Source organism: Tachypleus tridentatus, chromosome 4, assembly GCF_004210375.1.
Source record: "Tachypleus tridentatus isolate NWPU-2018 chromosome 4, ASM421037v1, whole genome shotgun sequence".
NCBI lineage: Eukaryota > Metazoa > Arthropoda > Merostomata > Xiphosura > Limulidae > Tachypleus > Tachypleus tridentatus.
Window position 1 is genome coordinate 105,676,252 of NC_134828.1, and position 69,409 is coordinate 105,745,660.

Sequence of the window (69,409 nt, forward strand, 5' to 3'; positions counted from 1 at the left end):
AACCTGTCTGTGTTGGTGTTTCTCTTAGTACATACAATTGTGTAGGTCGGGACAATAAACACCTTTTTTATCTATCGAAAATATGAAGAATAACAGAAAGTTTATGTAGAAATATGCATTTAACGAAGATTAAGCAGCACAGTAAAGGTTTTATGAGAAATGTAGGAAAAACAAGTCACTTTTAGTAATATCGGAAATGTTTAAACTCTTTGTTTAGGTCGCTCCCTAATTAGAAGAGAAAGCACCCTCTTAAAATTACCTCAGATAATGTCCAGTTCGCAACCATATATATTCATACTTTTGGCGACTTAGAAAAGTTAATTGAGTGAGTAAACCTAAATAAATCGGATAAGGTTTTAGAAAACTGACCATTAAAAGTATAATTTTCCAAAACAACATTTAGTTTGATATAAATAACTGTTAAAGAGGTAAAGGATTGTATGTTCTTCTTGCTAAAAGAACAAAAAAAAATATTTTTTTATTTGTTTATGGTGGAGTATATACATCTGAAAATTATTATATAGAAATGATATTTGCACCATATAAACGTCAATCACAAAATAACGGAACTCTTGTCAGGAAGTTTTCATTCGCTTTTCTATAAAATTACGATCATTAATTGACTAAGTCAATTCTTACGTTTTCATTCAAGGTAAAGCAACTTAAGCTGTCTGTTTATTCGATACTTTGAGTTTCTATCTATTGAGGGTCATGTGGATGTTTAGTCTCTCATCGTGTGTCAGTTAAATGACAGCTGTGTAGTTTATGGACATAGCGACAAGATTTGAAAATGGAAACTTAAGCTCAGTTTTTGATGTATTAATGGTATTGATACAATCAATAATGTTGTTATGTAATTAATTAATACAACTAAGAACACAGAAAACACCGGCCTATTAATATGATAATTGTCTGGCTTTTTAACTATGTGACAACAACCTTAAAGAAATTAAGCTAACTCTCCAATTTAATTAGTAATTTTTATTAGAAAAAAATTTGAAACCAAATGATAAAAGAGACAAATTTGCGTAAAGTAAACAACAAACCAGATCGCTTGATAGGTCAAATTTAGGTTTCTATTGGGTATAAATAATGTAGTGTAAAAGACTAAAAATAACTTTTAGCTTTTATTGAAAGATGGAATTTTAAGAGGTGCTTCTTGGTGTTAATTGAACTAGAAATGTGAGAACGTATAAGAAACAGACACATACACATATACTGACGCTTATTTCTATGGATTTAATGATAGTGATTTTTTTTTAATTCATCTATAGCCCAGTAAAGTATGGCTGAAAACTCCATTGTCGCAAACAAGAGTTTGTAATGACACTCCTTCTTTAAAAATATTAGATAAACCTTAGAAAATTATGGCTGTTACCTGAAGGAATGATATTCTTGGCAGTTTTGTCATCACTTTTATTAATAGGGTTACTATACAGCTCGTCTGCCTTTACTTCTAATGAAAGTTAAATATTTATAGGAATTAGATAGTTTATATGTCTGCCTTGTTTGTTATATTAGAATTTATTTCTTTTTAAGTTAAAAACCGTTGAATTTATCACGACTCACAAGTCATATCCGTACATAAATTTAACTTAAAAACTAAGTCGACCCCAGATATAAAACACTAAATGTGCAATCGTAACATCTTTTTATAAAGATTCGATGGTCCTGAAAAGTACCTTTAATTATAACTCAGTAACTAGTAAAAATCATTATCACCTTGTACAGATCCTGTTGAACCTGTAGAACAGAAGAAGGACATTTTACATTTGAACGTTTGTAGGCCTTGTTTATGTCCTCCTTTCAGCCCGCAAGCCCCATATAACTTTTAAAAGATGCTGTCACATAATAATCATAGGGTAACAAGTTATAGGCTGAAAGGATGTGAGATTTGATGTAAATCACACAACAGATATAGTTTTATTCTCAAAAGATTGTCTGGAATGTCTTATAGTTTCGATATGTTCTATTTAACCCTTAAACAGCGGTAATGTTGTAGTTAGCAGCAGCAAATGATGATGGGTGCCGTTTAAAGGTTAAATTTGTAGGAATTATAGATTGTTGTTCAATGTCAAACATATTCACGACCATATACTTCACTGATGAAAAGTTTAGGTTTCTCTATTTAATACTTTGATGTGTGTAGTTTTCCAGTCCACCATCGACCCACAATGAGATGCGATCTTCATTAAGTTCATCCGTAAAATCTACGAGAAACTATCCTAGAGATGGATGGTTAGTTCCAACTGATATATAAACGACATCATATCACAAAACAGGCAGACCTAACTTTCAAATGTGTTGTGCAATTTCAGTCAATCGTGAGAAGTGGTGAGTCAGCTGTAAAGATATTTGTTTGGTCACTCTGAAGAAAATATTCGTGTTTGCGCTTTCAGCGGGGAGAAATAACTACATGATTGACATCAGAAATAATCTTGGCTGGAACACGCATTAATGTACAATATTCTTTAACAAATGCTACATACATCAACTGGGTGACATCCATGATATTAACACTCACTAAACTTATAGACAAGGTTTCGACCCTTAAGTTAAGAATTTGTTTTTCTGCACCATTCACGGTATAATTATTGTTAATTCCTTTTGATTCCCCAATAACTCTATCCACCGTATACTGACTGACCTGTATGTGTTATATCTACCACCGTATACTGACTGACCTGTATGTGTTATATTTATGGTTGAGGACAAGAGCGGTGTATAATGAAGGGCTAGAGTTACTAATTTATTTATATAATCGTACATGTTGAAACAATGTTGGTGTATGTAAGGGAGAATTATCACACGTTGAAAAACACCTTGTTCTTGATTTAGGTAAAGTACTATCGGAATATGTCGATATCAGAACGGCATATGTGAATAAAAAATGAAGAAAAAATTTGTTATTGGTTGAGGTCAGATATCAAACTATTTCCTGTAAATCCATTTTTGGAAGGCAAAGATGTAACTTTCCTCTCGTTACTATCGATGTCATTCCAGAACTTTCTTTCGAAGTGCTGTTGTCATGGTGTCTTATAAATAAGTTTGATGTTTGGTATGAGTCCCTAGCAATTATCTTTGGTTCTTCAGTGTAACGAATATGGGAAATATTTCTTCTTTAATTTTAGTAGGCCAAAGGTTTTTAAGAACACAGCTGAAGCTACAGCAATAAAATTGAGACTGTTAATGATCTTGATGTTGAGGTATCATGTCTCCACCGACAATGATACTTGGCTTAGTGGCCTGGCATGGCCTAGCGCGTTAAGGCGTGCGCTTCGTAATCTGAGGGTCGCGGGTTCGCGCCAAACATGCTCGCCCTCTCAGCCGTGGGGGCGTTATAATGTGACGGTCAATCCCACTTTTCGTTGGTAAAAGATTAGCCCAAGAGTTGGCGGTGGGTGGTGATGACTAGCTGCCTTCCCTCTAGTCTTACACTGCTATATTAGGGACGGCTAGTACAGATAGCCCTCGAGTAGCTTTGTGCGAAATTCCAAAAAAAAAACAAACTTGGTTTAGTGTAGTTTTGTGCTTAACATCAAACAAACAAGCTTTATACCCTTTAAAAATTGTGTCCTTACCGTCAAAATCATAGACAACTTAGTAATAGATTTCATATCTTCCTTTATTAGTGTCAAAATTATATTTTTGTGAAAGATCTGTATCATCCCTAAACTGAAAAAAATACAAATGATTTGGTACTATGACGTAAATTTTACAGTCTTCATATTTTATTATTTCACACCAATAATTCTCTGAAAAAACATTGTTTTATGGAGTTCTTTTTCAACATTTTGAAATAATATCTATATTGATATAACCTGAGATGATAGGCTTTGATGTTTATCGATAATTTATACCTGTTATAACAACCTACCGATGTAAAAAATCTATCGAAATCTGTAGATATTGACCTTTTGTAGAAATGTTAGAGTAATAGACAATATACTTGGTAGAGCAATGATTATCATTTAATTATGCAAATCCTTTATCACAATTCAAGCAATACAAACTTAAGCCAAGTGAACCCTTCAAAGTACTTTTGATCGTGGCTATGAGAAGAACAAATAAAAGAAAAATGATCAGACTTATCTTCATTAGAACGAGAATATTTGGCTCTTAATATATCCCCAAAAATGTTTATTGTAAAATCATCTGCAAAAATGTTAAAAGAATTTAATTATATTAAAAGACTTTCCCCTTTTTCACACTACATAATCAAATATCTTGTTATTGTCTCTTTCTTTAGCTTGAAAGTTTCCTTATATGTTAGTGGCTGAGGGTGAAAGTAGAGATATCTAAACTGTAAACAAGTCCGTCTCTCTAGGTTCTCCATTTCACTTGTACTAGTGGTTGGTTGGTTGATTTGGTATTTTACGGTACAAAGCAGCTAGGCTATCTGTGCCTGTACTAGTGAATAGTGAGTTTAATTCCAACACAAAAATAACAAATATAGATATATATTAATTCAACCTTCATAAAACATAAAAATATTATTGGAGTGTAAATATGCTTACAAACTTAAAATCACTTTTGTGCCCCATTGCAGAAGTAGATAATGTTTGTTACATAATCTTCCTAAACATTGCAAAAGCAATTGACCAATATGTATAACACGCTGACTTTACATACATGGACTTGACCTTCATGCTCTAATTATGTATTTATACCATATACATCTGAGAACATTACATGTATGAATAGATACTTACAGAAAATATCCAAACTCAGAAAATGTATCACTAACTGTAATGTATTAAAGCGTTGTGTTGTTGTTGTCTAGCATAAAAATACCCAAACAGATAGATATCTGTACATTCCTCACTGAAAGTAACGAAACCCGATTTGTAGTGTTCTCAGCTCTTAGTGTTATCGCTGAGCCGAATAATTTGATAAGTCAAAACTCAGGAAAGTTATGAGTTATAAACCTTCAAAATATTGGTCTCGTAGTGACATATTGTAACAAAGTACTGTTACAAAATTAATTAAAGCTAACACTAAATCATTCATGGTACATTATGCAACTTACAATAAATCATTTATAGATATATTATACATCTGACAACAAATCATTCACAGTATATTATTCAACTGATACAAATGATTCATATTTACATTATAAAGCTGATTCAAAACCTTTTGTAGTAGTTAGAGAAATAACTTTATGTCATTTATATATACATTACACAACTGACACTAAATCATTAATAATTACATTATAAAACTGATTCTAAATATCTCACAGTACATTATGCAACTGATACAAATCATTTATACGTGTATAAGTAACACTAAATCATTTATAGAATACACCATACAGCTGAAAACGAGTTATTTTTCCACATTATACAACTGGGACTAAATCATTTATGCATACATTATGCAGCTGACAATAAATCATTTATAGGTATATTATACAACTAACTCTAAATGATTAATGGTGCATTATGCAACTGATTCTAAATCATTTATAATACATTATACAACTAACACTAAATCATTCATAATTGCTTTATATAACCAATTTAAATAATTTATAATACATTATACAAATCACACTACATTATTCAGATATGTATCAATAACTAACACAATCATTTGTTGTACACTGTATAAACGACACTAAATCATTTATAGGTACATTATAAAGCTAACACTAAATCATTCATTGTACATTATGCAACTTGCACAATATTATTTATAGATACATTATACATCTGACAATTAATCATTCATAATATATTATGGAACTGATACAAGCCATTTATAGTTACCTTATAAAACTGATTCAAAATAAGTTACTGTATATTACACTAATAACTCTATATCATTTATATATACATTAAAACAATGTCACCGAATCATTGGCAGTAAAATATAAAACTGACACTAAAACACCAGCACATATACAACTTGCACTCAATCATTTATATACACAAGTAAGTGACACTAAATGATTGGCAGTAAATTGTAAAACTGTCACTAAATCAGTAATTGGTTCATTAAACAACTGACACTTAGTCATTTATGAGTACATTACACAACTGACGCTAATTCATTCATGCATACATTACACAGCTGACAGTAACTCATTTAAATGGTGTATTATACCACTGACACTAAATCATTCATGGTGCATTATACCACTGACACTAAATCATTCATTGGTACATTATACCACTGACACTAAATCATTCATTGGTACTTTATACCACTGACACTAAATCATTCATTGGTACATTATACCACTGACACTAAATCATTCATAATTACTTTTTACATCTTACTCTAAGTCATTTAATAGCACCTCACACAACTGACCCCAAATTATTTCTTGGAAAGTATACACCTGACACTAAATCACTATTAGTGCAGTACACAACTGACAGTAAATCATTTATAGGTACATTATACCACTGACACTAAATCATTCATTGGTACTTTATACCACTGACACTAAATCATTCATTGGTACATTATACCACTGACACTAAATCATTCATGGTGCATTATACCACTGACACTAAATCATTCATTGGTACATTATACCACTGACACTAAATCATTCATTGGTACTTTATACCACTGACACTAAATCATTCATTGGTACATTATACCACTGACACTAAATCATTCATGGTGCATTATACCACTGACACTAAATCATTCATTGGTACATTATACCACTGACACTAAATCATTCATTGGTACATTATACCACAGACACTAAATCATTCATAGTTACTTTTTACATCTTACTCTAAGTCATTTAATAGCACCTCACACAACTGACCCCAAATTATTTCTTGGAAAGTATACACCTGACACTAAATCACTATTAGTGCAGTACACAACTGACAGTAAATCATTTATAGGTACATTATATAACTGATTTTTTACAAGTGACAATAATTTATAGATACGTTATACAACTAAAGTATTCATAGGTACATACAACTGGCATTTTATCATTCATAGTAACAATTTACACCTAAGTAAGATCATTTATAGTATATTATACAACTGACACTAAATCATAAATGGAACATTATATAACTGACACTTAATCATTTATAGAATATTATATAACTGACACTTAATCATTTTATAGGACATTATACTACTGACAGTGATTGAGATATAGATACAATCTACAACTGATACTAAATCATTTATAGAACATTATACAATTGACACCAAGTCATCTACAGTACATTATACCTTACATTTAAGTATGAAGTTATTTCAAAGTCATACATATATAGAATAAATTAGTAATTATCGTATGAAAATCAAATGTGGCTACAACCTATAGTCACAGTAAAATTATAATGTATTATTTATAACCACAATTTTAAAAACGTAGGCCTGTGAGATTGATATTTGAAATTATTCTTAAACATAAAGTGTTACTCGACATTTTCGTACTTAATTTAATAAAGATAGTATGTTAATGTACACTTTATAACAATAGAATTAAAAAATAATATAGAATGAAGAGATATGTAACACTAAGAACACCAGCACAGAGTTCGACTCCTACAAGATAACTGTGCAAGTAGTTCACTATGTTTGAATGTTTCATTTCATCCAGTACTAGATAGTGATTAACTCTTCTGTATTAGGTTGCTAGGTTAGATAAATCTGCTTAACAGCAACTTTCAACCCAGTCCCGGTTTCTGTGTGCTTTATTTCCAGCTACTGAATCACTGAAACATTAAAAGAAATATCATTAAAATCTGTAATATATTGGCACCTAAAGACGTTACCAGATTGGGGTGATAAAAGTATTGTGCTTTAAAAAACAAATGAACAATGAATATCACCTATTTAAAGTATTTGCAAGGTGATAAAACTGTATGCTTATCTTATTATACAGGAAATGCAACGTCATACATTATTAAATATCTCATTATATGAAGACTACTATAAAGTATCAATAAAAAATAAACAGCAGGTTATATTGACACATGTAAGCACTGCCTTTTAAAATAACATTAGTAAGTTTTTGAAATAGCTTTCAGCTGTTACAATGTTGTAAATTTGTGTGTGATCAAATGTACTTCAAAATTTCACTACATAATGGTGTCTTTCTACACTGTTATTTTATTCTTCATAATTTTTAAAATACTCTCTTTTAATCAAACTGTGCAATTATTCAATTTCAAAATTTTAACTTTCTGAACTATGCAACTATTTTTGCTGGGACTAAAATAATTATTTTTTAAGACAAACTTAAGTTGATGTAAAATGAAGTAGATATATTTGTGTGAAATGAATCAAACTGCCTACTTGTAACTCTATTTTCTTTATTCCTTGGTAGGTGAGAAACTGGGAAGATGTTGCTGATATTGAACATTTCTATATTTCTTGATTTAAGTCACATTATCAATACATGAAGAATATCATTCTACAGACTGGTTACCACCTGTTACGAATGAAAAAGTGTTTTGTAAGAAGTGTGATACTCAAATTGGTAACATTAACCTCGACATTCGTGGTAAATAGTGAATCGAACAAATTGTTTTATAGATGAATATAAACGTGCGAAAAACAAACAAACAGGAAAACTATAAAGATTGTACAGTGAATTAACAATAATAAATGCGATTAATAAAAACTACCATTTCAACAGTATAACTATTTAAGTTATAATTAGAAAGCACCCCCCCCCCCCAAAAAAAAACCCATCTAAACAAGAACTCTGCCAAAAAACGAAATTATAGTCTAGTAGAATTGAATGGAGGTAGTCATATGTGTGACAAGAACTATTATTGGTGGAGGGTTTTCGTCTGGTAATTTGCATGAAAGACTCATTGCAATGAAATATTTCCAACGGAGGAGCGGTAGGACACTTGTGGTATGCGTAATAAAACACTTTTGTTTATGGAGGGCAGCACTGAATGAGTATGGCGATTCAAGTGAAAGGTAATATACGGAAAAAATTCATTGCAATGAATAAATATGTATACATTTGCAATATGTAATAATGAAGTCATTTTGCGAATAAAATAAATAAACTGGTAAATTTCTTATTTCTACTAACATGTTTACAACTCTGCTACTTTTTTCTTCTACCCAAGAAGGAAGTGAAATACTGTCAAAGTTGGAAGTATTATGCAGAAAGTGTAAAGACATCTTGGTCCACATTTCAATAGCCAGTGTATGAGATTTACTTAACCCTTGTTTGAAAATTCAGCAGGATAATAATCCACAACTTGGTTTCCTCTGTATGAAATTATTTGAAAGAAAAGGAAAGAATTGTGTGTGTATGTGTGTGTGTTTTCTTATAGCAGAGCCACATCGGGGTACTTGCTGAGCACACCGAGGGGAATCGAACCCCTGATTTAGACATACCGCTGTACTAGTGGGGGGCGAAGGAAAGAAATTGGGATGTAAAATTTACAAAGTGATCAGCTTAATGTCCTATACTTTATTGGCTGGAAAGTTTTTAAAAACTAATGAACGTAAAACAAAAAATAAACAAAATACCAGCATACAAAAAAACAGTTAACTGATTATTGAAGTAATATACTTAAAGTAATACCCGCTTATTAATTATTGTTTTGTTCCAGAAATGATATTTTTATCTCTAATATTTTACTACTAAGTACAAATTTATATTTAAATCACCATATCATTCTTTTGCAACTTTTCACAAAATGTTAAGTGCTTGTTCTTTGGATTCAGTCTTCTGAACAACTCACATACAGAATCTCAAACCAAAGAGTGTCTACCATATAGAATTTAACACACTTTTCTTTAAGTTTTAAGTGTAGAAAAAGCTCCTGGTGTACATATCACATTTAAACTCACCCTTGGCCAATCTGTTTTATCATAGAATATTTTTTATAGGAATCGCCCATTGAACAATACTTTTTAACTTTTTCATAATTTTTTCGTCTGTTATTTTCTTTTTCTTTGACAAAATATCATAATATAACAATTAGCATGCCATGCAAATATGGTCAACAAATATTACTTTTAATGATTGCTGTAAAAAACATTCGACATTGCACTATTAAATTTATGACCAAAGTTGAATCTACTTAAACAAAAGATCAATGTTATGTTTCACAGGCAAAAAGATTCATTATGAAAAACACTCATTAGTCAGGACCGTATACACATTTACAATTATTTAACATATTTTATCGTGTTTTACTAGTATAAGAATTTGTTGTAATTTTCTACCATTAATTACATGTTGTACAAGTAATTATTACTTAGCATTTTCAATCCCTTATGTAACTTTCCGCAGCAGACTTTTAGTAAAAATTAGGTATGTTTTCCATATAAACTGAGCGCAAGAAGAGACCTCTACCGAGGTGAGCATTTTTTGACAGTTGTCGTTTCTACACGAAGTTTCAAAGGGACTTTATTCAATGCAATTTATTCGACCTGATACAATAAAATAATGCATGAATAGAATACCAAAATGAAAAAAATTACATCTTTAAACTGTTACTTTCATTTGGTCGACAAAATAAGTCCTCTTTTTTATTGTTATTTCTTTCTTTTTTTCATAAACTTTCCTCATAAAACGAAACTTTTTCAATAAAATATATTTTTCTCGGATTGACTGCCTCCCAGTGAAACAGGGTAAGTTTTCACACTGACAATGCTAAAAATCAGTGGACACAGCATATAGCGTGATGTGGGTATGCTATAAGATCTTTGATTGCTTAGACTTGTTTTGCGTTTGAAACTGGTTCTATGGCAGATCGTAAACTTTTCTTTATCAAGTACGTAGTTCTTTCATAATCTGAAATATTTAAAACATTTAATTATAAAAGGCTGCGCAACCGTAACAACGTAACATGGGCCAAATATTGATTGATTTCAACGGTGCACATCTCTAACAGCTCTAGCGGCACGAGTTAACAAACATGACGATCTTGCGCGGCTTTTGCAACACTTCGTGACCCTCCAGTAGTCCTCACATAGTTAACCTCATTTAGTCACAATAACAATATTGTTTTCCAGCACTGCATTAGAAGGTCTGGTTACTTATAGAAAGCAGTTGAACTCAATGAACCCAAAGATTCTTGCTTTAATTATATTATCTATTTCTCTCAAGCAACTATTGTTAGTTTATTCATACACCCTCAAGTCCTTCCTGCATATCCTAAAAATAATTGTTGAACATTTACGTGTCTGATGTAATGGCTTCTCTGCAGCCTAGGTAATGACATGTGTTTGGATTCTATCACTAAAGCTATTGTCACTTTAAGATCTACTTATGAAGTGTCTTTTTACTTTGGTTGTACGTAAGAATTCTTATATTACAAATAATATTTATATATATATTATTTTTCATCTCTTGTGCTTCACTACAATGCTTCCAATGTCAGTACCATTCTTGTATTTTAGTTCAACACATGGCTCGGCATGTTAGGGCGTTTGACTCGCAATTTGAAGGTTGCGGGTTTGAATCCCCGTTTACCGAAAATGCTCATCCTTTTAGATGTTGAGGTGATATAGTGTGATGGTCAATTCCACTATTCACTGTTAAAAGAGTAGCCCAAGAGTTGACGGTGGAGGTTGATAACTAGCTTCCTTCTCTCTAGTCTTCCACTGCTACATTAGGAACAGCTAGCAAAGATAGCCCACTTGTTACTTTGCGCGAATTTCACAACAAACCAAACAGTTTTACATTTCAGCTTTAACAATATTATGTTTTTCCATTTTCAGTAAAAATCTTCTGTGTAGCAGTTCTACACTACAATTCCAACATTATTATCCCTTTACGGTCTCAGTAGCAATATTTTCTCTCAGGTCTATATCACAGTTCTAGCAATATTATATTTTTCCAGCCCCTGTAAGAATTTTATTTTTCAGTTTTACATCAAAACCAATTTACAGAACAAACATTATTATATTCTTCCAATCTCAATGTCTCCCAGTGGCTCAGCGGCATGTCTGCAGACTTACAACGCTAAAAACCGGGTTTCGATACCCGTGGTGAACAGAGCACAGATAGCCCATGGTGTAGCTTTGTGCTTAATTCAAAACAACAACAAACAACAAACAATCTAAATATACTATTACTAAGTTTTCAATTTATAAACATATTCCTACGCCTATAACTTGGATTCATGTCTAACTATTTGATTGATGGTTAATTGGGGATTTAGACCTTTGATAGGATAGAGTTCTTTGATCCACTGCTAACTTAGCGTGTTTGTTACCACAAAATATCTAAAATAAGCATCAAACGGGCCATCATTACAAGTGGTGTTCGAATCATTTTGTCCCCCCCCTCTACCCCAGTGGCTCAACAAGAAGTTAGCAGACTAACAATGCTAAAAATTGAATTTCAATATCGATTGTGCAGTTGCACGCTAAACAACCGACTGATCAGCTAATTGAATCATTTTGTAAATACAAAGTTACCGTTGTGACTTTTATTGTCTTTCTGTAACTAGGTTGTCGTGTGTTATTTGCTGCATTTTTACAATTCGATTTCGAACAAACAGTAGACCAGTGTGAGCCCCATATCGTAAAGAATTTTGCATTTTTACATAACATATAGGATTTTCTAATACACACAAAGTTAAAATGAAGTTAGTTAGCCATTCTTTGTAAATTTGAGGAAAGAGTACCGGAAAGTAAACATTCCATATTATTATGAACAATACTGGTATATGACGGAGGCTAAGAAGAGTTATGTGAGTTAATTATAAAGTAAATACGTAAAGCGCCATATAGTTTAGTAGTGGTTAAATATACAATAGCTTACGCATGCGTACTAATAATGGTTTACTCATGCTAAAATTACCAGCCTTAAATAATTACTTTTAAAGTAATTAAATTAACTCAAATGTTACACAGGTAAATTGATAGCGATATAAAATTATATAATCAGAACTCCATCTTACATGTGGTTTGATAGTGTTACGAAGTTTTAATGAATGGCCGTGTTTTTCAAGGATTTTTTAAATGCCATTGTGTTTGAATGTTTTTCAGAGGGTGTGTGATCAGGTGTGAGGTGCTTACTCACCAACATCTTCACTTCGTTATCCAAACGTTTTAATTTGACTTGTAAAGTGGGGTAACGAAAACGGCGTCAAATCTTTTGGGATTTTCACATAGTTTTCGATGACTAAGGTACACCTTTCAACCCTAGTAGCCAACAGCAGTCGATTTAGCAGATTTTCATATTTTAAAAGCTTCATAGCTCTTCAATTTTGCCACTTACAAGTAGCGACATCTGTAGAGAGTTTAGGAAAGATGTTTTGCCACATTGATCAAATTCGACCCTCATAAAATAAGAAAATATCTTTGTATGTCCGTGGTTATCAACAGACTCAAACCAGTGTGGCAAAACAATGAGGAATAATATTCTACATATGTCATTTCATCAGAATTCGATCACCTTGGACTAAGTTATAAAACAAAAATAGTATAAAAAATCTATCCCCATGTTAACGGATATGGCTGTAACCTTGACCTTAAGTATATCAAATTTCGTCCATATCCATTCAGCTGTTTATGATAAATCGTGCTGAGAAACACACACAGAAATAAACACACTGGGATGAAAACATAACCTTCATCATCTTCAATGGCAGATACAATGATTGGTTTAAACCCCAGGAAGTTACTTTCTGTTTTTGGAACAAATGGAATTCTGTAACGTTTCTTGTGTGCAGGAAAACATTTTGTTCACTGCCTTGACTGAGGAGTTAAAGAACTGTCAGTACAGGATAAATGCCAGATATGTCCACAGATTTAGCTGCTGTTTCATCAGTCTTTTTTACATAGAAACAGTTATGGACACACCCGACACATAATACCCAGACATTTTCAATTACCTAATTTTCAGTGTTTAATTTTGAAAGCACACAAAGTTTAGATGCCTTGTAACAGGCTGGGTGCACGTAGTCAGACGCATTAGTTTTCATAATCCAGTCGAAGTTAAAGAACTGGTACAAAAACTGTTAAATACACACGAGTTCTATATAACCACCTTTATTTGGTTAGAAATATTTAATGTGGGTAGATATTGTTCTGTACTTAAAGAGAAACTACTTATTTGTTAAATTGTTTAGTAACGTTTACCAGATATATTAGTGTTATTGTTTGTTTGGGGAAATTTCGTCCAAAGCTACACGAGAGCTATCCACGCTAGCCGCCTCTAATTTAATAGTTTAAGACTAGAGAGAAGACAGCTGGGTTTCACCACCCATCGCCAACTCTTGGGCTTGTCTTTTACCAAAGAATCTTGGGATTAATCGTCACATTATAACGCCACGGCTAAAAGGACGAACTTGTTTGATGTGACGGGGATTCGAATCCATTCCCCTCATATTACGAATTGAACGATCTAACTATAATGTTATGTCGAGCCATTAGGCCTAGAATCTAGATCTAATTGTTTAACGGGGCAACGCTTGAATTGTAACCTTACGATACATTTACATTTATATTTTATAGATCATATACCAGTAAATATATTTTAATGCATGTTTCTTTCCAAATAATAACATTTTTCATGAAACAAGCACCACCTACAGGCTGCTGTATATACTTACAGTTTCGGAAATATAATGTGTTGATGATAAATATGTAATTAATGTGTTAAAATGAGGCAACACTCATAGTTTACAACAAAACTTTATTTTCATATCAGTTAACTACTGGTCTTGATTTACAGTAAAATAGTTATTAAATTTCAAGTTGCTCACAAGTTTATATATTAATGTTATATTTCATGGTAAAACATAAGGACAAACACAGTTATTAAATTTCAAGTTGTTCACAAGATAACAAAAGTTTATATATTAATGCTATATTTCAGTTCTGGCTTAAATACATATAATAATAACTGTGGGCTATTGTTTTAGGTAGGATTGTTTGATCTGTATCAAAAATTATTCTTGTTCTCGAATCTCTTGTGGTTCTAGTATTAATATTCATGATGTCCTGCAAGATGTCAAGTTTTATTTTTTAAATTAAAAGTTAAGTCTTATTTAGTTTCTCAACTAGCCTTTGACAGATGTAAATACAATTTTAGAAAGAATGAAGGTAAGATGATAAATAGTTGTAGACTGTGAATAAAGTAATGTTTTATTTTTTCTTTCTTTAATGTTAGTTTATTTTTAGTATTGGTTAAATTGTTTGATATATATTTGTTTATGAGGATTATTTTGCATTATTATCTTAAGGTATGTGTTTAGAACAAAACTAAACCTTCTAAGCTAGCTGAATCTTGTGTTTGGGATTATAGTAAAAACTTTGCTTGCATTGAGGGTACCATGACAGATGAATCAATACCTTCTAATTATCATAAGTATGGTGGTATGTTAGACGTACATAATATTCATTACTTGTTTAATTTTTATTTGAACTATATAGATATTTTGTTTTGATCAGAAGTTGGAAACAGCTGTAGATTTTATTACCAAAAAGTTTCTCTCCACAGATGTTTTTTATCATAGTAATATATTAAACATAACCTGAGAATTCTCTGTATTAATACCATAATTATTAATGAATCAGTTTTAACTGTCTTGAGTTTAATAATAGTTGAATGTCTGTTGTGTAGTCAGTTAATCATACATGCATACAATTTGCACATATTCACAAGATGATAGGTTCCAATGCTTCAAATTAAATAAACATTCTTAGATTTTCATCTCCACGTGTAATGTGAGAGTAATAAAACATTGAATACAAAGTAGATAAATATTATCAATATATTATTTTTCTCAGGTAGATAGAAATGAAATCTTAAATGTTTATAACTAAAATTCTATTTTACGTTTTGAAGTTAATGATCATGAATGTGTTAGTTAATTTAGCCATAATTAGTTTCATTTAATAGAAAACCACTTAAATTCAGAATGTTTGTTTATTCATATATTTAACACTGCTTACCACAATTTTGCACAATTAATTGATACTTTCTTCCATATAAATAAGATAGTTTTCCTTAACCTTTTTTTTATTATAACTAGGTGTCTGAGCTTTTTATAATAAAAGAACACCTCATATCTGTTAAAGCATGTCTTGTTAGTTGGCATAACTAAGAATATAGGTATTTGTAGGAATATCATGAAGTATATATTTTGTATAGGTTGATCTGTAAGTAATTTTGAAAATTTTATATTTAAGGTTGTTCTATGTGTAAGCTTCTTTATAATAGAAGTTATATATGGTTTCAACTATCAGCTTTGAGTTGTACTTATGAGATAAAATTCATGTTTTTTGTTTGTGTGTTGAAATATCCTTAAGTCATTGAATCAAAGTAATTTTTTAGAAATATGTAAAGCATATAAGTGTTTGAGTAATTTTACACAGTAATTATATGTTTAGAAGTTACACTGTACACAAAAGCTTCTCTACTACAATAAAAATACAACTGTTCATGAGTAGTTTGTTGATCCTGGTTCTAAAAATTGTTGAATATTACTGATCACCTCTAGTTTTTGAGCTATGTTAGGTTTATTCTAAATATTCTTATATATTGTGAAAATAACACTCTCTGATAACTTTATTTATTTATTGAAAATTGCATTTAAGAATGCTCAAAAACAACATGTAATTATATACTGACAATACATTTAAGCTATATTTAAAACTTTCATCATGATATTATTTTTTATTTCTTTTTACAAAATACCTGACAGACTTGTTGTATCTTTTATGTATGTTTTTAGTTTCATGCTATAAGAATCAACAGTAAACTTCCGTCATCACTGGATTCCACTGTCTTTCTTGATGTTACTTTTCTATTATAGACATATCTTGAGGGAAGTGCTCACCAAGATTATTGCTCACTGCATCTAGATCATTTGATAAGAAACTTAATTAAAAATGTGAGAAGTGTAACTTTAGTGACATCTTGGACCCAGTTTTCCTCTTGTTCTCAGGGATATCATTAATCATCACAACATAGTTTTCATCTCTGTATATTCCTAAGAAAACTTTAACAACCAGTTTGAGTGATTTCCTAGCAGTAAGTTCTTTCTGACTGAGCAGTGTTTCAAAATCACCATTCATCAGCACTTCCCAAATCTGTGGCCCAACAAAGATACCACCTTTTAGTTTTTACTTCACTAACTTTTTGAAACTTGTAAGATAGATGGAGTGATGAAAGAAACATATCTTGATGATTTACTGAAAGTTGGAACTCAACTTTCTGTTTTCCTGGAACGTAATTCTTTCACTGGCCATTCCTTTTTTTTTTTAAATGAATTTTATGATATCGGCTATCCCAGACAGACTACAGTGTTTAGTATACTCACTTTATAGACTTAGCAGAAGTGGATATTTGATTGCTTCAGGTATAAGCTGCATGTTCTACTATGTTCACAGCATTAATAACAGGAACCAATGGCTTAGTGTTTCCATTATGTAAAAGCACAATTTTCACACTAACTTTAGATGAATTGTTAAAATGTTTTCTTTCTTGAGAGTATATTCAGTACTTGATTCTTCAATTAGTGCATCAACATTTGTACAGAAACACAAAGTATCTTGCATGCTGTAGTTAGAAGCAAGACTTTTATGATAAATTCCATTGTCATAAATGAAAGTTCCCCATACTGTTTCAGTACAAAACAAGTCACAAATCTGATCATTCAGCTCGTCTTGTGTTGATTACAAAATATGACGTAATTCTATATATTGAATTTACCAAAAATATATATCTTCAACAATGTATCATGCTACAGTCGTTAAAACATAGCCTCTACTGTGTTGTTGTAGTATTAATTAACTTTCCTTTTAGTTCGTGATTTTAGTAAAGTTTGATAATTATAATTATATAACACACAACAACAACTTAATATACTGTGATGGTTCACCTGGTGTCGTATCATCATTACTAACAACAACTTAATATACTGTGATGGTTCACCTGGTGTCGTATCATTACTAAGAACAACTTAATATACTGTGATGGTTCACCTGGTGTTGTATCACCATTACTAACAACAACTTAATATACTGTGATGGTTCACCTGGTGTCGTATCATCACTAACAAGAACTTAATACACTGTGATGGTTCACCTGGTGTCGTATCATCATTACTAACAACAACTTAATACACTGATGGTTCACCTGGTGTCGTATCATCATTACTAACAACAACTTAATACACTGTGATGGTTCACCTGGTGTCGTATCATCATTACTAACAACAACTTAATACACTGATGGTTCACCTGGTGTCGTATCATCATTACTAAGAACAACTTAATATACTGTGATGGTTCACCTGGTGTCGTATCATCATTACTAAGAACAACTTAATATACTGTGATGGTTCACCTGGTGTCGTATCCTCATTACTAACAACAACTTAATATACTGTGATGGTTCACCTGGTGTCGTATCATTATTACTAAGAACAACTTAATATACTGTGATGGTTCACCTGGTGTCGTATCATCATTACTAACAACAACTTAATATACTGTGATGGTTCACCTGGTGTCGTATCATCATTACTAACAACAACTTAATATACTGTGATGTTCACCTGGTGTCGTATCATTACTAAGAACAACTTAAAATACTGTGATGGTTCACCTGGTGTCGTATCCTCATTACTAACAACAACTTAATATACTGTGATGGTTCACCTGGTGTCGTATCCTCATTACTAACAACAACTTAATATACTGTGATGGTTCACCTGGTGTCGTATCATCATTACTAACAACAACTTAATATACTGTGATGGTTCACCTGGTGTCGTATCATCACTAACAAGAACTTAATACACTGTGATGGTTCACCTGGTGTCGTATCATCATTACTAACAACAACGTAATACACTGTGATGGTTCACCTGGTGTCGTATCATTATTACTAACAACAACTTAATACACTGATGGTTCACCTGGTGTCGTATCATCATTACTAACAACAACTTAATACACTGTGATGGTTCACCTGGTGTCGTATCATCATTACTAACAACAACTTAATACACTGATGGTTCACCTGGTGTCGTATCATCATTACTAAGAACAACTTAATATACTGTGATGGTTCACCTGGTGTCGTATCATCATTACTAAGAACAACTTAATATACTGTGATGGTTCACCTGGTGTCGTATTCTCATTACTAACAACAACTTAATATACTGTGATGGTTCACCTGGTGTCGTATCATTATTACTAACAACAACTTAATATACTGTGATGGTTCACCTGGTGTCGTATCATCATTACTAACAACAACTTAATATACTGTGATGGTTCACCTGGTGTCGTATCATTACTAACAACAACTTAATATACTGTGATGGTTCACCTGGTGTCGTATCCTCATTACTAAGAACAACTTAATATACTGTGATGGTTCACCTGGTGTCGTATCATCATTACTAACAGCAACTTAATATACTGTGATGGTTCACCTGGTGTCGTATCATCATTACTAACAACAACTTAATATACTGTGATGGTTCACCTGGTGTCGTATCATCATTACTAACAACAACTTAATATACTGTGATGGTTCACCTGGTGTCGTATCATCATTACTAACAACAACTTAATACACTGTGATGGTTCACCTGGTGTCGTATCATCACTAACAAGAACTTAATACACTGTGATGGTTCACCTGGTGTCGTATCATCACTAACAAGAACTTAATACACTGTGATGGTTCACCTGGTGTCGTATCATCATTACTAACAACAACGTAATACACTGTGATGGTTGACCTGGTGTCGTATCATTATTACTAACAACAACTTAATACACTGATGGTTCACCTGGTGTCGTATCATCATTACTAAAATGTTTACATTTTTATTTCTAAGTTCTCTCAGGTATCTTTGGAATGTTTCCTCACGTTGGGTGACAATCAATTAAGGATCATTGATAATGTGGTAGAGTTTACAAGAATAAGCAATATTTTGATCAGGTGGTCATTTTAGTTAGGACTAATTTACACTATTTATGTTATAATTATGTAGGTTAACAATCTGGTCACTGGGATGAAACTGGGATTGAATGCTGTTAGTCAGTCAATTGAGCTTCAAATTTTGGACATGTTCACATTGAGCAATTTGTCTTCATTCGATTGGTTTCACTTGTTTAGTACATTGGTGTAACCAACACTGTTAACAACGATTCTAAGGTTAGTAGAGTACACATTGAACTGTTTCAGTAAATCTTATTTTCTGTTGATGTTTTGTTCGAAATTCTTAATCCAATGTTTGCTCCACCAATCATGCTCTCCCTTTATGACACGTGACTGGGCAGTATACTGTTGCTGTCAATCCAATTATTTCCTCGTAAGACAGTGGTTGGTGAGTGATGATCATTAGGTACCTTTCCTCTTTTCTTTCACTGCTAAATTTCTGACGGCTATAGCAGATAGCCCTCGTGTAGCATATAGCCAAATTCAAATAAACCAAGTCTCGTCAGACAAATCTGATAAGCTAACGAATATTTCAGAGTTTGGTTTCGTTTACCAAAATGGAGAAACATTGGAATGATCTATCGAAATTTGTATTCTGAAAGAAAGCAAATTTCAAAGTTGACTTTTTTAACTTTAATGCCCCATTTTTCAGAGTCACAGCATACAGGTGTTCGGTTTTTGAATATAACAGACTTTACCGTCTTCACTCGTTAGCTTATCATGGGAACGAAATAATAAGTTAACCCAAATACCTACCCAGAAACACACACACTCGTGAAATATGTACAAGCCATGAATAAAGATAAATTCGGATGTTGTTAGTCAGGAAAAATCCCATGCGTATGATAAGGTGTTAAAACTAATCTGAAACTATAACATAACTTGTGAGTTATAAAAAAAGCAATCACCTATCACCGTACTGTTCTGTGCTTTTTGTTCTTTAATATACCTGTCTAACCGCTTTTTTTTAATCTACCCCGATTTGAGAGCACCTCTCTCATGTTGGGTGCACAACCCACATATCAAATTTTAAACTTTAAGTAAAACATAATACTAAATGTATACTAACAGTTTTACTCAGAAATATTTTAGACTCTTTAGTTTTGTAACATTCATTCAGTGCATGTCACAAAGAAGAATTAACACCAATCCAGAGTTTCATGTTTGTTTACATGTAAACTGACGAGTTTCTCCAGTAAACAATCTACCTGTTGTTTTTTAAACTCCTAATCCAAAATCCTGTGATTGTATTTATTAACTAATTTTCATTTCTTCACATACTAATTACTCATGTCTCGTTTTATGTACAATTTTCTTAGTGGTTTACTAACGACAATCTTTTTATTTTACTCTTGTATGATATTAAAGAATGGATCTGCACAACAACCAATGAAGACCAGCTTTGAAAGTAGCTGCAGACAATATTTGAATGTGATTGGATAGAAAACATTATGTACTACTTGTTTTATATATATCATGAACAGTGGTGTCTGTCCATCAGTTCATCTCTGTCTCCCGTTTATGGTGGCCTTTTCTCCTGCTGAGTTTGAAAAAGCGGATAAAGTCAAAGTTCAACATTAACTATTTAAATAACAGTATAACAGGTATGAATAATGTTGACAACAAACAGGACATTCTACACTAACTTGTTATGAATTAATAACACTATCACCAGAACACTACAAATATGAGTTTTCAGTAATCAGAAGTCCCGCTAGAGAACTCTAAACATGAGTTATAAGTAACCACAAGTCTCACCAGAACACTACAAATATTAGTTTTCAGTTACCAGATGTCCCACCAGAGAACTACAAACATGAGTTATCAGGAAGAACTCTCACCAGAACACGATGAAAATAATTTTTCAATAACCAAAAGTGCTATCACACCACCACAAACATGAGTTTTTAGTAACAAGAAGTCCAACCAGAGAACTCCAAAGATGAGATATTAGTAATCGGAAGTATCACCAGAACACTACAAACATGAGTTATCAGTAACCAGAAGTCCCACTAGAGAACGAGAAACATGAGTTATCAGTAACCAGAAGTCCCACTAGAGAACGAGAAACATGAGTTATCAGTAACCAGAAGTCCCACTAGAGAACGAGAAACATGAGTTATCAGTAACCAGAATTTTCACTAGAACTCTTCAAACATGAGTTACCAGTAACAAGAAGTCTCACCAGAACACTAAACACATGAGTTTTTAGTAACAAGAAGTCCAACCAGAGAACTCCAAAGATGAGATATTAGTAATCGGAAGTATCACCAGAACACTACAAACATGAGTTATCAGTAACCAGAAGTCCCACTAGAGAACGAGAAACATGAGTTATCAGTAACCAGAAGTCCCACTAGAGAACGAGAAACATGAGTTATCAGTAACCAGAAGTCCCACTAGAGAACGAGAAACATGAGTTACCAGTAACCAGAAGTCCCACTAGAGAACGAGAAACATGAGTTATCAGTAACCAGAATTTTCACTAGAACTCTTCAAACATGAGTTACCAGTAACAAGAAGTCTCACCAGAACACTAAACACATGAGTTTTCAGCAACAAGAAGTCTCACCAGAACACTAAACACATGAGTTTTCAGCAACAAGAAGTCTCAGCAGCATACTAAACAGTGATAAAACTTTCAGTGAAATTGAAGACCAAGAGTGTTGAAAGAATCAGTAAAAGTGAAGACCAACAATGTGAAAACAGTCACTAAAACTGAAGAACAACAGTGTTGAAACAGAAGTGAAAGTGAAGATCAACAGTGTGAAAACAGTAAATTAAAGTGAATACCAATCGTGTTGAAAGAGAGATTGAAACGTAACACCAATAGTGTTGCAACAAACAGTGAAATTGAAGAAGAACAGTTAGAAAACAGTAAGTAAAAAGTGAACATCATCAATTTTGAAATACTCGGTGAAAGTGAGCATTGAAACAGAAGTGAAAGTGAAGAACAATAGTATGAAAACATTCAGTGAAATTGAAGACCAACACTGCTGAAACAGACCGTGAAATTGATGACGTACTCTAATGAGACAGTCATTGAAAATGAAGACAAGTTGTGTTAAACGAGACAAGAAGAAGACACACACTGTTGAAATAGACAGTCAAATTGAAGGAAAAAACTGTTCAAAAACAGACACTGAAACTAAAAAACAACACTGCTGAAACTAACAGTGAAATTGAAGATCTCCACTGTTGAAACACATTGAAATGGAACACCAACACTGTTCAAACCATCAGTGAAACCGAAGACCATTAGTGTTGATAATGTCAGTGAAAGTGAAGACCAACACTGTTGACACAGAAGGTGAAATGTAAGAACAACATGATTGAAACACTCATTGAAAGTGAAAGCCAGTAGTGTTAAAATGTAGAGTAAAGTGAAGACAAATACTGTTGAAAAAGACAGTCAAATTAAAGACCAATGCCATTCAAACAGACAGTGAAACTGAAAACAAACATCATGTTTGTGAAAAGAGACAATGATATTAAAGACCGATAGTGTTAAAACAGTCAGTGAAAGTGAAGATCAAACTGTTGATCTTTTGGTGTTTACGGAGACAGTAAAATTGAAGGCCAACACTGTTGAAACAGTCATTGAAACTAATGACCAATTGAGTTAAAACAGAAAGTGAATTTGAAGACCAACAGTACTGAGACACCCAGTGAAAGTGTAGATCAACAATGTGAAAACAGACAGTGAAATGGAAGACAATGTTGAAACACACAGTTAAAGTGAAGACCAACAGTTTTAAAACAGTCATTGAAACTAAATACCAATACTGTTCAACATGGAGAGAAACTGAAGACCAATAATGTTGAAACAGATATTGAAGTTGAAGAACAACAGTGATGAAACAGTCAGTGAAAGTGAAGACCAACAGTGTGACAAAAAGCAGTGAAACGGAAGACAAATAGTATTCAAAGACAGAGTGAAATTGAAGACCAACAGTGTTGGAACAGTCAGTGACAGTGAAGACCAACAGTGTTGGAACAGTCAGTGACAGTGAAGACCAACAGTGTGAAAACAGTCAGTGAAACTGAACACCAATAGCGTTGAAACAGTAGAGAAAGTGAAGACCAACAGCATGGAAACAGTCAGTGAAACTGAAAACCAGTAGTATTGAAACACAAGTGGAAGTGAAAACCAACAGGGTGTAAACACTCAGTGGAATTCAAGAGCAATAGCCTTTAAACAGAAGAAAAAGTGAAGACCAAAAGTGTGAAAATAGACAATGAAACTGAACACTGAGTGTCAAAACAGACATTGAAATTGTAGACCAACAGTGTTGAAGCAGACAGTGAAAGTGAAGACCAATAGTGTTGAAAAAGTCAGTGACTCTGAACACCAATGTTGTTGAAAGAGAGGTGAAAGGTAGGACCAAGAGAGTGCAGACAGACTATAAAACTCAAAACCAGTATTATTGAAACACACAGTGAAATTGAACACCAACAGTGTTGGAAGAGTCCGTGAAAGTGAAGAACAATATTGTTGAAACAGACCGTAAAAGTAAAGACGTACAGTGTGAAAACAGAGCAACTGAATACCAATAGCATTGAAACGGATAGTGAAATTGAAATCCAACAGTGTTGAAACAGATAAACAAGAGTATGAAAATAGTCAGTGAATTTCAAGACCAGTAGTGTTGAAAAACAAGTGACAGTGAAGACTAACAGTGTGAAAATAGACAGTGAAACTGAAGACCAGCAGTGTTTAAACAGATAGTGATACTGAAAACCTACAGTGTTGGAAGAGACAGTGAAAGTGAAGACCAACAATGTGAAAACAGTCAGTGGAATTTGAGACCAATTGTGTTCAAACAGAAATGAAAGTGATGACCAACAGTGTGAAGACAGACAATGAAATGGAACACCAAGTGTTAAAAGAGACATTGAAATTGAAGACCAATAGTGTTGAAGCAGACAGTGAAATTCAAGACAAACAGTGTTTACACAGTCAGTGAAACTGAAGACCAACAATGTTGAAACAGAAGTGAAAGTGAAGACCAACAGTGTGCAGACAGACAGTAAAACTGTAGACCAGCATTATTGTAACAGACAGTAAACTTGATGAAGAACAGTGTTGAAACAGCTATTGAAACTACAGACCAACAGTGTTGAAACAGCCATTGAAACTACAGACCAGTAGTGTTAAAACAGACTGTGAAGTTGAAGACCAGCAGTGTTGAAACAGTCAGTGAGAGTGAACACCAATAGTGTTGAAACAGACAATAAACTTCAAGGCTAACAATGTTGAAACAGCCTGTGAACATGAAGACCAATGGTGTGAAAATAGTCAGTGGAAGTTAACACCAATAGTCTTCAAATGGAAGTTAGTGTAAACCAAGATTGTGAAAGCAGAGAGTGAAACAGTTGACCAATAGTGTTGAAACAGACCGTAAAACTGAACACCAATACTGTTAAAACAGTAAGTGAAATTGAAGAAACACACAGTCAAGATAAAGACCAACACTGTTTAAATACAGACATTGAAACTGAAAACCAGCACTGCTGAAACTGACTCTGAAATTGAAGATCTCCACTGTTGAAACAGACCGTGAAATTGAAAGCCGACACTGTTGACACATACCGTGAAATTGAAGACCAGTAGTGTTAAATTATAGTGAAAGTGAAGATCAACACTGTTGGAGCAGACTGAAATTTAAGACTACACTATTGAAACAGAGTGAAAATGAAGACAATTAGCATTGAAACACACAGTGAAACAGAAGACCAACATTGTGAAAACATGCGACACTGAATACCAAGTGTTAAAACAGACATTGAAATTTAAGACCAATAGTTTTGAAGCATTGAAATGGGAGACCAACAGTGTTGAGACAGTCAGTGAAACAGAAGACCAACAATATTGAAACACAAGTGAAAGTGAAGACCAACAGTGTTGAAACAGAGAGTGAAATTGAAGACCTACTCTGTTCAAACATTCAGTTAAAGTGAAGACCAAAACTGCTGAAACATATCGTGAAATTGATGACTTACACTATTGAAAGTGAAAATCGGTTGTGTTAAAAGAGATGATGTTGAAACACACAGTCAATTTAAAGACCAACACTGATCAAAAACAGACATTGAAACTGAAACCAGCACTGCTGCAACCGAGTGTGAAATTGAAGATCTCCACTGTTGAAACATTCAGTGAAAGTTTGAACAACAGTTTTAAAATAGACCATGACCTACACTACTGAAATAATCATTGAAACCAAAGACCAATAGTGTTGATATAATTCGTAAAATTGAAGATGTACACTGTTGAAACATGCAGTGCAAGTGCAGACCAATGCTGTTGACACATACCATAAAATTGAAGACCAGTAGTGTTAAATTATGGTGAATGTGTGTGTGTGTTTTTCTTATAGCAAAGCCACATCGGGCTATCTGCTGAGCCAACCGAGGGGAATCGAACCCCTGATTTTAGCGTTGTAAATCCGGAGACTTACCGCTGTACTAGCGGGGAGCGAAATTATAGTGAAAGTGAAGATCTACACTGTTGAAACAGAATGAATTTGAAGACTGTATTGAAACATACAGTGAAACAGAAGAATAACAGTGTTGAATCAGTTGGTGAAAGTGAAGATCAACACTGTTGAAACAGAATGAACTTGAAGACTGTATTGAAACATACAGTGAAACAGAAGAATAACAGTGTTGAATCAGTTGATGAAAGTGAAGATCAACATTGTGAAAACAGTTAAATTCAAGATTAATAGTGTTAAAAGAAAAGCTAAAGTGAAGACCAAAAGTGTGAAAACAGACAGTGATACACAATACCAAGTGTGAAAACAGACAGTGATACACAATATCAAGTGTGAAAACAGACATTGAAATTTAAGACCAACAGTGTTGAGAATGTCAATGAAAGTGAAGACCAACAGTGTTCAAACAGAAGTAATACTGAAGACCAACAGTGCACAAATGGAGAGCAAAACTGAAGACCAGTACTATTAAAACATACAGTGAAATTGAATACCAACAGTGTTGAAACAGCCATTGAAACTGCAAACCAGTAGTGTTAAAACAGCCTGTGAACGTGAAGACCAACAGTCTTATGTATCCAGTGTATCTGTGTGCCGTCATTCATTCTTGCTGCATAATATTATGCGACGTCACGTTGCAATATGCTCTTCAAGTGTAAATGGGCTTACATCGACCACATCCACAGATATAGTGTGGAAAGCCATATCATCCAAACGCACAACTAATACCACGACAGAAAGCAAAATCTTAAAATACCAACTTCCAGGACAAGTGGTTTGATGAGTTCCCATGGCTGCACTTCAACAATCAGACTTTAAAAGTCATATGCTTTCATTGTGCCAAGGTGGAAAATAGAGGCCTTTTTACAGGGAAATTGGAGAGGCCAGTGGAGTATACCTTCATATCCACCGGTTTTTGCAACTGATGATGTTAAGTAACAATACAGGAGTGTCTTAACCAGTTGAATTTATCAGTGTTTTATATTGTACAGATTCTGTTTTACTGGGGTAGAAAAATGTGTAACAGTTTAAATTTTCAACACATTATATTGTTCAAGAATGCCAGATACATCACTTTTGAATATTTTAGCGAGACAGACGTTGGTGACATTTCAAATATGTTTTTAAGTTTATCAAGATCCAGTAAATCAACCATTGAACTGAAAAACCACAAAGGTCAGGCCAGGTCAATTAGTTCTAGAATCGGACTTTTCCTGAAGATAAAGGTTACAGTGTACGTACAAAAGAAAGTTAAATGTGATATTTATCTGTGTACTCCTGCAGTGAGAGAACTTTAAAAAAAATTATCTAAAGGATGGATCATATGTAGTTAAACAACTGGCATTCAAATATTTATTCACTGGATATATATGTGTTTTTTTAAACAACTGTTTTTGAGTGAATGTCTTTGGATTTCAAATCATTGTTAGTGCAAATGGATGACATGCTATGTTTCCGGAGAGTGTGATGAACGTAGCATGTCACCCACCCTCTTAGTCGCACTCCACAGAACTTTATTACCGTTTATACAAAGGGGAAGAGAAAGCCAAGAAAATGAATTCTGCTGAAAATTCCTCGTTATAATCTGAAATTGTTTTTGTGTCCAAGAGTTAATTAACTTCAGATCTAACCCTTACTCTGGTAATTTTACATTAAAAATCATTATCACTTATGCAAAAAAATATCTAAACGGAAGTATAAATAAGATGGGGTATGTTGCAGTATAAATGCATTGTGGAAACGCTCCCCTTGTGGCACTTTGTGGGATTATGACGTCACCGCCTCTTACGGAGTCTGATATGCGTGTAGCGCCCTCTAGTTGCGTGTTACGGGGATAACTCCTGACATAGTGCAGACGTTAAAATACCTAAATCATCTCTAACATATGAACTTACTTTTAATAAAGTATTATTGTATATTCTAAACGTAATTACAATAACGACCTGTATCTATAGAATGTAACTTTATTAGTCCAATATTTCATTATTACTGCTTCGTCAGGAGCTATCGATATCCCACAGATACACATAATCCAGTTAAATCTAAACTGGAACACTCATAATGCTGAAAAACGTACTTGAAGTAAAAATGTATTCATGTTAACCTGAAGATGACCCAAGGATGTCGAAACGTTGTTCTGTACTTTAATTAAAGTTTTAATACTCATACCAGCTGTCTTGAGAATATAAACTGGAACACTGTCATTTGTAAATCAAACAATGATACGTGTTTAGAAACTTTACGTTATATTAAAATAGTATCAAACATCATTAAATTTATTTTAAGACATTTCACACCAACAATGCTTCATAAATAACACGTGTAAACCAATAAATACTTGGATAACCACATAAAAGTTTTATTTGCATGTAAATTATGTTGAACCCAGGTTGTAGTTAGGTGTTACTACTTCCACTTGACTAACCACATACTTATGTTAAATATTTTAGGGTTTTCACAATTTCTGATACTGAAGTATTTTAATGTTTGAAACAATAACTACTGTGCAAGATTAATCCATGGAACAGAAAATCTTGTAAAATATATAAACCATCATGTTTTTTCACACAAACCAAAAATCATCAATATCAAATATTAAAATAGTAGATAAATTTGACTGAACATTTCTGTGATTATTAATACTGTATTTTAATTATTGAATTCTAAGAATAATAATATTTAATGATAACAGTTCAATTATTTTCCCATTCATAGGACTTGCTATTCAACTTATCTTTTATGTTCACAAATATTATCTGTAGGATATAAAGTTTTGGGAAGATTACACACAACATATTTCAATGTGTAAAAAATATTATTGTGAATAAAAATTAAACAGTTTCCTTTCAAAACATAAATCATCGTAGAAGTTTAAATTCATCAACTAAAATAATTGCTATTATATATAACTAATGAAACACGTGAGCAATTCATATGAAATAATGATTGATTTTATCAAGGATTTATAATTCAGGTAATTTTCAAGTACATTGTACTGATATACAAAATCTTTGATAACAGCTAGACTTATTATTTATTTCTTTCCATGCCAGATATAAGTTTGTATGGAATGGGATGACACCGTGTTGACCACATGACCCAGTTCGGGATCCATTATCATCAGATTAACAGGATTAGCATTTCTAAGAAATACAAATAAAGTATAATAAACTCATTGTAAGCAGATAACTGTCAGCTACTTGTTTTATTATCTATTTGCATGTAAAATGTAAGACAAAACAATATTTAAACTACAACTGATGGAACATCAATGAATGTTTATGATTAAATACTGGGTTATAGCAACAAAAATTACGATACAATCGACACATGCAGTTCTAAGTGAAGGTCAAATTTTGAAACCTGCAAATAAAGTTTGACAATAGAAACTGGATTACAAACACATACATACTCATGTTATTCTAGCTCTAATTTCAGGTTTTATTAATAATGCTTAAAATAATTATAATAATAAAGTTTGACAATAGAAACTGGATTACAAACACATACATACTCATGTTATTCTAAACCTCATTTCAGGCTTTATTAATGATGCTTAAAATAACAATAGTTTCAAGTAACACAGATGCAAGGTTGGAAGCTTAAATTTTCATATTTATCATCTGATTTTAGAACAAAGAAAACTAACTTTCTTTTTTATACAAGAGACTGTTACACAATGGTAAAACATTCAAAAAACATATCAAGTCTTAAAATATTTTGTCAGTAGCTCATACAAGATTAGTCACTAAAATATATATATATGCAAGTACCTGAAAAAAATACCAAAAACTTTATTCAGTTATTAGAAACCCATTATACAGTTTAAGTGCTAAGTATTCTTTGCTGTCTTTGTAATAATGAGGTGACTGTGACAGCCACTGACAAATTTTACAAATCTGAAATACAACAATTAGAATTTTGTGAACTAATAATCTTTTTAATAAATTAATTCAAAGATAACTTTAAAATATCACTCTTGAAACTAATGGCACTTACAGATTAATGTTCAAGATTCTATACTTCCTTCCTCACTGTTGACTGTGCCCAGTCAGATGGCTCTAATTACAAATTACTGTGTAAAAGGTTTACTGCAGCAAGATTCTGTGGAGGATGGGAAAAATATAGTCTTATATGAACTTCAACACATGATGGTGAAGACAGTGTTAAACCATAGTCTTACATGAACTTCAACACATGATGGTGAAGAGAGTGTTAATCTATAGTCTTACATGAACTTCAACACATGATGGTGAAGACAGTGTTAAACCATAGTCTTACATGAACTTCAACACATGATGGTGAAGACAGTGTTAAACCATAGTCTTACATGAACTTCAACACATGATGGTGAAGACAGTGTTCAACCATAGTCTTACATGAACTTCAACACATGATGGTGAAGACAGTGTTAAACCATAGTCTTACATAAACTTCAACACATGATGGTGAAGACAGTGTTAAACCATATTCTTACATGAACTTCAACACATGATGGTGAAGACAGTGTTAAACCATAGTCTTACATAAACTTCAACACATGATGGTGAAGACAGTGTTAAACCATAGTCTTACATAAACTTCAACACATGATGGTGAAGACAGTGTTAAACCATAGTCTTACATAAACTTCAACACACGATAGTGAAGACAGTGTTAAACCAGTCTTACATGAACTTCAACACATGATGGTGAAGACAGTGTTAAACCATAGTCTTACATGAACTTCAACACATGATGGTGAAGACAGTGTTAATCTATAGTCTTACATGAACTTCAACACATGATGGTGAAGACAGTGTTAAACCATAGTCTTACATGAACTTCAACACATGATGGTGAAGAGAGTGTTAATCTATAGTCTTACATGAACTTCAACACATGATGGTGAAGACAGTGTTAAACCATAGTCTTACATGAACTTCAACACATGATGGTGAAGACAGTGTTAATCTATAGTCTTACATGAACTTCAACACATGATGGTGAAGACAGTGTTCAACCATAGTCTTACATGAACTTCAACACATGATGGTGAAGACAGTGTTAAACCATAGTCTTACATAAACTTCAACACATGATGGTGAAGACAGTGTTAAACCATATTCTTACATGAACTTCAACACATGATGGTGAAGACAGTGTTAAACCATAGTCTTACATAAACTTCAACACATGATGGTGAAGACAGTGTTAAACCATAGTCTTACATAAACTTCAACACATGATGGTGAAGACAGTGTTAAACCATATTCTTACACGAACTTCAACACACGATAGTGAAGACAGTGTTAAACCAGTCTTACATGAACTTCAACACATGATGGTGAAGACAGTGTTAAACCATAGTCTTACATGAACTTCAACACATGATGGTGAAGACAGTGTTAATCTATAGTCTTACATGAACTTCAACACATGATGGTGAAGACAGTGTTCAACCATAGTCTTACATGAACTTCAACACATGATGGTGAAGACAGTGTTAATCTATAGTCTTACATGAACTTCAACACATGATGGTGAAGACAGTGTTCAACCATAGTCTTACATGAACTTCAACACATGATGGTGAAGACAGTGTTAAACCATAGTCTTACATAAACTTCAACACATGATGGTGAAGACAGTGTTAAACCATATTCTTACATGAACTTCAACACATGATGGTGAAGACAGTGTTAAACCATAGTCTTACATAAACTTCAACACATGATGGTGAAGACAGTGTTAAACCATATTCTTACACGAACTTCAACACACGATAGTGAAGACAGTGTTAAACCAGTCTTGCATGAACTTCAACACATGACAGTGAAGACAGTGTTAAACCATAGTCTTACACGAACTTCAACACACGATAGTGAAGACAGTGTTAAACCATAGTCTCACACGAACTTCAACACACGATAGTGAAGACAGTGTTAAACCATAGTCTCACACGAACTTCAACACATGATGGTGAAGACAGTGTTAAACCATAGTCTCACACGAACTTCAACACACGATGGTGAAGACAGTGTTAAACCATAGTCTTGCATGAACTTCAACACACGATGGTGAAGACAGTGTTAAACCAGTCTTACATGAACTTCAACACATGACAGTGAAGACAGTGTTAAACCATAGTCTTACACGAACTTCAACACACGATAGTGAAGACAGTGTTAAACCATAGTCTCACACGAACTTCAACACATGATGGTGAAGACAGTGTTAAACCATAGTCTTACACGAACTTCAACACACGATAGTGAAGACAGTGTTAAACCATAGTCTTGCATGAACTTCAACACATGACAGTGAAGACAGTGTTAAACCATAGTCTTACACGAACTTCAACACACGATAGTGAAGACATTGTTAAACCATAGTCTCACACGAACTTCAACACATGATGGTGAAGACAGTGTTAAACCATAGTCTTACACGAACTTCAACACACGATAGTGAAGACAGTGTTAAACCATAGTCTCACACGAACTTCAACACATGATGGTGAAGACAGTGTGAAACCATATTCTTATGTGAACTTCAACACACGATAGTGAAGACAGTGTTAAACCATATTCTTACACGAACTTCAACACACGATAGTGAAGACAGTGTTAAACCATATTCTTACACGAACTTCAACACACGATAGTGAAGACAGTGTTACACCATATGTTTTGATAAACTTTCCAAAGACTTTACACCCTGTATGAAGTATAGTTATGAAGACCAACCATTTGTAAAGAGAGTTACAATATCCAATAGAGCCTTGTTTTGGTCATTACGAATGTTTGTATATGATGAAGATAGTTATTGGTTTTCAGATATGATTGGAAGCTTGTACATTATTGGCTTGTGAACTTTGATCATACTGTAATATCTGTTTATCATATTGTATACAACACTTTGAAATGTGCTTAGGATTTTGCAGCAGATGTTTCATATCAGAGGTATTCTCTGTAATTTTAGCCTTCACTTTATTGATAAGTCCACTGCCCTGAAATGGGCTGGATCATGGATTTAACTGCTGTTTGAAATGCTTTACTGAGAAAAGTAATCTCCTTCTAAGGAAACCCCTGAAGACTTTCTTTTTTCAAAATGTTATGTCCTTTCACTATGTATCATTTAACGATCTTGCTGTATGTATATTTCTTTTCATAAGGACATTCTTATTACTTCAAGATTATGTTTACCTGTGACAACATTACTCAGGTGAGTGATTGGACATTAGTCTTGAACAGAATATACAGGTGCAACAAGACACCAGATTGTGTTTGTGCTGACATCCCATTCAGACAGTATATAGTTTTTTTCAGATAAGGTGTCTAACATTTTCTACCTTATCTGATGAAAGAAAGTTTTACAGGACTAAACTTCTATAAACCTAGATACATTGCACATAAATATGAAGAGAGCTGAGTGCAGGTTTCCACACACTATTTGGTGAGTGTAAGTTAAAGTATTAAAAAGGAGACAAGTTCTAAACATTTTTATAAAAATGGAAACAACTCTTCAAAACGAATAGCAACTTATATATTTAAATTTCAATACTATATACTTTTTTGAGACAATTTCTCAATCTTCTAACTTACTGTTGTAAACACCAATAAAAACAATACATATTTATATTTAATTATATTTTGATACACATTATGAAAGACAAGTTGACTTAAAATTCCTGGCTTCAACATTAAAATTTCTATTTATATGGTATTACTCAAACATGAATATCTATCATAAAACATGCCTTACAAATCCTTGTATATTGCTATGATGATGCTAAATAGTTTTGCCATGTAGACAAGAACATGAATTTTGACAAGTGTAAGAAACACAAAGCCTTACTACTGTTTTGAAGTTATAACACTTAAGACTCAAACACAATGTGTGGAAAAAGTTATAACACTTAAGACTCTAAAACATGGTGTGGAAGAAATATGAAAAAATAATTTATTATCTAATTAAATCATCCATGTTTAACTCATCTCACATGTGGTTACAAGTGTGACCCACCTTACATGTGGTTACAAGTGTGACCCATCTCACATGTGGTTACAAGTGTGACCCATCTCACATGTGGTTACAAGTGTGACTCATATCTGGTTACATTTGTGACTCATATCTGGTTACAATTGTGACTCATATCTGGTTACAATTGTGACTCATCTTATATGTGGTTATACTGAATAAAATCAAAAGAAATGTTTTAATTATTTTACTTGAGTGAGATACAAAATATATAAAAAAATGTATATTTACTGAACACACAATGATAAACTGCTAAAATGTAGAAACTTTAAACTTCTAAGGTCAGAGAAACAACACAGTTCTGTGAAACCCTTAAGCTTGTAGATCCCACTTAGTAACACCACAGTTCTGTGAAACCCTTAAGCTGGTAGATCCCACTAAGTAACAACACAATTCTGTAAAAACCTTAAGCTTGTAGATCCCACTTAGTAACAACACAGTTCTGTGAAACCCTTAAGCTGGTAGATCCCACTAAGTAACAAAACAGTTCTGTGAAACCCTTAAGCTTGTAGACCCCACTAAGTAACAACACAATTCTGTGAAAACCTTAAGTTGGTAGACCCCACTAAGTAACAAAACAGTTCTGTGAAAACCTTAAGCTGGTAGATCCCACTAAGTAACAAAACAGTTCTGTGAAAACCTTAAGCTTGTAGATCCCACTTAGTAACAACACAGTTCTGTGAAACCCTTAAGCTGGTAGATCCCACTTAGTAACAACACAGTTCTGTGAAACCCTTAAGCTGGTAGATCCCACTAAGTAAAAAAACAGTTCTGTGAAACCCTTAAGCTGGTAGATCCCACTAAGTAAAAAAACAGTTCTGTGAAAACCTTAAGCTCGTAGATCCCACTAAGTAACAACACAATTCTGTGAAAACTTTAAGCTTGTAGATCCCACTTAGTAACAACACAGTTCTGTGAAAACCTTAAGCTTGTAGATCCCACTAAGTTACAAAACAGTTCTGTGAAAACCTTAAGCTTGTAGATCCCACTAAGTAACAAAACAGTTCTGTGAAAACCTTAAGCTTGTAGATCCCACTTAGTAACAACACAGTTCTGTGAAACCCTTAAGCTGGTAGATCCCACTAAGTAACAAAACAGTTCTGTGAAAACCTTAAGCTGGTAGACCCCACAAAGTAACAACACAATTCTGTGAAAACCTAAAGCTTGTAGATCCCACTTAGTAACAACACAGTTCTGTGAAAACCTTAAGCTGGTAGATCCCACTAAGTAACAAAACAGTTCTGTGAAAACCTTAAGCTGGTAGATCCCACTTAGTAACACCACAGGTCTGTGAAACCCTTAAGCTGGTAGATCCCACTAAGTAAAAAAACAGTTCTGTGAAAACCTTAGGTGGTAGATCCCACTAAGTAACAAAACAGTTCTGAGAAACCCTTAAGCTTGTAGACCCCACAAAGTAACAACACAATTCTGCGAAAACCTTAAGCTGGTAGACCCCACTAAGTAACAAAACAGTTCTGTGAAAACCTTAAGCTGGTAGATCCCACTAAGTAACAACACAATTCTGTGAAACCCTTAAGCTGGGAGATCCCACTAAGTAACAACACAATTCTGTGAAAACCTTGAGCTGGTAGATCCCACTAAGTAACAAAACAGTTCTGTGAAAACCTTAAGCTTGTAGATCCCACTAAGTAACAAAACAGTTCTTTGAAACCCTTAAGCTTGTAGACCCCACTAAGTAACAACACAATTCTGTGAAAACCTTAAGCTGGTAGACCCCACTAAGTAACAAAACAGTTCTGTGAAAACCTTAAGCTGGTAGATCCCACTAAGTAACAACACAATTCTGTGAAAACCTTAAGCTTGTAGATCCCACTTAGTAACAACACAGTTCTGTGAAACCCTTAAGCTGGTAGATCCCACTTAGTAACAACACAGTTCTGTGAAACCCTTAAGCTGGTAGATCCCACTAAGTAACAAAACAGTTCTGTGAAAACCTTAAGCTGGTAGATCCCACTAAGTAACAACATAGTTCTGTGAAACCCTTAAGCTGGTAGATCCCACTAAGTAACAAAACAGTTCTGAGAAACCCTTATGCTTGTAGACCCCACAAAGTAACAACACAATTCTGCAAAAACCTTAAGCTTGTAGATCCCACTAAGTAACAAAACAGTTCTGTAAAAACCTTAAGCTTGTAGATCCCACTAAGTAACAACACAGTTCTGTGAAAACCTTAAGTTTGTAGATCCCACTAAGTAACAAAACAGTTCTGTGAAAACCTTAAGCTTGTAGATCCCACTTAGTAACAACACAGTTCTGTGAAACCCTTAAGCTGGTAGATCCCACTAAGTAACAAAACAGTTCTGTGAAAAACTTAAGCTTGTAGATCCCACTTAGTAACAAAACAGTTTTGTGAAAACCTTAAGCTGGTAGATCCCACTAAGTAACAACACAATTCTGTGAAAACCTTAAGCTGGTAGATCCCACTAAGAAACAACACAGTTCAGTGAAACCCCTAAGCTGGTAGATCCAACTAAGTAACAAAACAGTTCTGTGAAACCCCTAAGCTGGTAGATCCCACTGAGTAACAAAACAGTTCTGTCAAAACCTTAAGCTTGTAGATCCCACTAAGTAACAAAACAGTTCTGTGAAAACCTTAAGCTGGCAGATCCCACTTAGTAACAACACAGTTCTGTGAATACCTTAAGCTTGCAGATTCCACGAAGTAACAAAACAGTTCTGTGAAAACCTTAAGCTGGTAGATCCCACTTTCTAACAACAGAGTTCTGTGAAAACCTTAAACTTGTAGATCCCACTAAGTAACAACAGAGTTCTGTGAAACCCTTACACTTGTAGATCCCACTGAGTAACAAAGCAGATCTGTGAAAACCTTAAGCTTGTAGATCCCACTTTGTAACAAAGCAGTTCTGTGAAAACCTTAAGCTTGTAGATCCCACTTAGTAACAACACAGTTCTGTGAAACCCTTAAGCTGGTAGATCCCACTAAGTAACAAAACAGTTCTGTGAAAACCTTAAGCCGGTAGATCCCACTTAGTAACAACACAGTTCTGTGAAACCCTTAAGCTGGTAGATCCCACTAAGTAACAACACAATTCTGTGAAAACTTTAAGCTTGTAGATCCCACTTAGTAACAACACAGTTCTGTGAAACCCTTAAGCTGGTAGATCCCACTAAGTAACAAAACAGTTCTGTGAAACCCTTAAGCTTGTAGACCCCACTAAGTAACAACACAATTCTGTGAAAACCTTAAGCTGGTAGATCCCACTTAGTAACAACACAGTTCTGTGAAACCCTTAAGCTGGTAAATCCCACTTAGTAACAACACAGTTCTGTGAAACCCTTAAGCTGGTAGATCCCACTAAGTAACAAAACAGTTCTGTGAAACCCTTAAGCTTGTAGACCCCACTAAGTAACAACACAATTCTGTGAAACGCTTAAGCTGGTAGATCCCACTAAGTAACAAAACAGTTCTGTGAAAACCTTAAGCTGGTAGATCCCACTAAGTAACAACACAATTCTGTGAAAACCTTAAGCTGGTAGATCCCACTAAGTAACAAAACAGTTCTGTGAAAACCTTAAGCTGGTAGATCCCACTTAGTAACAACACAGTTCTGTGAAACCCTTAAGCTGGTAGATCCCACTTAGTAACAACACAGTTCTGTGAAACCCTTAAGCTGGTAGATCCCACTAAGTAACAAAACAGTTCTGTGAAAACCTTAAGCTTGTAGATCCCACTAAGTAACAACACAATTCTGTGAAAACTTTAAGCTTGTAGATCCCACTTAGTAACAACATAGTTCTGTGAAACCCTTAAGCTGGTAGATCCCACTAAGTAACAAAACAGTTCTGTGAAACCCTTAAGCTTGTAGACCCCACTAAGTAACAACACAATTCTGTGAAAACCTTAAGCTGGTAGACCCCACTAAGTAACAAAACAGTTCTGTGAAAACCTTAAGCTAGTAGATCCCACTAAGTAACAAAACAGTTCTGTGAAAACCTTAAGCTGGTAGATCCCACTAAGTAACAAAACACTTCTGTGAAAACTTTAAGCTTGTAGATCCCACTTAGTAACAACACAGTTCTGTGAAAACCTTACACTTGTAGATCCCACTAAGTAACAAAACAGTTCTGTGAAAACCTTAAGCTTGTAGATCCCACTAATTAACAAAACACTTCTGTGAAAACTTTAAGCTTGTAGATCCCACTTAGTAACAACACAGTTCTGTGAAACCCTTAAGCTGGTAGATCCCACTAAGTAACAAAACAGTTCTGTGAAGACCTTAAGCTTGTAGACCCCACTAAGTCGCAACACAATTCTGTGAAAACCTTAAGCTTGTAGATCCCACTAAGTAACAACACAGTTCTGTGAAAACCTTAAGCTTGTAGATCCCACTTAGTAACAACACAGTTCTGTGAAACCCTTAAGCTGGTAGATCCCACTAAGTACCAACACAGTTCTGTGAAAACCTGAAGCTGGTAGATCCCACTAAGTACCAACACAGTTCTGTGAAAACCTTAAGCTGGTAGATCCCACTAAGTAAAAAAACAGTTCTGTGAAAACCTTAAGCTTGTAGATCCCACTAAGTAACAAAACAGTTCTGTGAAAACCTTAAGCTTGTAGATCCCACTAAGTAACAAAACAGTTCTGTGAAAACCTTAAGCTTGTAGATCCCACTAAGTAACAAAACAGTTCTGTGAAAACCTTAAGCTTGTAGATCCCACTAAGTAACAACACAGTTCTGTGAAAACCTTAAGCTTGTAGATCCCACTAAGTAACAAAACAGTTCTGTGAAAACCTTAAGCTTGTAGATCCCACTTAGTAACAATACAGTTCTGTGAAACCCTTAAGCTGGTAGATCCCACTAAGTAACAAAACAGTTCTGTGAAAACCTTAAGCTTGTAGGTCCCACTTAGTAACAAAACAGTTCTGTGAAAACCTTAAGCTGGTAGATCCCACTAAGTAACAACACAGTTCTGTGAAAACTTTAAGCTTGTAGATCCCACTTAGTAACAACACAGTTCTGTGAAAACCTTAAGCTGGTAGATCCCACTAAGAAACAACACAGTTCTGTGAAACCCCTAAGCTGGTAGATCCCACTAAGTAACAAAACAGTTCTGTGAAAACCTTACACTTGTAGATCCCACTGAGTAACAAAGCAGTTCTGTGAAAACCTTACACTTGTAGATCCCACTTTGTAACAAAGCAGTTCTGTGAAAACCTTACACTTGTAGATCCCACTAAGTAACAAAACAGTTCTGTGAAAACCTTAAGTTTGTAGATCCCACTAAGTAACAAAACAGTTCTGTCAAAACCTTAAGCTGGCAGATCCCACTTAGTAACAACACAGTTCTGTGAATACCTTAAGCTTGCAGATCCCACGAAGTAACACAACAGTTCTGTGAAAACCTTAAGCTGGTAAATCCCACTTTCTAACAGAGTTCTGTGAAAACCTTAAACTTGTAGATCCCACTAAGTAACAACACAGTTCTGTGAAAACCTGAAGGATGTAGATCCCACTTAGTAACAACACAATTCTGTGAAAACCTTAAGCCTGTTTTGTTCTTTAGTGGGATCTATACTTCTGTGAGAACCTTAAACTTTTATATCCCACTTAGTAACAACACAGTTCTGTGAAACCCTTAAACTTGTAGATTCCACTAAGTAACAACACAGTTCTGTGTTACTTGAAGATGAGTAGTATGAAGTGTGTTGTATTTATATTATTTTCCTCACAATTAACCCTTTTGAGACAGGTCAGGGATGAAAGGTCATATCATGTATTTGTTGACTTGCATTCAAAAGTTTATTGTACTACTATTTTATAAATTTATGCAATAAATTTGGAATCAAATTGTAGATAATTCACACTTTCATATCATATACTAGTTAATGTCTTAAAGTAAATATTTAAAAAATCACAATGTAGATTTTAACAAGTCATGTAGTATTATGAAAATAGCACTGTTTAAAATTAGATGTTTGTGATGTTAATATACCTAGTCTAAAGTTTTGTACAAATTAGGAACTCAGCTTACTGATATCGATAAGCTAGAATATAAAATAAGATCCTAATATCTGTTTATTTTACTGAAATATGGGTTACGTACTGAATCAAACACAATGGTCCAATTCACCTCATTCATTTTGAAAAACAGTCCCTCATACACTCTTACTACAACATGATATGTGAACAACAAGCTCAGAATGTCCCTTGGTGAAGTTTTTCAGCCATTTTAGTTTGTGAAAAGGCTACTATGTTTTTTCGATCAAGATTTGATAGAGGTAGGTTGTGGATTGTGTCTTTAGGTTGCTCAAAGTTTCATACTATTTTTAGACCTAAGTACAGTTTAGTTATTTATTATTTTTTGTTGATTTAATTCTGTATAGAAAACCCAAAACAAATTTTGTTTGATATCCTCCACACAAAAATTTTTAAAAGGCTTAGCAACCAATGACCATCAGCAGAGTTCAAAGGTCATAGCTAGAAGAAATAAATGTTTGCTTTACTTCTTTATTTATTGTTCTGTAATTTAAGAAAAATAAGTTTCATAACTTATTTTTAAATAGTAATAATCTGTATACAAATATAATGTATAATACTGTAAATTATACTGTATAATAAAAAATACTCGTCCATTAAAATACAGCTCAGGTCAGTTTTATATTATTTGATACGGTAAGATCCAATAATTCACACTTATTATTGATAATAATAATTGATAATACATAGGTATGCAACAATGCAAGTTATGTAATGTTAGTTAGACATGGCAAGAAGGTGAATATATTATATATATGTATGCAAATATATATATATATTATGAGACTTAAGCTTCTTAGACTAAACATTTGTATTTTTGTGTTCTAATGTGTAGTCATTCTAAGACGAAAAACACAACTTATATTTATTTCCTTTTTTTTTTATCACTGTTACGAGGTTTCTCAATTGACAGATCCCACATAGGGTATAAAAAATAACAAAATATAAAGTCTTACTAAAAACAAACATCTGAAATGTATTTAAGAAGTTTTAGAGGTTACACAAATAGTATCGGAGATTTCGGAAAGAAAGAATAGTTTTTATTCATAACATGAAATCACTTCGCTCTCAGACTAGTAGCCAAACAGATTTTATATTATCTCAAACAAATCTTAAGTAAAAATATTTCATTAAAAAATTGAGTTTTGTGTACAAAAACCTGTAATCTTTACTAAATGTCTGCCAAATTTTGTGAAGATAAACAAACTGTATAAAAAGTTGTAGTATAAAAACTTAATATGGGCAAATGTACATATGAATTTGTGTATATTATACAGAGCCCATTGTGAAAGGGTTCATAATGGACAATACAATACCAGCATAAAACAAAATTAGTAATTTGATAAAAATAAAATTCTACATTTATGGCTGCTTGAAAGCCTTTGAACATAACAAATATACCAAAAATTTCAGGATCATTGTTCACAAGGTCTACCAATATTAGAAACCTGTGAAGAAAGTTAAAGCTATGTCATTCAAAGGATTTAAAGTAATTTTTACATGTACAATGAAATCAATTTACCTGTTCACAGCCACCAAAACCAACGTTCTATTTACAGTCATGAAAGCTGCTACTTCAAGACCAGAACTCCCTATTTGAGAAACTCCTATACGATATGATCCACGTGGAATAAATTTACTGGAATAAATATGTTGTGGTTACATTATACATTATTCTAAAACAAACATTTATAGTATAACAAAAAAATATTCAAATTATGACAGATTAGGAAATCAAATTCAAAACTTTATTCTGATAACTAACCACAAACTAAAGACATTTTAGCCATATTCACAGATAATTCTCAAGTACATAGGTATGCACAATTTTCTTCAACACTAATAGCTCAGTAAGAAATAGATGGGCCTATGCTTTGGCTAATGAAAAAAAACACATTATTCTCACATTAAAGATTTTTAAGAGCAAATCATATTAGTGTGAATGTTTGAACCAAACATCCGAATTGCTTCACATGAATAAAATGTCCATTAAAACAACAGTTTTCACCAGAGAAACCCACAACATAGTTTTCTTTTTTCCCATTGACAATGATTGTGTATGAAACTAACAGTGACTTTAAACAAAACTTAATGAGTCCTATACAGTTCCAAGTAAGAAGAACATAACAGCAGATAGATCACACAATTTGTGTATGGCATGCGATTATCAATGAGGTCATTCAGTCAATATCAGAGTTAATCAGGCAGATTGGGTATGAAACAAGAAATCACTTCAAGTACTATTCATAAGCCTTTTACAAGATATAAATTCAAAATTTATATGGTATACAATGTTTTTGTTGGTCTACATAAAAGTTATTGAATAGAATATAAAACTAGCTTCAAATTTTTTTCTGTTAGTATGTTTTGACAAATACTTTTCATATAAGAGGCCATTAACAAAATAAAATAAACATCATATTTGTTTCATCCACAACTAAAGAAAGATAAAACACCTTTTCTAACACTGGACACATCTAGGTTATATGATGTATTCCCTCATAGAGTAAAAAAATATTATTACATCAGGCCTAATTGGCTTCCATTCTTTCATGTACACATCATAATGATATGCTCTTTCTTAACTTCAGTGTGTAAAATACAGGAATATTCAACCATTCATGAAAAACAGTAATATGTAACAAGATCTGAAACTTTAGTTTTATTTAAATGATTCTAAGGGCTCATGATACTTGTAAGTTATAATAAGCCTACAGATACTGGCTTTTAAAGTTTTGTAATATTATGTCTGAAAGTCTGAAATTTTACCTAAAATGTCCTAAGACATAGTACATAGGTTGTTTGTAAAACTCTTTGGCTGTGGCATTCACAATAATCGGAGAATCAACAAAATTATTAACCCAGTTCGGTCCACCCCCAAGGTCCAAAGCTAAGTTCCAGTCCACCCATCCAACACTCCAGTGAAGCAGATCCTATTAAGATATAAATGTGTGAAAACAAATCCTAAAAAGCATTAATACAGTAATAACAATTTCTGAGACATTAAATTTTCCATTACGATTTAGAGGCATTTTCAAACACAATTACAATAGTACTATAAAGGGTTAATCATATCTTATACTGTGTATTATCTCTATTGTGAAAATAGAGATTAGAACATTCACAAGTCGTAGATGCTAATTGTAACAAATCCAGAGCTTTGTTCATTACACTCTACTGGTGAGCCACTTAAGTTTCTTTATGATATTAGTTACCAATGGATTCTCTCTTACTGCTTGTAACAAAAATAAACCGAGAGACTGTTTACATGAACTGGAGGATCTGTTATACTGTTAAACTTTTATATTTATATCCTGTTACATGCACACAAAAAAAACTTCCCTGCAAGGGTTGAACAGCTCTAAGTTACCCTTTACGTATTCTATTAATTTCCATTACTACCCTGTTTTATTGTAATATATTTAGAGAATAGTTAGTCTGTTTGAATAGAATAATAAAAACTAGAGAAGCAAATAAAAACATATTCAAACAGGGAAAAGTTCAGTTTATTATACTAAATTATGAAAACAAGTTCTATATCATACTGTAACCTTAACCAAGTTGTATCATACATATCAGTACATCTAATACAATTAATACATTCAGATGTTTTACAGTTTCAATTGGATATAAATAATGGTCATGTAACAAAATATCATACACACAATCATAGATTTTACAACAAATTTTAATATCTTTAGGCATTATCTGGATCATATATTCAAATATAATCTTTACAAGGTATGAAGTAATAGTTTGTTCTCAGTCAAAAATTAACACTTACCAATATTGAAAATTATTTCTGATAGATACTTAGACATCTCAACCTTCATTTGTTTTCCAGGCATCAGTGAACTTTTTTGAAGCATACCAGTTTTTGTACCTCTATCTTTTACATCACTGCAGTAACATGTGCTGATTATGTGACCACCACCAACTACCAATCCCATTGTGCTCTCTATACTAGCACTTGGTTACTCAACCTTTGCAGTACATTACTCACTTTCTTGAACTGACACATAGAAACCCAAAAATATTGGCAAATCAGTGGGAAGAAACAGTTGAAAGTGGGTGAGTGAAAATAAGTACTCATCCAAAATACATTTCGAATATTGAGAAATGTTAACTTCTGAAACGGTACTACTTCTTCTACCCTGTAGTTAGAATCCCACATTGAAAAGGTGAAGAGGCCAGTGGAGAGTGACTGCTATAACAAAAAACAGGTGTGCCACGATTAAACTGTGAAGCACAACCGTGTGGTATACCACTACCACTGGAAAAGGCATGCTTTCACCCTGTAAAGAAAACAAGACACACATGGTGGAAACAAATATAATGCATGGTAGCATCTTGCAGAAGTTAGTAGAATCAACAAGTGACAGTCCACCTGGGCAAAAAATATCCAGGGTAAGCACCTTGGATTGTTATTAAGATAGTCAAGTGAGGTACACCCAAGCAAAAACATCTGAGGGAAGCTCCTAGGTATACAATGGATCATGCCAAGTGCAGTCCATATGGACAGGAAACATCCAGTGGCTATGAAACTGTTTTATTCTACAGAACCCACTCATGAGGAAATCTCCATGGCCCATCATTCCATTGACTGGGAACTGGAAGTGGCAAAGAATTCTGTGTTCTAATAGAAGAATGAAGGGTGAGAAGTTGCAATGGGGACTCCAGATGAACTACCTACTAGAGACAGTGCAACAAATGACAGCATTTGGAGAAGCAAAAAGACCTGTACTGTAAGAATCATGGGTTAGCAGGGATGAGCAAAAGTTAGTTCTTTACTCCTGAAGTCCATTAGTGACAGTCTTTAGGATATATATGTATATGTAGGTAGATATTGATAAAAAAAATGATATACAGACATCTGGAAAAGCATCTGGTGGTCTTACAGAAACATCTCCTTTCCACAGTAAGTATTGGAGAAGTATACAGATATAGTGCTAAAATACAAGATCCAGCATACCTAACCAGTTAGGATCCTGAATTATGATGTATAAGGAATGAAAAAGAAGAAAGGGTGACTTGCCCCCAGTTGCAGGCAAACAGACATGTGTAGAACCACCACAGGAGGAAGACAATATCTGCTCAAAGAAGATACAACAAAGTTATGCAGAAAAAGAGTCATGAAAGATTTGTGTTCACATACCAGCCTGATTGATCCCCTCTAAACAACAGTGGAGTTGAGCAGATAAAGACAGAATTAGAGGACTAATTAGGTGTAAAGAACAGTATGAACAGGTCAGAGACACCTGATGAACCCAACCTATAATGTAATAGAAGAAAGGTAAGGAGAAACAGGAATGCCAAGGAATAATGAGACAAGAGCAAGAATAATAAAAGGAGACAGGACAAGACAAACAACAGAGCAGAGAATGAACTGGAGATGGGAAAAGGACTAAACGAACTACACAGGTAGATGTAGTCCAGGGAAGGAATACCAAGTACAGATAATGAAAAGCATACGAGAAACTGTAAAGGATGTAATAAAAACTGAAACGACAAAGACTGAATCCAAAAAAGGTTAGAAATGAGGTTAAGAGAAACCAGAAACTAAATGCAATTGGTTCAAAGGGAGAACCGGACAGGATAAGATGAACAATATGAAGATACCAATCTGGAGGAACAAAGGAAATGTGTCAGATTGACCAAATTAAAGAAAAAAAAAGGCTGGAGAAAAGAATTTTCTGTGTGAAAGAGAAAGGAGGGCAGCTCTATAACAAGTTGAAACAGACAGACCTCAAACAAACCAGATGAAGTGATGAGACATGTGAGGAACAGAAATACAGAATGAATGAAAGCCCTCAGAAAAAGACCAAAGAATGATGCAAGACTTATGCATTGATATACAGAGGAAGGGTAAAAGGTCTAGGCAATGAAATATGTGACATGAGGGGTGAGTTCTTGAGCTGAGACACAGGACTGGACAAAAAGACAGAAATATAGCACGGTGATGTCTGAATGAAAGATGAATAATTACAGCAGACAAAGAAAGCTGTAGTATCTGTTGAAACATGAAAGGCCACAGTAGTGGAAACTATGTTGGAGATGGACAATACAAAGCAACCAGCAGAACACAAGAAAGAGGGGTCTAGATAAGAGAAAAGACCAAGAAAAGGAATAGTCTGAAGGAGGGCAGGCAAGTGACAGGATAAAAGTCACAGTGAAAGAAGGACTGTGAAAACATCTGTATGAATAAATTTCAGATCAGAGATGATTGAAGAGCAGACAGGACAGAGAAATGGATGTGTTGTGTTGCTCCAATAAGGGCCAGAGCAGAGGGAACCACACCTGAGTGGCAAATACAGAAGAACTAGCAGCACACAGCTAAATTGGGTCTCGATAAGGAAAAAGACCCATAAGATAAGTCAAATTGGAGGGTAGCTATATTCATGAAGACTTCTCCAATTCTGACTGAAAGCATTTTACAAAAATGCATTATTTTGTACCATGGTATTATTAACAAATGAGCACATAAAACAAAAGTTAAATGTCATAAAAAATTATAATTTTACCTGTATAATATCATGAGCATAGCTTTCCGCACGTTCCCAACTCCCAAGAATAACTTTGTTTATCTGCCAAGGAAAAGACCCTTCACAAGCTTCAGTTGCCAAAATAAACTTGCTCGGAAACATTTTGTGAGTTATGTCTAACAGCTTTGCTGGTGCCACAGAGTTCATGTACCAGTGAAATCCTATACCACTAACATATTTAGCTGCTACTGGATCTTGAAGTACCTAAAACAAGTGGTTCCAGTTATATAAACGATTTTGTAGAAGTAAGGCTTAGCTAAATACTTCTTCATTAATACAGGTAAGAGAAAACCATAAAGCTTTCAGTGTTTAGCTGAATGACTGTTAAACAGAAAAATAAAGTTGGTTTCATGCTGTTATAATGATAGATTGTTAAAGGGGGGAAAAAAGCCACTACAGTTTAAAATGATTGAAACGGTAAAAACTAAAAACTTTTACAAATACATTTTTAGTTGCAATATGATAGGTATTAATGGATTTAAGTAAATAGAATAAATATTTAAATGAGTTTCATATCCCTTTTTAGATTAGAAAATAATAAGACAATAAAGTAGTAAAGGCAATTGTTTCTTAATTTGAAATGGTTGAAATTAGGTTTACCTTTTCTGCCCATTTAGGGAGAAGGGGCCTCTGATCATCCATGATCATTAGTTTTAGCTTGTCAGGTCCAAATCCTGCCTTTTCTAGGGTAGGGCCAAGGTGAAATTTAATGAAATCTCGCTGAGATTCTGGTGTGAAACCAAGACATTGGAATGGGAAGTTTTCTCGAAAGCCATTAAGAGGTTCATTCTCTGCCGTGATACCCCAAAAAGTTATGTTGTATGCTGCGTATGCTTTGAAAAATCTAAGAAACAGTTAAGTTTAAAAAAAATGTACATACTATATCAAGAGCATTGTGTGCATACATTTAAAACTTGAATTCATATGCCTTTGTACATTATTTAAAAAAAAAAAAGTGTCAATTTATGACCAAATACTAGCAGGTTGGAATTGTGGTCAGTATAGATCACAAACTTTGGGAAATGAGAACTTGCCTGACAAAATAATTTGCCCAGGTTTCATAATATTTGCCTCCAACCTCTCCTTTTAATGTGCCCTTCCCTGTCATATTTTCGTTAGTTTTCATCCATGCAGGTGAACTCCAAGGACTCCCAAAGAACAGAATCTGAAAGGAGCTAATTTCCATGGCTTTCTGAATAAAGGGAATCTAAGAAATTCATAAGAAATAAAATCAAACTAAACTGACCTCTGTTAATATAAATAGTAATATCTGTGTAAAATTATTAAAGCTGTAAGAAGCACCAACATTTCTAATTATTTGATTTCAGTTGTAATGGTGGTTCAATTACAGTAACTTTAGTTTGTAATAATGTATTTAATCAAGAAACACAAATAGAGAATAATATTCATTTAAATGTTTAATTTGTACATTTGAAAATTGTTCCCTCCTTCAATAAGCTGAAAATAAGTCCACATTAAAACCTCTCAATGTTTGATTATATAAGTACACAATATCCTTCACCTTGTACAAATGATCCTCTTTAGTAAGCTGAAAATAAGTCAAGTTGAAATCTCCAGGAATATCGTCATATGAATAATCATGAGTTGAGAAGTCACAGCTTGCAATAGGTACCCTTCCAATTGAATATTCAAGACCTGAAAATGGCAAAGCCAGTTATGTTGTTTTTTTTGCACATCATTTGAAATAACGATTTTTTATTTGTTTGCAAAAAATTATTTATAGAATGTCTGTTTACCGAAGAAAATGTTTTTCTGTAATAAAGAGGTAATAAATAATGAAATAATACAAGTTTTATCAATAAAGTATGTCTGTTAGTGGAATGTTTACTTTCTTGAATAATGAAATAATACAAGTTTTATCAATAAAGTATGTCTGTTAGTGGAATGTTTACTTTCTTGAATAATGAAATAATACAAGTTTTATCAATAAAGTATGTCTGTTAGTGGAATGTTTACTTTCTTGCATCAGAATTACAGCTAATTCAGTTTCAACGTAGAAATTATAATCAATTTGTTGATTGATGAGTAATTCTTAAAGATTTTGTTGACAGAATGAAAATTACTCAACTGACACACATGGATTATACTGGTTACTGTTACATATGTTAGAGAATTTTAAATCATTGTTGAAAGAAATCTGATCGTTTTGTATTTTGCATTATACTTATTTTACATTTCAGTTTAATTGACTAGTTTAAAGTGATAAGAAACAGTTTTATGTGCTTAATTCAACTCTCATGACATTTTAGCCTATTCTGGAGAAAGTAACTTAGTCATAAGTAACTTCAAGTGAATGATCACTACATTACGTTTCTTCACTTACTGTGTAGTCAATGTTAAGTGAAATGTTGAGAAAATAAATAATTATAATTGGTTCAAGTTTGTAGTCATGCACAACATTTAATGATTTTGGTTTCCACATGACTTATAATTTCACACATTTGTTGGTGTTCCTTCTTCAATACATGTATTGTTTAGTTTGTAAACTAAATTAACACTATTAATGTGCTTTTATTGTAGTATAAATCAAGAAAAACATTTATTACATTCTATAAACAGCCACATTGTGAAATCAAACAAGTGTTAACGTATCAATGTATAATGAACTGGTATTCAAATTTGATGACAAGGAACCCACTTCGAGACTAGTAGTTAGGACTCGAATAGGAAAAGTAATGAAGAACACTTTAGTGCAAGTTTAAAACAGTAACAAATATACATCATATACAGCAACATGTGGTTGTAATGTTGTTGTTAAAGCCATTCTCTGCTGCTACTCTATTGTTTAATCTTTTGTCCTGTAAAAAGTTGTTCAAATGCTTAAAGAAGTGGTAGTCAGTGAGTGATAGGTCCAGAAAGTAAGAGTATGTGGCAATGTTTCATAACCCAGTTCATTGAGTTTCTAGAGCATCACTACAGAAACAGACTGGACCCCTTCAATTGATTAATGCTGGCAAATGGAGGTTAAGACTGATAGGTAGTGTATCCCCACTGCAATATGAGTCCTAATTTTCAATCACCTCTAAAACCTAGGGTACATTTTAGAATCCCACATTATTGTTTGTACCCTGGGATTTTTTAAATTAGTGCAGAGCTTTTCTTTGATAGATTGTTTAGGCAGAGTATTCATCATAGTGCTGAGTGTTTCGTTTAATTTGTTTTCTTTTGTTTTTCAAGTTATAACAAACTAATATAATTAGTCAGAGGTTTGAATTTGCTGTTTTTAATGCAGTCCTTCCTTGTGATTTTGTTTACATAACTTCATTAAAATGTGTTTTATTACAATGTGTTTATTTTCACTAAAATATACACACACACACACAAAAACAAAACAAAAAAAACATGAAATAAAAAAGCCACATAAGAAAACAGTGCTTTAGGAGATTAGAAAATCTATCTTGGCACTTCACGATGCTAGATAAGGATAGAAATGTGCTGTTCAATTAAGATTGCTTTAGTAAGCTGTTAAGCAATTTGTTGTGATGTGATTTCTCGATCTTACACTATATATTTTTTTACTATGTTTAGGTAAACTACTTACACCAGATGATTACAAAAATTACTAAAATGATATATATTAATTACTGTAATAAATTTGCAATAGTTATTTGTTACCAATTCAAGGCACCTCTAAATTTTATTAGGCCTAAATCTCTAATTTCATTTCATAATTACTCAGTTTTAAATAACATACCATCTACACTGTAGTAGGATGAAATAAGCATGTCCTGCATTTCTTTTGGCAGACTAACGATGTTTATCCCAGCTGCATCAGTGAAAGCTCCACCAAATCCTAGTACCTCCTGGAACTTCTGTGACTTGTTTACTACGACAACGGTCTCATATTGACCTAAATATATAGAAATGGCAAATGACATTAGGAAAGTGGATTTATCACGAAGAGAACAATAACATGTTACACATGTTCTCGTCCCGTAAATGTGACAATAATTACACAGTAAACTATTTAAGTCCTTAATTATTCATTAGCTTTTAACTGCAACCTGATGAACTACTTCTTGAGATCAAACTCTTTCAAACTAGAAACAATTCTGTGTTAGTTGTGATAATCTCTTTAAATAATAAAAAGCTGTGTATAAATCTGTTAACTAACAAATACCAAGTTTATGCACAGGAATCTGTCATGTTACAATCAAAGTTTTAGTGATAATATCATATTGCACTTTGTAAACTTTTATCATTGCACCAGACAAAACTAGTAATAGATGACACAAATTATTTTTATATTAACATTAGTGCTTGTACACAAGTAGTTAGGAATAATAACTTTCTTGAAATTACAACTGTTTCTTTGCAGATGTGATATTTAATCGTCAATATTCCAAAACATTGTTTATAATGTCAGTGTTAAATACATGTTTAGCTCTAGTAATTTCTTTATTGAAGATTCTTTGATGTAGACAAAATAAAATCACAAATTTAATTGTATAGATTTATTTTATGGAATATCTTTATATTTCTGAATAACTGTAGTAAAAATAAATGTTTTTAACCCATAGCAATCATTCTCCACAAGTAATAAAACGAATTACATTATTTCTTTCATATATCTCTCTAAGTGGTTGTTTTCATCTTTACTAATTTCTTTTTTAGGTACAGTCTCGTTGGTGTTTCCAAATAAACTCGCCAGCTTTTCTTCCTCATTCTCAATCCATACTGTTTCTAAGTCCAAGACTTTGTTTTGAAGGAAGTAGATATCATGGTCCTTATTAACAAATTTTGCTGTTCAGTCTATTCCAAGTAGTTTTGTATTATATCTTTATATAACTGAATGGTTTTTAGTTGTACTTACAAGCAGATACAGTAGGTGGAAAAGACACAAAGAAAATTAAAGAACTTCTGACTCCTACAGGGTTAGTTTTACTATGGTGCCTCACAGATTTATATAAAAGTAGAGCTGTTTAGATTCACAAATAACAGGGAAATCACATATATTTTACAAACACAATGAAGTTCTAGTTGTATCTATTATTGGCTGGTAATTCCTGTTTCATCTCTTACCTATGCTTTTTAAAAATAACTATCCTTCTGTAAGAAAGCCAAATTCAAGGGGTAGCGATAACACCTTTTACAATAGGATTACAATTTTTAAATTACTACTAGTTATTAATATTACTTATGAGAGCTAATATTACATTTCAAACTGTGCCACTTTGGGGAAATTAGTTTACCACATGGTTTTAGTTTTTAAGTTGCCCTGTAATAAAAAAAAAAACAGAAGAGAGAACAACAAGAAATTCAAACGTTTTGTTATGATGTTTACAGATATTCCTAGAAGTTTTGACTCAGTCATTACATAGCTATTGCTATAAAAGGAAACAATCTACAGGTTGCAAAGTGTTGAGGAGCCATTGAGAAGATATTTAAAATACTATTTCTATGAATAATCTGAGTCATTCCTACATAGGCAATGCTGCCATCTGTCTGATAAGCTTCTACTTGAACAGATTGAAGGCAAACATTTTAGTGGTTAAAAGATGTCAACAAACTCTTCTCCAGCTTCAGAGGTAGGAACCAATTAATACAGTGCTAGTTTGATACTTTGACCATTGTGTTAACATATTACATTGAAATTATTATAGATGTACCTAAAGATGTCCACTGGTCCAATAACTTCAAACATCAGTATCTAGAATTATGCTCTAACATGGTTTTAGCTAAGTTGCTGGAAATATTTACTAATAACATAGATGTTTTGAAAGATAGTTTTAATTTTTGATTGCAATAAAACTAATTCATTACATATGTTTTGATGTATTTTTATATCCTTTTAGAAGACACCAAACAACTAAATACTCATCTCACAATCACAGAATGTATATAGTTTTGTACACATCTTTATAACTTCATGAACTTTAATACCAAAATAACTTATTTTTTTAATAAATCTCTCTGTGGTCAAATAAATGGCACAGTTAAGTGCATTAATTGCACCTTCTTTGGTTAATGAAATGCAGTAAGTAAAAGAATATATTTTACAAGCATGTGGACGATAGCTTTTTCATCTTCAATGATCTTCAGATTTGAGAATATAATTGTACATCATCATGAAGTGCATTACAAACCTGTTTTTCTCAACAATTTAGTTAACAATAATAGCAGTAAATATACGTGTATGTATGTGTGAAGGTGTAGGTGTTTCTTTGCAAGTCTCACATCAGTGTTAATAAAAAATCAAATTAAATCCTGATACACTGTGCATATTTTCTGACAGCATGAGTGTTTTTTTACTCAAAAATCTAAACAAAAATTTCTAAAGAAAAAGCAATTTTATCACTACTATATAATACAGAATTGTAAACAAGTATCATAGAAGAGAAATCTATTTAAAACCAAATGTAAAGTATGTCCACTTTATATGTCTGAAGTTTCTGTCTTAAACTAGAAAACACTTGTTCTATGTGGATAAAAAACAGTTGTTATATCATGGTCTTGCAGCATATCTGCACGTACAGACAAAATGTATTTTTAAGACATGAGGCTGCATATAGAGAAAACAAAGTACAAGTTCTTATTCACTTGTACTTTCTACACACACAAACTACAGTTTTATGACAAACAGCTTTAGAATTATCAGACTGAAAATGCACTTCATGAGTGTGACCTTATTACCCATTCAAATTATTTTATCATCTTAATTATGCCAATTATAAACATAGAGTAAGTAAAACAAGTCTACTTATCAAAAGACTGAGGTTACAACTCAATCAAGCGAGCTAGGAACTCAACTTTTCCATAAAATTTCATAGTAAATCTTTATAGTAATCCTTAAACCAAAGACAGTAAAGCATATTTGGCATTTCTTAGTTTCTCACCAGATTTAAGCTACATCTGTATCTACAGTGTCATAAAATGGGTAATTCTGCATGAACCTTTATTTTGATTATGGTTCTTATGTTTCCATGTTGTAAATTAACATTATGCCACTACATGTATATAAATAACTTGTATTCAATACACATGAATGACTGATTTAAAATGATTCAAACATACAACATAGTTTGTGAAAGATTTTGGAAAGGAGAACTGGGACTAACACTTTTATAAAAACATTACATTAAAATCTACCAGATAAGTTTGATCCATACGTGAACTTCATAGTTGTTTCAAAAAATCTCTTCCCTTCTTTGTTACTTTCATACACTGTCAGAATTGCTGGTGTTGGCTTGAGTTGAGGCCTAAATGTGTCACAGTATGTTGAGTTACAAACACATACAATACTTCCGTGGCCATAGTCTCTACTATAACAAGGTCTGTGAACTAAAAAAGAAAATTCAAATAAAAGGTTTCAGTACAAGTTATAAAATAAATAAAAATATATTGTACTTAAATTGATTAATTAAAAAAATATATGAAGTTTGGGCTAACTAATTAGTACTAAAATTTAAGAGAAATTAATAGTATATACTAATTAAAGAAAAATGTTCACACTTACCTCATTGGCCAACTAAAAAACAAAAATACATGGTTAGTGTCCCACTTTTCTTTTTAGATATTTTTCCATTTTTTAATTACAATTTTTCAATCATACAAAGAAACAACGAGACTTCTGAATAAAATGTGAGATGGACACAGTTGCTCTTTTTCTTTGTCATAAATTCTGTTCTGAAACAATGAAAACTTTTGTTTCACGTGGATCCTTTGAAAACAAGCAATAATTATGAAAGGTGTAAACTTTCTTTAAAAACAGATAATTAAACAAAAACAGACTTCCTCCTCCTTCCTTGTTTTTATAGTAAACTCTAGATGCTAAACGTTTTTTACTTTGCTTTGCAAGATATTTTGTACAAGAGCATTAAAATTAACTAAGCTGATAATAAACATGCCTGAAACGTTTCGATTTCTTGTGTTTTATATGGAGACAACAAGTGTAACCTTTGACCTGAATAAATTATCAGTATACAAGTCGAATTTAAGAGAATTAGAAATGAAGCTTCGCCCCACAGCCTTCCGATCCCCTTGAAATATTTCAAAGCAGGCAGGTGCAGTTTATTGATGCCAAATCTCTACCAGTATACCATTTGGGTTTCTCACACGAAATTTGTAAACGCATGTTTGTAATATTAATAGTTTAAATCTCTTACTCATCTCCAAATAAAGCCTTAATTTATTTTTATCTCATTCTTACCTTCTTGTTTAATGGTGCATACTTCTGATAAACCTATAATAATAATTGTAATTGTTGTACAGATTACAAACAGAGGTGAACAATGAGACTCGGTCATAATTTACTTAGTTTGCAACTATTATGACCTTAACAAGTAACGATTTTAAGGTACAACTTAAAATACAGCAGTGTTCAACACAACACCTTTCCTTTCCAGATGATAACACACTTATAATAATTCAACGATTACAATATCGACAAATAGTTAAGTTTCTCGATAGAGCTAGCGTCATCTGCGAAGTAAAAGCACAAGAAATAAAAACAAAAATTAGGATTAACTTTTATAGATTTTCATTTCATCCAATTTAATAAAATAAATAACTTCTTAAGTTTATATTTCTGGCAAATAAACTTTAAGTTAAAGCAAATAACTTGAAAAATGATTCTTTTCGTTTTTCTAAATTTCGCACAAAGCTACGCAAGAGCAATCTGTCATTGGAGTCCCTACTTTAGTAGTGAAAGGCCAGAAGAGATAAAACACTTAGTCATCACCACCCACCTCCAACTCATAGGCGACTCTTTAATCAACGAATAGTGCTATTGATCGTGGCATTATAATACTCACATGATTGAAAGGTCATGCATGTTCGGAGAGATAGGGGGTTGAATCCACACCCGCCAAACTGCGAACCAAGCACCCCTAACTAACGGGCTGTGCTGGATCCTTGAATGTTTGTTTGTTTGTTTTCGAATTTCGCACAAAGCTACTCGAGGGTAATCTGCGCTAGCTGTCCCTAATTTAGCAGTGTAAGACTAGAGAGAAGGCAGCTAGTCTTCACCACCCACCGCCAACTCTTGGGCTACTCTTTTACTAACGAATGGTGGGATTGACCGTCACATTATATCGACCCCACGGCTGAAAGGGCAAGCATGTTTAGCGCGACGGGATGCGAACCCGCGACCCTCAGATTATGAGTCGCACGCCTTAACACGCTTGGCCATGCCGGGCCTCGGATCCTTGAAAGAGGAAACATTAGTGTAGCAATAATTATGTAATGTTGTTTGTAACGTAACGTGAAAAGGAAAGTGTTTTATATTAAGATTTAGTTGGCGGAAGTAATCACCACTAGTGTTGATTTTTGAAACACAATACTCTGCATTTTGGAACGAATTATATTATTTGATATTACATATTGAAAAAGTTATAGATTTTGAAGAATTGGCAAATTTTATTATCATAAGAAATTACGTTAGGGCTATTGTTTTTTTAACACTGCAGTATTCACATAGGCCAATTATATTTTTAACACTACAGTCTTCATCTAGTCCCTTTGGGATTTTCGAGAATTAGAAGAGTGTATAATAATAGTATTTCAATCACATTATTTTCATAATATCCATTGTCGACTATGCATTTCGCGAAATCCAGCGTCCTTCAAAACAGATGGGATACAACAAACACAGTAGGTTTGGTTTAAATTTCGCACAAAGCTTTTGTTTGTTTTTGAATTTCGCGCAAAACTATACGATGTATATTTGCGCTGGTCGTTCCTAATTTAGTTGTGTAAGACTAGAGGGAAGGCAGCTCTTGGGCTACTTTTTTACCAATGCCCTCACGGCTGAAAGGGCAAGCATATTTGGTGCGACCCTCAGATTAGGATTCAAGTGCTTTAACCACCTGGCTACGCTGGGCCAGCATAGTAGGAGTCTGATGACTACTTATGTGAGTCATTAGTTACAACAACATGAAATTATCATTTTTTATCGAATAATTAATTAACTTAATTTCAAAATTAATGGATAGAATTAAATAAATTTATGATTAGGAAACTATTATAAAGGTCAGGTTTCACTAAAATAAATAATTTTATTTAATGAGATTCAAATAAGTATTTTTTCCATAATCTTCATTTTATTTTAGAGACAAAAAGATTCATTCTGTGTCATAAAATGTTGGCTAGAACTGGTGACACGAGATTCTCCATACTTAGGCCATTTATTTGTAGAAGTTTTGGTCATTGAATATAAAGTTAGTTTTAGTGAATTCTATAAGGGTTGCTAATTGATTGCTATGGATGTGTATCAATGGGTTTGGGCCTTTTATATTAAGTTTTAAAGCTATGTTGCAGACTTGAGTGGTTGGGACTTCTGTGAAGAGGAGATTACATCAAAACTGGCCATAAAGGCTTTGTGACTTAGTTTCATTTCCAGACCAAGATTTTATTACCAAATGTTGCTTCGAATTGGCTCTTATAGCTGAATCATAACATGAGAATAATTAACAGTTAATTTGTTTTCACGCAGATTGTTTATTGTTATATTTACGTACATTTACCAAATATACAGCATAGGAGTTATTAAATTGGTTTTATATAGATTGTTTATCGTTATGTTTACATATATTTACCATTTTCTATAACACTGTTCAACAGTTTGTATTCCAAGATAAACTGCTTAATTAAGATACAATAAGTTAAAAGATCCTTCCAGTAAGTCAATGTATATTTCTTAGATAAGGACATCAAAACTGTACACATAATTCTCAGCGAGTCTAAACTCGTACATAGAAGGATAACAAACCTCTTTTGATTTGTAATCCATAATTCTATAAATTTCTTTTAATATTATACTAGCTTTAGTACTAACAGCAGATCACTACCTCATGAATTGAATGAATAATTTACTAATATTTCAAGGCCCTTTCATTCAGTCACATTAGTGAATGAGTTACCATTGATATTAGTTACTGTTATTGAAAGTCATTTGTCAAATATCAATCAAAATAACCAATTAATTCAACTAAGTCTGTAATCCTCAATACAACTCTCGATATTAGAGTTCAGGAAGCTTTACTAATTTGATAATTATGTCTATATCAACATCGTTAATGTAAATAATAAAACCAAAGTCCAAGTTTTGATTCCTTGTAACAACTGGACTCTGTTAATAACGACCATTTTGCTCTCCTTCATACGACCACCATACCATCCAGTTAACTAACATTTCACCAACTCTTAACTAATTTCATGTATAGCGATTTATCATAATTTTTTTTAAAACAGGAGTAACGTTATAAGTTTTTCAGTTCTCCATTATGTATACTGCCCGATGTAACTCGCATATTTCATCTTCTCTAATACCTCTAGGTAAACCTTGCATACTTAATTTCGTTTTAACTTCTCAATATTTCTACATGCCACAAAAGAATTAACATTTTCATGTTTCAGCTGAGGTCTAATCCCTCAACATCCTTATCTTCACATAGGATATTAACTGTAATAACGAAAAACCTTGATATAAGCATTCTTTACGAGACCAATATCGTTTAAAATGTTACTTACCCCCCACACTTTTAATAGATTTGTCATAGTATGGTGGTTGAAGGTGGAGTCGTTATAATATGAAAGATAGTTCTATTACTCGCTGGTAAAAGAGTAACTCAGGAGTTATCAGTTGGTAGTGTTGACTAGGCTGCCTTCACTCTGGTCCACTTCTGATAAATTAGGGACGGCTAGCGAACATAAATCTCCTTGAGGCAGAAAGAATTTCCAGTGTTGATACATTCATCCAGAAGTCAACCTCTGTCTTCCAGGGTTTCTCCTTCCTTCAATCTTTCCAGTTATATCCAGACTCTCGATTTCTTCTTTCCTCACATCGTGTCCGAGAAGTTCCATTTGTCTTTTTTTTTTATGTTACTCAGTAAGTTTACGGAATTACAACACTAAAATCAGAGGTTCGATTCCCCTCGATTGACACAGCAGATTGCTTCATTTGGCTTTGTTGTAAGAAAATTATAAAACGTTCTATGTTTTCCATAAAAGAAAGTAAAAATATTGATTGATTCTTGAAGAGTGTGCTTAACTTTTCTGATGATTCTAAGATACTCAGATTTACTAAACATATGCTAAAGAACCATGGAAATGGTAACAACTAAAAGGTAGAATAATAAACAGAGTTTTAGTATTGAAAAGTTTTAAGTTATAAAATACTTTGAAATAAAAGTGACAAGAAAAATATATGACTGCAAGTTTTGTACTCGAGAGAAACAAATTCATTATTGTATTGTATAAACTTCTGATGAGGCTTAACGAGCTACTTTAACCGGTTTCCTTAGTAAAGGCCCCCCCCCCAGTAGCTCAACGGTATGTCTGCGAACTTACAACGCTAGAAATTGGGTTTCGATACCCGTGGTGGACAGAGCACAGATAGCCTATTGTGTAGCTTTGTGCTTAATTCAAAACAACAACAACCTCAGTAAAGATTAGCGCCAAAAACATCAAAAGACGCAGAAATAAGCTTTAATGTTTTGGAGAAAGGGTTCATGTCTTCATATATTTGAAATTATTTTCATTCACATGATATTAAATAGTTATAGTTATCTTAATGAAGATGAACATAAAATAATTTACCTTGATTCAGATGAACGTAAAACAACTGAAGTTATCTTGATTTAGATGTTCAAAGTTGTTAAGGGTTTAGGCAATATATTTAAACCTAGTGTTTGTTAGTCGTAGAATAATAATGTTGAAAATAAACCAACTTGAAGATGTAGAGATACAGGATGCATTGTCGAAAACCTAAATTTCGATTAGAATCATAAACGTGTCGAATAGTTTGTCTGCCGAAATAATATACACTGCTGGCCAAAATCTTAAGGCCAATGAACATAAAGAAAACATATGCATTTTGTGTTGTTAGACTCAACCACTTATTTGAGGAGAGCTTCGAAAGATGAAAATAAGAAAAGGGAAAATAAAAATAAAAACCTTTTTTAGCATTTAATAGGGAAAAAATGTGAACACTATGAAACTAGACTAAATACTAGCTAGTCAAAAGTTTAAGACCATACCAAAAAGAAGTCCTAAACAGGGTAGGAAATACCAAACAACAGGTCTTAGTAGTGAGTTGCACAGTCGTCATTGCGAATAACTGCAAACATTCACTTTGGCATGGCCGATATAAGCGTTTGCAGAAGGATGGCTGGAATGTTATTCCAAGTGGTGAAGATGGCTTCACGAAGATCGTGCACTGTTTGGAATTGACGTCCATTTCTACAGACTTCCCTTGCCATCCACCCCCAAACATTTTCAATGGGGTTCAGTTCGGGCGAACACACTGGATGGTCCAAAAGAATCACGTTATTCGCCATGAAAAAGTCCTTTGTCCTGAGGGCATTGTGGATTCAGCGTTGTCCTGCTGAAAGATCCAGTCATTTCCACACAAGCGAGGGCCTTCAGTCAATAAAGATGCTCTCTCCAACATGCCAGTGTAGCCAGCTGCAGTTTGACGCCTCCGTATAACATTGTTCTATGGAAGGAAAAACACCCCAGATCATGATGGAACCTCCTCCACTGTGTCGTGTAGAAAATGTCTCCGATGGGATATCCTTATCGTGCCAGTAACGTTGGAAGCCATCTGGACCATCCAGGTTAAATTTTTTTCTCATCATAGAATAAAACCTTCTTCCACTTTTCTACATCCCATGTTCGGTGCTTCTCAGCAAAGTTTAACCGAGCTGTTTCGTGGTGTGGAAGGAGGCGTGGCCTTTGAAGACGTTTACGGTTTTTAAAGCCTTTCTCTCGTAGATGCTGTCTTATTGTTCTTAAGCTGCATTCTGCGTCCGTAAGGGTCCTAATCTGGTTCGACAATCGGCTGGTGTTTTGCCGGACAACTCATCGAATCCTCCTGATCAACGCCAGCGAAATTTTCTTGGGCCGACCACTTAAAATTCTCGTTCCGTATCCCCCAGGGTCTTTTAAGAAATTTGCAACAGCAGTTTTACTACATCCAATCTCACCAGCAATGGCACGTTGAGAAAGACCCTGCTTTTGCAGCTCGACAGTTTTGCCACGTTCAAACTCTGTCAACTTTTTAGCCTTTGCCATGTTTTTACCCGATGTTACATAGGAGATGTCAGTGGGAGATGTTGACAACGCTAATGCTTGAACACAAATGACTAAATTTCGTTACGTGTTTACCGATTATCGTTTCGTTTCAGTATGGTTTTAAACTTTTGACCAGCTAGTATTTAGGCTAATTTCATAGTGTTCACATTTTCCCTATTAAATGCTAAAAAAGGGTTTTATTTTTATTTTCCCTTTTCTTATTTTCATCTTTCGAAGCTCTACTCAAATAAGTGGTTGAGTCTAACAACGCAAAAAGCATATTTTTTCTCTATGTTCATTGGCCTTAAGATTTAGATTTTGGCCAGCAGTATATTGTTAGTTAGATTTATTCTTAAAATGTATTTATACTGTATTTACAGACACGAAGTGCTTTATATTTTTGATTTAATATTACACTTTTATTACATGTTTTGTGGGTTATGTCAGTGGACTGCATGTTACTAAGTTTTTTTTAGTTAAAGTTTTATAGCAATCCTGTTCACTAAAATGTAGAGTGAAAAAATAAACGCTTATACTCTTTTAAATGAAGAAATATTCATTTGTCAGAATCTTCTAGTCTCTACCATTAGAGTGTGTGTTTTTCTCATTGCAAAGCAACATCGGACTACGTGTTGTGTCTACCAAGATAAATCAAATTCCTGATTTTGGTGATGTAAATCTTTCGACTATATCCCTGTTAATTTTAAAGGTTCTTCACCAATTCAATTGCTAACTCTTTAACTTTTTAAGAGTTATCTTTTATTTTCCTTTGATATTTAGTTTTATTATATGTTCTTTGTTCTTACTGATGTTTATTTACGTAACATTGTTGGCTACTTAAATTATTCAACCCTAATGATTCATTTTACTAGGACTGGGCGTGATCTTGTAGCTTGTCGTACTGTAAGTTCGATCCCATGCCTCAGAAAGATTTTCAGTATTTTAAAGCCGTAGGCGCGTTATAAAAGTGACAGTCAAGTCTCAATATTGTATTAGTCAAGAGTAGTTCGAGATCTGACATCTCGTGTGGTTGACCTCACAAGTGAATTTTCTCAAACTTAGGGATTGTTAATTAGGTCCCAAACCTTTGTTAGCTTTGTGAGCAATTCCGAGATAAATTAGCAATCTTTTTTATTGTTGTATAAGTTTAAATTCTCAAATAATGTATATCTTACAAATAGTTCAGTGTGATCGTCAGACTGCTATTACAATATTTTGTAACAAAGACAGTTCAATGCCCTGGACGATCTCACTTTTGACTATATCATGTTCGATCATTTTTGGTGAACATCACACTTGCTGATTAATTTACTCATTTTCTCTGTCTACGGTTAGAACCGTTGCATTATTTTGAAGTAATTTTCTTAAAATATTTGAGGAGGTATAACTGTAACTCTTGTATTTAAAGAAGTACTGTTGAACTAAAGTCTAACTTAACTGTAACTGTTTTGCTAATCTCTGCCAGTGTGGTATTAATCCTGGCTGTCCGACACTCTACATAATCATGTGTTTTATTATTGTTGGAGGTGGGACAGATAAATTTTGTTACATTATACCTTTTCCTAACTGGTGTAGATTATAAGACACATTAAGATGGCTGATTTTTGGATTCCAATGTAGTTTTAGCAAGTGGCCGAATGATAGCATCTGTGTTTACTAAATGTCGCGAAGTCGTAAGGATATACTAGTCATTTAATAGAGATAAGGGTTGCTTTTGTTACCCTTGTTGATACTCTCAAGCTTATAATACAAGTTTCTGTGTGGACTGTAGGAAATATGTCTATTTAGATTTGAGTTACATAAATCCAACACTATGTAATGAACACTAAAAAAATGAGATAACTACACGATTCTCTGTTTTATTATTTACTCTTGTCTCATGAATCTTCTCACCCTGGCAACCAGTTCAAATGTTAAAAATACAGAAAAGAGTTTAGAAAGCAAATGTTTGATTTGCTTACTGTACGCATGCTCACTCAGCTGATTCTTTACTGAAGGATCTACATGCAGTTGTTTGTGAATACCTCTGTCGTATCTCAGTGAACAAACTAATTCAAGCTGTTTAATTTCATCTGTTGTTGCTTTGTATTCACTAAATTGACATATTACTGAAAGTATCGAACATGGCGCCTGTTACAATTATCTTTAAATGTCTTTACTTTTGTAACGTTAACCTTGCCTTGCTTCAAGATAACTACGATATTTCAAAGTGATGTCAAAAAACTGAGACGTCTGTCGAAATATTCGAAGTGCAATAAATATGTCAAGTAAGGCAGTTTCCTTGTTCTGTTTATAAACAGTGAAACAGTTTGATTATACGTTATAGAAACAGAACAAAACAGTCGTTTGGAAACAATGGATGATACAGGATTTTTTGGGTGGGGGAATGATCGACTAAGTAACAGTGACTTAAACCCGACCCCAAGTAAACTTTTCCTTGTTACTGCTACGTAAATTTCATGGAATTACTTTTGAAACAAATAAAAGAAACATACATGACTATAAACTCTCATTTATTGATTTTATTTTAAAATATCAAGCTACAAGTAATCGTATAGCACTATACTGAATCACACAACATAGTGCATGTGAATATGAACTTTCATATATTCCTAAATAACATGTTACAAGTAAACATACAGCACTTAGGCCTATAGCAGTATATCGAATCACGTACACAACATATTAACATGAACTATTTAACACCGCAGTACATATGACCATGTACTCTCATTTATTCCAAAATAACAAGATAAAAAGTAATCATACAGCATTATATTGAATCACACAACATATTAACATGAACTCTTTGAAACCATGGTACATATGACTGTGTAACACCGAAGTGTATGGCTATGAACTCTCATATTTTCCCGAATAACAAGTTACAAGTAAATGTACAGCACAGTCAGCACATGGTGCTATATTGAATCACCGTGAGTGACATAACATATATTAACTTGAACTCTTTAACACCCTAGTCAGTTTAGTCATACTTATAACTATGAAAGTCATTTAGACATATGGCTCTGAAATCTTAACAAACCATACTTGTCTTACTCCTACAGGCTGTCACAATCATAGAAATAATAACATTATTTACACGTACAACTACCTGGACCTGCTGGTCTCACTAAACCTACTCTATCGATGTGTGACTTACACATTTCTGAGAGGAAGTAAGTGACGGCTTAGTGGGTTGATCTAGCCAATACTATAAAGTCACTAGGTCTAAGGTCAGTTTGGTAATGGTGAGACAGTAGCTCCTTGTTTCTGGGGGAAATCCCACTCAACGGTCTACGTAATAAAAATATTCTAATTGAGATGATCAGTACTTCATATTTCTGGTTTCCCATTAACCTACACAATTTTGGTATGACAGAGTGGGGATGCATCCCCCCCCTCTGTATCCATCCCTGTTTGGAAATTGCTTTTAAATATATATTTATCTTATAGATAAAGTTGATTGATATCTATTGTTGTACTTATAAGATGAAAGATAAGAGCTTTGAAGAACAAATTGCATAATATTTATTTGGAACTCAATAAATTGTTTGTTTTGAATTTCGCGCAAAGCTGTTCAAGGGCTATCTGCGCTAGCCGTCCCTATTTTAGCATTGTAACTCTTGGGATATTCTTTTACCAACGAATAGTGGGATTGACCGTGACATTATAACGCCCCTACGGCTGAAAGGGCGAACATATTTGGTGCGACGGAGATTCGAAGCCGCGACCCTCAGATTACGAGTCGAACGCCTTAACCCACCTGACCAAGTCGGGCTAAACTCAATAAATACTTTAAGGAAACTAATCTACATAATAGTTATTAAAGTTAAGGGTGATCTGCAAAGAATGTCACATTATTTGATTCTATTTGTTAATTTTGGAATGAAATTAGCTAATTATTCGACAACAAATAACAATTTCATGTTGTAACTAATGGCCTATGTAAATAGTAATTCGACCCGTACTGTGTTTGTCGTATCTCATATGTTTTGAAGAGCTCTGGATTTAGCGAAACGCGTCGTCGATAACAGATATGATGAACATCATGTGGTTAAAATACTATTACTATAGTATTCTAGCGGCAGAGCGGTATGTGTGCGGACTAACACCACTAGAAACCGGCTTTTGATACCCGTGGTAGGCAGAACAAAGATAGCCCATCGTGTAGTTTTATGCTTAGTTTCAATTAATTAAATATTATTATACACTCTTCTAATTCTCTAAAATCCCTGATGGGCAAGATTAAGACTGTAGTGTTAAAAATATAATAGGCCTAACATATCAGGTCATCTCTTGAGTAATGTCCGATTTTAGGTTCAGAAAAAAGAAAGGATTTCAAACGCTTTTAATGTTATTTAATCAATAATGTGTGTTCCATTATTATTAATCACTTTCTACAAATGATTCACAAACTTCTAAATGACACTTCAGTAAACTTCTTGAGGTTTGGAGGAAAATGATACAGAGGGGGTAGTTTTGACATTTTTACGTGTTCCAAGCTCTTTTCCATCAAGATAGCTCTGCAAACTTCGGAATAGATGATAATCAGATGAGGCAATGTCTGGAGAATAAGGAGGATGTGGAAGTTTTTCCCAGTCTAGCTCTTCAATCTTTACAGATATGATCCTAGCTGTATGGGGTCGTGCCTTATCCTGGTGTAACACGATACCTTTACGATTGATCAAAGCAGGCTTTTTTTCTATCATTACAACATTCAAACGCCCTAACTGTTGACAATAGAAGTCTGATGTAATCATTATATTGAGTAGCAGCAACTCAAAGTGAATCACGCCAACAACATCCCACCAAACGCTTAACGAGACTTTCATAGGGTGGAGGTCCATTTTGGTCTGTGATTTATCTAGTTTACCTGTACTGAGCCATTGTCTGCGGCGCTTAAATTTTTTTTATAAAATATCCATTTTTCATCTCCAGCCATTAACCTGTCCAAAAAAGGTGAGTTACGTTCACGAGAGTGCAGAGAAGTTGAAATGTCCACTCTTTCTCTGAGGTTGGCTTCTGCCAAATCATGGAGGACCCATTTTCTAAGTTTTGACACCTTTACAAGCTGTTGCAGATGACGGTGAACTGTTGAATGGGTTGAATTAAGGTTCTGTACTAGTTCTTCAACTATTACAGCACAATCTTCATCAAGTGCAGCCAGCAGCAAGTCATCATTCAATTCAACAGGATGACCTGAACGTGACGCATCACTTAAGCTGTAGTCACCTGATCTGAACTTCTGAAACCACCTTTGATTTTCTTTCATTGAGAGACTCTGCACCATAAACTCCTTGAATGTTTCGCGTAGTTTCTGCTGCACTATTGCCTTTTTAAACTCATAAAACATTATATGTCTGATGTGTTCCTTAGACACATCCATCTTCATAAGGATTTATTTGATTAATGATTTCAAAAAGTGTAGTTGGGTTATTTACTTTTATTTGTCTGAACATTTTTATGCATGTCCTACTACATATTTTAGTCATTAAAACCTTCTACAAAGACAGAAATGATGATGCACTTTCTGTTTTAAATTTTCGGACATTGCTTATGGGATGACCTGATATTTTAAAAGTCAATATACTGGAAATTCCTTCAGCTAACTAAAACTTGATATAGGACACTTCCCTCTCCACGTTACATCATCAACAAAATTACATGGTTGTTGTCACAAAAATATATTCAGTGTTCATAATAACAGTTAATCATGAATGTTTTTTTTTTCAAGTTCTGGCGAGAAAAAAATTTCAAGAACTCCAAAGAATGAATAAAAACATTAAAACTAGGTTGTTCTTAAAATGACGAACAAAACATAATAAACACTGTTTCACAACAAATTGATCTGTACATATTTTATGTTTCTCGGTTATAGCTAATTTTGCTTAATCAAACCAATTTTAAATTCTCTGTAAATGTATTAACTGCTATTGTCATTTGATTGGTTCGCTCCTTTAGTCACGGGGCGTTATAAGATGTTTCGTCAGATCTTAATGTTTCATTTCTTACTTTTTGCAGGCCCACATAATGCATCAAGCGCTGTTCCTGCCTTATGTACTGGACCAACATGATCAGGTGGTTAAGGCATTCGACTCGTAATCTGAGGGTCCCGGGTTCGAATTCCTGTCACACCAAACATGCTCGCTCTTTCAGCCGTGGGGGCGTTATTATGTCACGGTCAATTCCACTATACGTTGATAAAATAGTAGCCGAAGAGTTGGCGGAGGGTGGTGATGACTAGCTGCCCTCCCTCTAGTATTACACTACACGCTTAGGGACGGCTAGCGTAGATAGCCCTCGTGTAGCTTTGGGCGAAATTAAAAAACAAAGAAACTTGTAGAATCATGTATTTAAAAACTTACGACGAGTGTTTATGTAATTTGTTTGTGAACCTAAATATCTGGTAATATCTACATTCTATATCTTTCAACAAAACCTCACAAATGTAACGACCGGCCTCAAGATAGAAACATGTTTTGTTCTAACGATTATTTGAGACATTGAATCACAGTTTTACGCCCCCTTGTACTTTATTAATACAGAGTAATCTATTTCAAGATATCTTAAGTGCTTTCAAGGTTTCTTTTGTTTTCTTTTACCACGAATAAACAACGGCTAGTTGATAAAACCACTCGTGAAAAGCAATGCAGTATTTTCACGATACTTTTACGACATCGAGCATCACGTTCATTGTTACAAAGGCCAACATTATATTGGGCGTTGTTAAAGAGGGCGTTTATTAGCGCCTAGTGAGACAGGGATTTAGAAAATTCTGCATGTACAGTACTTTCTCCATATTCTGTAAGTTGCGAACACGATAACTAAGGATTCAAGACTAGATCGATACGTCGGTTGTGCAAAATTTATTGTTATAACCCATGTTGACTCTGGATAATTCGATACACGTGCTTGCTTAATATGCAGCTTTCAGTGCTAACGAGAAAACCGACTTGTAGAGAAAAATATTTATGTAAAAACGGCTCGTTTGGGTTGAGAAAATTTTTATGTAGAGGAGCGAACAACGTTTCGACCTTTTTCTCAACCCAAACCAGCCGTTCTAACTTATATAATAGGTAGCTTTGCTCTTAACTACAAATAAACAAACACAAATACATAAACAATAAGGGGGTGGGATCAAACATTCTGTCAGATGCAACTAATTACTAGTATTTTGTATCTAACTTAGAAATCGCTTACAAAAACACTTGATTTTAATGTTTAGTCGAAAGACAACAGAGTAACAAATTAATTAATGTTCTTTTATTTGTTTTTGAATTTTGCGCAATCTGCGCTAGCCCTGCCTAATTTAGCAGTGTAAGACTAGAGGGAAGGCAGCTAGTCATCACCACCCACCGCCAACTCTTGGGTTACTCTTTTACCAACAAATAGTGGGATTCACCGTAACATTATAACGTCCCCACGGCTGAAAGGGCGAGCATGTTTGGTGCGACGAGGATTCAAACCCGCGACCCTCAGATTACGAGTCGAACGCCTTAACCCACCTGGCCATTAATTAATGTTGACGTCAAACATACGGGCTACTTTTGTTACTTCTTTGCATAAAGAAGGTAACGACAATTGTTTAAGATATTACATTTCTTAGAAAGGTAATTCACTGTTTAGTATCTGCATGAAAAACAGGATGCTTAAGAAAAAACATTACAACAAAGTAGAATTATTTTATTATTATCTTATGGCGGAAACTAATGAATTATATGCCCAAATTATGTATCTAAACATTCACTGCTAGCAACTCCTAGCTGCAAAATGCACTTTGAGATAATGTGTGTTTTCTTGTATCAGAAGCCACATTAAACAATCTGCTGTGTCCACCGAAAGAATTTGAGATAGTGTATGCGTAATAAGAGTGAGAGTAAAATCAATTATTTGATCACACAAGATACTCTCAAGACCAGGGTGGGTACTGTTTACAAGATGTTTTTATCTTGACACAACTTATCCCTGTCGACTGGCTGACTTTATCTAGTGAAGTATGCTATCCCTGTTGACTAGCTGACTTTCTCTAGTGAGTATGTTATCCCTGTTGACTAGCTGACTTTCTCTAGTGAAGTATGTTATCCCTGTTGACTAGTTGTCTTTCTCTCTTGTGAAGTATGCTATCCCTGTTGACTAGTTGTCTTTCTCTGAGTGAATTATGCTATCTCTGTTGACTAGCTTGCTTCTTTCTTTAGCGAAGTATGCTATCCTGTTGACAACTGACTTTCTCTGAGTAGTATGCTATCCCCTGTTGACTAGCTGACTTTCTCTAGTGAAGTATGCTATCCCTGTTAACTAGCTGACTTTATCTATTGAGTATAATTTATCCCTGTTGATTGCTTGACTCTCTGGTAGTGATTATGTTATTCCTGTTGACTAGCTGACTTTCTCTAGTGG

The 69,409-nt window shown here is 33.6% G+C and overlaps 1 protein-coding gene across 1 annotated transcript; it reads right to left on the reverse strand.

Annotated features, from left to right (window-relative positions):
* Positions 1 to 29,324: 29,324 nt before the first annotated feature.
* LOC143249837 (lysosomal acid glucosylceramidase-like) lies at positions 29,325 to 55,426 on the reverse strand. Its single transcript, XM_076500380.1, has 10 exons — positions 55,146 to 55,426; positions 54,086 to 54,277; positions 50,691 to 50,846; positions 48,498 to 48,631; positions 48,010 to 48,182; positions 47,576 to 47,819; positions 46,955 to 47,179; positions 43,203 to 43,366; positions 41,956 to 42,072; positions 29,325 to 29,534 (listed from the first exon to the last, which is right to left on the reverse strand). The coding sequence occupies exons 1-10, from the start codon at positions 55,240 to 55,242 to the stop codon at positions 29,426 to 29,428; spliced, it is 1,611 nt and encodes a 536-aa protein (XP_076356495.1). The 5' UTR covers positions 55,243 to 55,426; the 3' UTR covers positions 29,325 to 29,425.
* Positions 55,427 to 69,409: the final 13,983 nt, after the last annotated feature.

Coding starts and splice junctions, on each gene's coding strand:
- LOC143249837 (XM_076500380.1), bottom strand. CDS start 55,242: ATGACCGAGTCTCATTGTTCACCTCTGTTTGTAATCTGTACAACAATT. Junction 50,847..54,085: donor GTATGGATCAAACTTATCTG/GTAGATTTTAAT, acceptor CTATATATTTAG/GTCAATATGAGACCGTTGTC. Junction 42,073..43,202: donor TATGTCTTAGGACATTTTAG/GTAAAATTTCAG, acceptor TATTTATTCCAG/TAAATTTATTCCACGTGGAT.